Genomic DNA, 72,089 nt, shown 5'->3' with positions numbered 1-72,089 from the left:
TATAAGTCAGTTTCCCTTACTCACTTTATAATGTCCTTGCTATGCTAGAAAAAGGTAGGAGTAAAGCTACCCTCATATGGATTGAAATCTTGAGATAATATTCTTAACGCTTTCTATGTGAAGAGGACGAACACAATTTCGTAATGAAAAGGGCAGAAATATTTCAGATGTTAGAGTAAATATCGGAAGTCCCCTTGATTAAACTGAGAGAAATCGATCGCTTCAGTGAAAAAATGTCGATGTCAGATGAACTCGGCTATGGAGAGTTTTTTTTTGGGGAGGGGGTTGATGGTGGGGAGGGAACGGGGGCAGTATTTAAGGCTGTGATGTCGGCTTAGTATAATGGCCTTGGTATTGCAATGTGACCTTCGCTTTGTAATATGACATACCATTTGTTCTCCCTGATGACGATGATCTGTTTTTCACCTTGCATCATGACGTCACTTTTTTTATCTGTTAAAATGGAGCAGCATTGTGTAATGCTGTTGTTTTATACTCTCTCTCTCTCTCTCTCTCTCTCTCTCTCTCTCTCTCTCTCTCTCTCTCTCTCTCTGGCAACAATGTAATAATTTTCTTGAATAAAACTAGAGTCCGTTTTAAAACTCATATCGCACTGGGCGAGTAACATTCTTCATTTTGTGCCAAACGAACTTTTGCACGAGCCTGAGGCAGCAACCGTTTCCAGGAAAGAGACCCTTCCACCCTTTAACCCTCACCCGACCCCCCCACCCTTCCCTTGCAAACAGACCCTCCATTTTGTAGTCATTATATGACTTAAATTTTGTCCTAAATGGTCAAGTTAAAAACGTCCTTTGGCAACTATTAAAAACTTTTCTGAATGACTTAATGATTTTCTCCACCACGACGGTCAACGAAATCAGATTTTTGCATGGAGATATTTTTGCAGATTGTTGTTTGTTTTCCTGAATACTTTTATTTGTGATTGTTCTTTCAGCTAATGAATATTTTGTTATCTTAAACATACACACAGATAGACTTATTTTTAGAGTTAAGATTGATTAAATATATAATATGCTGTTCTTGGTTTTTGCTTATCATAGATATTCTTCCCTCATTCATTTTCCTCCATTCCGTATCTTAATTTATAAGTGCTCGCTGTTTTTTATTATTTCTTCCAAAATAAATTTGAGAGAGGTTAAAAATGTTTTCATGATTGCATTTCAGAAAGGAATTCGCCACCTCCCGAAACAGTTTGTTATTATCATATACTTCCCCTTGTGTTAATCTTCCCTCTTCTCAATCACTTTAGTTTATTTCTTGTTTCCTATGAAAGAAGACCAAGGTCTTTCCCATATGATGGAGCCTGTCGAGAGACGATCACCTAATTGCAAAACTTTCAATCCCAATTTTTCCCCTGCGAAGAAAAGTTCCTGCCTTTGGCTTCCTGTTGCTCTTGTATCTCTTCGGCGATGAACGCCATTTTGTACATTTTTTATTTTATGATATATTTGGTTTGTTTATTTGTCAAATATATATTTTTCTCTTCTTTGCTTGTGTGGTAGTATGGTAGAAAATAGGTTGGTGAGGATGTAAGGATTCAGTTGTCAAAAAGACTGAGAATTCTCAAATAAATAAAAAAGTATGGAAAAGGAAAGTTTAGTTGTAAAATTCATACGACGGTGTGAGTGATGACGCAAATAAAAAAGTATGAAAAAGGAAAGTTTAGTTGTAAAAACCATACGGCGGTATGAGTGATGACGCATTAATGTGAGAAGTATGCACTATATTCACAGATGTAATGAAAATGTGCCCAAAGTTTTCCGGGCTTTTTCTTACATAGAACCTCAACCACTTGCTAGTGAGGCTGGTACCATTACCATTAGACTACTAAGAAGACAATTTAGCTTAATTTTTTTTTTATTTCATGCTATAAAATAACTGCATCAGAGAATCCGGTTGCCGGAAGTTGGTAAAATTCAAATGATCGACTGCGCATCATGGAGGAAATGACCATGGAAACCGTGCAGAAAAGACCAAAAGAAGGAACGGATATCTCTGTCGAACTGGAACTGGTATCAGATGTAGAACTGATGAAATCTTCTTTGAGAGTTCCAATTGCGGAATGGCCGATTGCCGACAGGTGATCTGCGGATTGGACCGCGTGTATGAGAAACATCTTTTTATCAATCTCCAACAAATCTAGAATCCACTTTCGTCATTATTTTTATTACTCAAAATAAATTAACAATCATCGTCATTTATATCATTATTCAAAATGTCCGGTAGGAGGATGGTGCAGTCAGTGCACTAGCATTGCTTAAGATTCTTTGCAGCGTCCCTTCGACCCTAACTGCAACCCTTTATTCCTTTTACTGTACTTCCATTCATATTCTCTTTCTTCCATCTTACTTTCCACCCTCTACTAACAATATTGTTTCGTAGTGCAACTGTGGGGTTTTCCTCCTGTTACACCTTTAAAACCTTTGTACTCTCAATTTCTCTTTCAGCGCTGAATGGCGTCATAGGTCCCAGTGCTTGCCTTTGCTCAAAATAAATGAAAAATAAGGCGTAAGAAGCCTATAAGACTGTAATTTGCAAAACAAGATTACACGAAATGGAATAGCCAGGTGTACAATAAATACGAAATCAAGAGCAGACGATAGGAGTAACAGCTGAGATAAATAGGCGCAGATCAAATTCTGAATTCGCAAGATGGAAGTTTTGTTTAGAATACTGATATCCAGAATCTGTGCTTTACAGATATTACTCACGAAATTGTTCTCGGGTTGTTGTTGAAGGTTAAACAGGCCTTGTGCCATCACTGGCACTTGCTTTCACGAGCTCTCGTAATGCTTTCGAGAATATTTTGATGGCATCCTACTTCCACTTTGTAGCTCTCGTTGTACAAGTTATGATTAACTACCTCACAGATATTGCGCTGAAGTCACGAATCCACTGGAGAAACGGTTTGATCAAACCTGGATTCTTTGCTGTTTTCTGTATTCCCAGAAACATTTAAGCTTGCTCCTTTTTTTGGGGACCGAACGTGTTTTTGGAAGACTAGCCCTCCCTGATTTCTGTACCGTAAAAAGAATTATAGTGGCAGTTTCGAAGATAGACATTTTGTATATGAATAAATGAGAAATGGCCAATATTGTTATAAAGAGTGTGCTGCTGTTTTCATTCTTTGTTTTATTAGTAGCATCTACCTTTTTCGTGACATCTTACTCATTATTTTTCTGCTGCTAAGTTTTATTACTATTAAAGGTGCTAATATTAAAATTTGCAGTCACAATGGCGATTGTACCTTAATTGGTTACAGTTTCCATCGCTTGTCAAACTCTCGTCTTTTCCTGAACAGAATTTATCATTTCGTCCAAAGAAATTATGGTCAGTGAGTTGGAGGTTATGGATCATAATTCCAATTGGTGGCTCCGTCGGGCCGGAGTCATAAGAGTTTTGTGATCTTGTTCAGAGCACTCTTAGCGGAAATTGCATTTCGCCTCAATACCTAAGTGACAGGAGATTACCTTTGCTGAAGCTCTGTTTCTTCAGGTGGCTAGGTTCGGGGGGAAAATGTTGTATTTGACGTCTGGAATTTTATTTACAAATCCAGTCAGGCTTTCTGGTTATCTCCTCTCTGGTCGGTCAGTCTGTCTGTCTGTCTGTGGATATATATATATATATATATATATATATATATATATATATATATATATATATATATATATATATATATATATATATATATATATATCTGCAAAAGGAACTCCATAATCAATGATGGATGAACCCCTTTGCAGAACTTTCACGACAGTAACATTAACATCAAATATACGCAAGAATTATCAGTAGTTTGTCAACGCCTTTCTCCACACATACACACACACACACACACACACATTACCACTGTGCTCTTATACATGTTAGTATTGCGTTGTTTATGCACTTTGGTTTACTCTCACGCATACGTTAGTGTATTTATTAATGTAAATGTAGTAATGCATATAGTATAAGAGTAGTTAAGGCACGAAATTCAAAGAGGTATTCTTCCCCAGTTCATGACCTGATGTTTACTTCAGACGATGTCAGCATTGTTCTGCAAATACTGGAGCAAGTAATTTTCGTCGTATCACAAAACTTAAGTCAGTGTCATGGGTCTAAAGCGACAGTCTAATTTCATAACTAGATTGGCGTAGTGATTATTTAAATCTGTTATGAACAGAGTGCGTGCTAAAGCATTATTTAAAATTCCTTTTGAATTCGCCGGACGGCAACGTTTAAATTTTGAAGAAAAAATAACTTCGGAGAACGAGGTAAAGAGAAACGGAATAGTTAATCTGAAGAATGGTGTGTGTTAATCTTCCTGAGGGGAGGATGCTAGTAAGGACCCTCCAGTTGAGCCTTGTGATGAATATTACCTTCCTTGGGATGCTGCGAGTCAACAGCTTGCAGAGAGATGAGAGCAGAGCAGTAGGCAAACACTTTTCTTTTCTTCTTGCTGAAAATGATTGTGTTAATTATTTCTTCATACAGAGGCAGATTATGAAGCAGACTTTGTGTATCTTCACAAAGAAGAATCTCTCTCTCTCTCTCTCTCTCTCTCTCTCTCTCTCTCTCTCTCTCTCTCTCTCTCATAGGGAGGTAGCGCCGTCAGTGCACCACATGCGGTGCAATGTAGGCATTAATTAAGGGTCTTTGCAGCGTCCCTTCGGCCCTTAGCTGCAACTGCTTTCATTCTTTTACTGTACCTCCGTTCATATTCTCTTTCTTCCATCTTACTGTCCACCCTCTCCTAACAATTGATTCATAGTGCAACTGCGAGGTTTTCCTCCTGTTACACCTTTCAAACTTATACTGTCAATTTCCGTCTCAGCGCTGAATGGCCTTAGTTGTCCCAGTGCTTGGCATGTATGCCTAAAATCTATAAATCAGTCTCTCTCTCTCTCTCTCTCTCTCTCTCTCTCTCTCTCTCTCTCTCTCTCTCTCTCTCTCTGTTGTGTATGTACAATGAAGGATTTGGTGCTCTTAGGAAAGATTGTGGGTGGAGATAATTCTCTTCCATGCAAAGGGTCGTTTTCTGACTCCCTGGCGTACTCGTATGTTCATTTGTCACGAAATGAAGAATAGCACCCGTCTAGTGCAGTGTCCAGACTTTCTGTCAGTACTTCGAATTGAGTTCTAATTGATATTATCTGTACCAATGAGGTTGTGTTTTTAAGTCTGCCTACCTAAGTGTATGACTGTTAGCCGAATTACATGAAAGGTAATGGACGATTGTTGATGAAAGATAGCGAAAACAGTTTTTGGGTGACCCCCCTTATCTCTGACTGAGTTTTAGCGGAAAAAACTGTGCAAATTGATTCAGTCATATCTTATGATCCCAAAGGCTCATGAGCGGTGAGATTACTATCTGTGTGAAATGAAAAGCCAGTGGTGAACAGAGGAACAACTTTATGCCGCAGAAACTTTGCTAAGCCCTCATCAGTAGCCACCTCGAAGGGATCACCATATGAAACTTTCATCAAAATGCCGTCAGCTTTTCCTTACATATTTTGTTAAAAGACTCAAATATGTGCTTATGGGGAATTTTATCATCGCTGTATCGAATAATACCGGAACTTTGAACCGAATAAAATTTCCTTAAGTGTTGGATAGGACAATTATATATGAAATGTTTAAACATAATTACACAAATGCCAGTTGCGTAGCTGGAGAATTACAATCCCTAATTTCCCTTTCTATCATTATAATTTATTAGTGATCGTTTGATACTGAGGGATCTCTTCTTTTCATAGCATTTATGAGGTCCTTCTTCTAATGATTTTTCCCTTATTTTTGCATGTTTCAGTGACAACAACAAAATAAAAATAATAATAATTATAATGATATTATATGCCTAATAATTTTACTTTTCTTCTTTCAGGTAAGGAGGAAAAAGTGAACAATAATTGGCTTCAGGTATTGAGGTATGATGTTTAATTTTCTTTTATTTATGAATATTTTCATTGTTTGTGTGACCTGAATAAATTTTCTGTGTTTATGTTGATAGTTTAGGAACAAAATGTAATCATGCCTGATTCCTTTTCTGTCTGGCGTTACGAATTTGCCTTTGTGACAAGAAAGATGGCGTTTTTGGTTTAAAAATTGCAACATCTGTAATAAGTTATGTATGGGTTCTTTTCAACCGAGAAATAAGGGGAATTGAGGCAAATAGACAAGGAATTAGAAATTATTATGTTGATTTAATTGAGTACTGAGTAAATTACATTAATGTTGCTGATCTTCTGGGTTGTCTAGACAATCCTCAAATGTTAGTTTGCGTTCGTTGGTAGGTATTAACATTCTTTACAAACATCCCAGCCTTTCATGGTGTTTAGTAAGCTCTGAAGTACAGAAGACATATTACGCAAAAATTTGGCTTTAAAATCCACTTGATTTGCGGAGATTTTCAGAGTAAAGGAAATTTTTAATAATTGTTATCATGTCGGTTAAGTTCGTGCTTACGCAGCTCAGTTGACTTCATTTCTTTGCTTCAGAGAAGAGAATAAATGCTTGTTTGTATTCAATAAAAGATTTTCATGAAATATGACTCCATTAACGAAGGTCACTTTGATTCAGGTCTTCATCCGTATAAAAGTGTTTCCAAAACAAGTCCAGTTCTTAGATTATGTTTGCCAGTAATAATTTTCAGAAATAAGGTCAGCACTTTGGCAAACCCTTTTTTACGTTACATTTTGAAAAAAGACGTTAACAAAATTAAAGCCAATACTGTACAGAAATTATATTTAGCAAACAGATATTTATAGAACATGAGCGTCAGTAACATATACTCCAATTTTTGTTGCATATTAGGCAAGTGATAGTTTGAATTAGTTATATTCATTCCTTTGTCATTACCAGTAGAAATAAAGATTTGACTGATATTAAGTCAGTAAGAGGATTCAAAAAATCTAAATGAATAAATTATTAACAGCACATAAAAAGGCCAATACATAACTAGAATATTTGTGAATACTACGCGTTTATTCTCTAAAGCATAGTGAAAAAATTATCCGTGATTATATCAGAAGTTCTAATTGCATTACATAAATACAAATTTTTTTAAAATTGGTATTTTTATTTACAAACACATACATCTTGCGTCGGAAAAATAATTCTTTTTTTCTCCACTTCTCAGAACACTGTACACAATCTCTGCACAACATTCGTATTCCAGAGTTTTATCCTCTTGTAGATTTCTCGTATTCATGAACACTGTAAATGGTATAAGAAGAAACTTTGATTTAAAAAAAGAAGTCTATCTCTGCTCCTCCTTCCACCTACCACTTAAAACAAGTTAGAATAACTGGGGACGACTCAGCTCGTTCTCTTTCCTAGCTAAGACTGATTGTTTACGAGAGAGAGAGAGAGAGAGAGAGAGAGAGAGAGAGAGAGAGAGAGAGAGAGAGAGAGAGAAGCCTTAGGCACAGTGAAATGAGCTTCCTAGCTAACAAAAGGATCGCTAAAAAACGCAACAACCCATTTTCATCTTTTGAATTTGTAATAAGACTTGTAATATTATCTGATGCATGGCAGTATCCAAGTGCTGAAGAGGCAGTTATTGGTTGACCAGTTACCAGATCAGCATATATTTTCCTCCTTAACACCAAAATATTGCTGTTCCACTACTAGTAGCTCCATATAGAGCAATTTAGAATAAAGGGAGAAAAATAATTCTCTGGCATTTAACAACCAAAGAGATTTTGTGACTTTCTAATGATATTGGGTACAAACAGAACATTTATATTGTTTCTATGTTTTCAAGATATGTATGTTATATTGATACTGTTTTCCAGTGAGGCACTGTTTTTCTCGGTTCTTCCTTTTAATCGTAATCCTGGATTCTACTCGATTGCTGCCATTTTGGGCGTAGGTTTATTTGGAACGTAAAGAGAGTTTCTGTAGTAGCCTTATCTTTGTCTAGTAGTTTTTATGCCGATCATCAATATGAACAGTATCATAACTATCATAGCCATGTATGAGCCTGAAGACTTTTTCTTATTGAATATTTGAAGTTCTGGCTTTGACTGATATTATATACACTAGGTGACCCATTGACATCTTTTGTACATAGAAATTCAAAGATTTCTTGTTTTAATACTTATAAGAACATTGTCTGTTAGGTTTAATTCGTCTCACTCTTTCTTCTTATATTACTCGTATAATGCTGTATGTAATGTAATTTATTAATCGGTTTACACACACACACACTCACTCACACACAAACTAGTTTGTCATAAGAGCCAGATTTATTTTTGTAGAATAGAAGTCTTCTGTGTGATATCATTAAATCTTGATGGTCGATAGGGTTATGACGGCCGCATTTTGGTCCTCAAAACATTGCTAACTAAAGGTAAACTTAGATAAAGTTCGAAATAAAGTGAATATCGGTTCCATTTTAATGTAGTTCGTTTCGTGTTGGATTTTGAGCCTACTCTCTTTAAACGAAATGGAACTTGATCAATGATTAATAACACTCATTATGAGAGAGAGGACATTTAAAATTCCAAAAAGATGAAAAACTCGTTGAACTGGTAGCGCGACAAAATGTCATAAGAAAAGTATCTACTCAAGAATAGCACTTCAACAAAGTCAAAACATTTCTTTCAGAAATACTTTAGATTAGGGGAGAGCCAAAACGCTTCGTCCCTCCTGACCCAAAACTATTCCCCAATATCAGCATCATGAAAAATCCTCCCGCACAGAGGCATATCTTATGGAGGAAGAGAGAGAAGAAGAGTGGATGGGCGGCATATGGAGATGATGTTAACAAGGGGAACAAGTCAATCACGATGACAAATGGCGCACGTCCCTGTGAAGGGGAAAACGCGCCAAGAATAATCAGAATGGAAAAATAAATGTAAATAGGAATTTCATGAACACAAACGATAGAAATAAGAGGACGATGTGAAATAAATTGGAACTGTCAGGAGGAGGTGGATTTGCTGTAAAATTTTAATCACACCAGGACTCGGGGCAGACGTTGCAACAAAGGAAGAAATGATGAAAGAACTTTCTCAGTGAATACATATTTTGCTGATTTAATTACGTATGGGGATGCTGGCACCATGCTGCATATCAATATAGGCCAACAGTTAACTAATTCACTGCTGAGATCACCGAAGGCGCAATACGATTTAACTGAACGTCCCTTGATAACTTCGCTTCCTTGACTTTTTGTAATACGAGACATATACACACATATATATGTGGGTATATATATATATATATATATATATATATATATATATATATATATATATATATATATATATATATATATATATAAGTAAAAGTAGGAAGGACCTCATATATTTAAACAAGTAGCAAATGATACTGCTCCGATTCTGTTCTGTTGTTTTACTTCATTTCCCATTTCCCTCCCACAATCCTAAACTAGCTGGTGTTTTTTAACTCTCCTTCAAATTCCAATTCGGGCTAAGGGCTCGTCTCTTCTTACAACTATGCAAAACACCAATGCGAATAGTGGATAAAACACGCACACATAGACAGCGCAGAATGAAGTAATTATAAAATAGTAAAAAAACACAATGAACTCAAAAACGTAAGACGAAAACAGTCACTTCAGTTGTAAAGGTTTGAGCTTCAATTTGGGGTGTAATTCATAGTTTGGGCTAGTTCGCTGATTTCGATTGGATTAAAAAAAAGCATAATGCTAGGTTATCTCTTGGACCCGAAAAATTCAATGCATACGGACCAATACATAGAGGAATAAAACCTTCGATTAATTTTGCACATTACACTACAGATATCACCTCCCTCTTCCTGTAGAGAGAGAGAGAGAGAGAGAGAGAGAGAGAGAGAGAGAGAAACATAATATTTACATCCAAGTAAAACTAGCTTGAATTTCTGTAGCCTTACATATATTGCAGTTTTGCCTTAGAGTTTATGTAGAGGCGCTTAGGGCATACATTTGCCTTTCTCATCAGCCAGAAGCGGGCAGCAATAGAAAAGAGAAATGTATTTACCGTTAGGAATTGTGCATAGCAACCCGCACACTCGTTGAAGGAGAGCTGGGAATTCAAAACCGCAATAAACATGGAATCGAGGTTTGTAAACTAAATTCATTTCATTTGCAGGAAGGCTCCTGAAATGGTAGCTGTGGTTATTTATTTGAGAATGGCAATATGGTTTACATTTTTTTAGTGCCAGAAACGATTTTCGTCCTTCTATGAATTTTTCATAGTTTGCATCACCAATTCTAATGTACAGTAGGGATATAAATTTTATACGTAGTATGTAGGGAATGGGAAGATTTGAGTGAGAAATTTTGAGCCGCGTCGGATTGGTAAAATGCCCGCGTCAGTGACTACTGTATTTCTGCTGTGGTCTTAGGCAGCTGACTCTCGACTCAAACTCTTGGATAGTTATGTCATCAGTCAAGTTTGTTTTTCCAACTCCTTTTGTTGACTTGTAGCACAGACATAAAGTGAGTTCAATATGTGTGTTGCATAAAATGTACTACAGCGACATCATGTTTTTGCTCGCAACACTAGGCAGGCTGCTGCTTCAAACAGGGTGACGTTTTCTAGTGTTTGGTTTAATGCTATCTAGTTTACTAAGAGTTTTATTTTAGTTGCAACTGGAATGTAGACTAGTTTGCCTAGTGCAGTTGTGGAATCTTCTGACTTCCAAATGTTTAAACGAGGAGAAAATTCATTCTTGATTTTTGCTGACGTCTCTTTTATTCAGGCGAATCGGCCTTATTTTATATTCTCTCGTAATTATCACCTTCTCCTATAGCCTGTCACTCTCTGCAACCCTCTTGGATTTATAGTCTGACTTTCCATAAGAATTTTCAGCTGAAGATTTCAGCTCAGTGGTCTGATTAAACTATTTTTAATAATAATAATATAATAATAATAATAATAATAATAATAATAATAATAATAATAATAATAATAATAATAATAATAATACAGAAAGAAAGAGTGAAAGGATGAATTGAATTAAAGTGTTTGGAGACAACTGGGTCATATTGAATTGATGGAGGGCAACGGGTTGGTGGAAAGACTATAATTCGGAAGGGTTAGCTGGAACTAAAGACGCCGTTGAAAGTGAAGGCTAGAAGGTGTGAATGAGCCACTAAAAGGAAAGGGCCTCAACATCTGGGAAGCGAGAGAGCGCATGCTATGTAAACGTGAATGGTAGTGTGCTGAGTAGGAGCATTTTGTATATGTATATATTTGGCGCATTTATTATGCAAAGGATATTAGGGTGTATATTATATATATAATATATATATATGTGTGTGTGTGTGTGTATGTTTGTACATTATATATATATATATATATATATATATATATATATATATATATATATATATATATATATATATATATATATATATATATATATATATATATATATATATATATATTTATTTATTCATTTCTACATGTGTCGATGGGAGGTGGATTTTGACTTAACTTGTTGCAACAGCATGACTGTGTAGTTTATCAACACTCAGAAAAAGAGGGAATTCGTATCATTTAAGCTTAATTTAGGACTTTGAAAGAAAATCAGCGTCTACCTTTAAGAGGATTGCAAGGAAGGAAATGAGCAGCGGGAATACAGCTGGAGAAGGTATTGCCGAAATAACTTTCCAATACCACACAGTACCTGAATTCCTGGGACAAGGAGTCTTGAATATACAGCCAGTTGGAATCTTCGTCAATAGGGACATCGACGGTTGGCACTAATGTGACACTGGTTCGGTCAACAATAGACAGAGAGGATCTCTGTGGGTGGGCGGCGGGTTGGCTGCTCGACAAGGAGTCTGCTTCCGATAGAGGTCTGCCCAATACTGCTTCTTCTTGACCTCTGACCTCCTTTTATGCATTCCCGTTCCCGGACTTTTGGTTTGGGTCCAGACGATCGCGAATACCGTACGCGTACCTTCTGGGTATTCAGGTGCCCTGTGCCCTTGTCGTTTGGTTTGCCTGGAGGAGGAGAGCAACTCGGCAGAAGGGTGAATTCAGCAGGGAAATGGGACGATTGAGAGGACGTTAAGAGGGAGAGAGGTCAAGGATGGACAATGGCCATAACGAATGGATAAGTGGGGCTAGGTGCGGCCCGTAGAGGCCTACTTGCTTCTGTGTGGGCTGCTGGATTCACCCGTGATATGTTGAAAAGCAGAGGGCTTCATAAGGGTATTCATTATTCATCAATTCTCTTAGTAATATATATATATATATATATATATATATATATATATATATATATATATATATATATATATATATATATATATATATATAATTGTTTGTGTGTGTGTGTTTGTATTTACAGGTACAGACCCTTAACCCTTGAGGAGTTGTTTCAGGGTTTTTAATTTCAGCAGTTGATTTATATATATATATATATATATATATATATATATATATATATATATATATATATATATATATATGTTTATTATGAACAGGTTCATATTTCACGATGATCGTTATGGCTCATATCTCATATAATATAAAAGTATAAAAGCAATTAAGGCAAAAATCTCCTCGAATGCCAGTTACATTTAATTTAGAAGGGTCATTCTTTGTCACCTCCTTAAATGAAACAAAATACCTGAACATACATTTTCTTTTGTTAGATAAGTTTAGTTAAAAAAGTAATATTAAACACGGAGCTTCAGCGTCCCTTATAAACTTCCCCCATCAAAATTCCATCTTTAATTAAGGTGGAAAAGATGAGGACATAAGTTAAAAATATACACGAAATCAATTTTAGTAATCAAAACTTTAATGCAATTGCAAGAAAAATTGAAATAAAATGTGTAAATGGGGAAATTTTCAGTTCAAAGTCAAGGATCGGGAATGGGATTTTGAATTGAATCCTCAGTAATAAGATAAGATTAAAAACGGTATTCTTGATGGGTTATTCAAATTCTACGATACATTCATACATCACCTTCGAATTCCGAGTTAATTAACTTTTTCAGAAGCCTATAGTGTATGCATTGAGAATCAATGCTTCGCCTTTAAATAAAATTCATATTGTAAAAGTCGACAAAAAAATAAATAATTAAAAAATGCACCGAAGTCTTTGGCGCAATCGAGTTTTCTGTACAGCCGCTACAGCCTATAATCAAGGCCACCGAAAATGGAACTATCTTTCGGTGATCTGGGTATAATGCTGTATGAGCCGCGGCCCATGAAACTTTAACCACGGCCCGGTGGTGACCTATCCTATATCGTTGCCAGAAGCGCGATTATGGCCAACTTTAACCTTAAATAAAATTAAAACTACTGAAGCCAGAGGGCTGTATTTTGGTATGCTTGATGATTGGAGGGAGCTTGATCAACATAGCAATTTGCAGCTCTCTAGCTTCAGTAGTTTTTAAGATTTGAGGGCGGAGAGAAAAAATGCGAGCAGAATTAAGTGCAGACGGACAGACAAAGTCGGCACAATAGTTTCCTTTTACAAAAGCTAAAAAAACCGAAAGCTTCTATGTTTTGACTTTATAATTCAAGTGAAAAATGGTAGGTTCCCTTCCTGTTGATGGGAAAGGCGGTCGACCATAAAAAGTTGCTATTTAATGAACAATTAGGTTAATGAATAAGTTAATGAACAATTATAATAAAAGGAAAACTTTATTATTTGGGGAACCATTCAATTATTTCCATTTGAAACGACGGTTTCCGCTCTAGGGGAGTTTGAACATTGTCCTGCCAATTTCCATACAAACAGTTTCATTAAAAGCCCATATAGCGAATGTGCTCAGGCGATATAATTGAAGTTAATTAACTTTGATTAGTGAACAGTTATAAGGCAACATTACTAAGAATAACAGCAACACGAGCAGCGATGTTACATTATTATATAAAAATCTCTTCCCCCAAGTGGAGGCTGCTTCAGTGCAGAAACATGGCATCCTTTAATGGCTGATAAAGGATGAACACCGAGTCCTAGCACCTTTTTATTATTGTTCAGATGCTTTTTTGACGTTTAAGTTAACGAAGATTATCGTCGAATCACCAATTAAAGGAAGCTCTGGTGTAGTCTTTTGTTTCAGTTTCCATTAGTACAAATAATATTTTGTTTAAATTACCAAAGGACTGCCAGTAATCACTGATATTGAGTACTTTCTCCATAATTCATAGCGTGACTTTTGAATTAGTGGAAATAACACACACATCCACACACACACACACACACACACACACACACACACCAGCTGGAAATGCCTTATGTAATAATTCAGGATCTACGGCACAAAATTGTGCACCTTCTTGAACACACCCTGTCTACTTAAATAATCCCCACCTGTAACCACGTTCAGTAACTCTCCGCCTGTGTCCATTCGTGACGCAAGAAAGACATTTTCTGAAAATAACAAAGCAAATGCATATAGACATCTCGTTACCGAGCGTCGAAGCCGTTGTTCCTATTGACAGATGGCGTAGCGCTCGCCGAAGTGGCAAATACATAGAACAAATACATAATTTAAAATATCGAACAGAATTAATAGAGAGAGAGAGAGAGAGAGAGAGAGAGAGAGAGAGAGAGAGAGAGAGAGAGAGAGAGAGAGAGAGAGAGAGAGAGAGCAACTGCTTATAGGAAGAGCAAGATGAGAGCAGTAGACACACACACACACACACACACACATATATATATATATATATATATATATATATATATATATATATATATATATATATATATATATATATATATATATATATGTTGCAGAGTAATTTAAAATGAAATTTGGAGACACAAGCGGCAGGTAAATACGGACTCGCACGGAAATCAACCTGTGAAGAGGACTGTGTACATGCGCAGAAATTTTTTTGTTGGGGTCTGGTAATTAATAATCATCAAACGGTAAATTCAAATAAAAAAGTAAATTATAACTCTTGGCTGGAACTCTTATTGGCATGCACAGCAGGGAGCAAGGAACGTAGTGTTAATGGAACAGCTCTTTAAGAGAGAATTATTCATTTTCATCAGTAGAGTAAACGGGGTAAATATCGGGTTTAACGTAAACAGAATGATAGATGTCCTTCCAGAGCATGCGTTTATTATTCATGTACAATCTCTATCCTAGTTTTACTGGGGATAGCGATAAATTATTCAATGTTCTTAAATATGATTTCATCCCGCGGGATCTCAGTAAGTGACGTATCTCTTCCTCGGTGTATGTATATTTAAAAGGTATTCAAATCATGAAAGAGAGGGAAGAATGCCCGTATTGGATAGTGGAAAAACAGGGCTAAGTAAATAGAGATGAAATAAAATCCACTTGAAGTTAATAATAATTTTTAAAGTCATTCCTGAGCTGACATGAATCAGCTTCCACTGTACTGTCAGTAAGAGTTTTCCCGTAGATTCACTCAGAAATGAATGCGAGAGGCCGTTGGCAACGTTGCACCTAAATTAAGTATTCCAGTGCTGTGTGAAACGAGATGAACGCTCAGACTGACAGGGAGCGGTCAGTAAGGTAGATGGTCATGAATTAATTCTTCTGATCTTCGATTTGAGAATAATATTCCTGTAATGAGAAACCTATCTGAGCTGACGTAACTTTCAAAGCTAACTGCATTTTTCTGGCGGCATTTGAACGATGCTTTTAAAGTGAAGTGATAAAGAAAGCTTGGAGTCAACTATAAAAATCATACATCTTCAAATATTCACCATTCCAACAGTGTTCAAGATCGGCTCTTCATAGGTAAAACTGGATTTTCCACCGCCGTTAACGTAATATTTGTGATCTTTATTTCTTATTTTAAAAAAGACATTTAGTAGCCTTATTTTACTGATTAATTGACATAGGAAATAATTTGAATAATTTACTTTTTATGCTTTATATTTTTCTTGATATAATTATTTTTTCTTTTTTTCTCTCTCTTCATTTCTTGGAGTAGTATCCATGTAATCAGAACAGAAGTTTTGGTCGGTGTCTAGTCATTGAAATAACTCTAGAAACAAACTTCCTGGAGGAGTATTTTCATTAAAAGTGTAGAAGATTACTGTTTTTCATCTCCCTAAGAGACGGAAGCGCATCTGACGTCGAACTTTTTCCTTTTACTTTAATATTTGTCTTTCCCTCCCCCTCCCTCAAAAAAAGGATGCAAGTAGATTTTATAGTTGTATAAAAGATGAGTGTGCTTTTTTGAAATGTTTCCCTGTAAAATGGAAAATTACAAGAATTCAGATAAGGAACCGAACAACCTTTATTTTTAAAATACGTATATTTCTTTAAGTACGATTGGTTATTAACTCGTGAGAATATTTATACGACTCATACGATTTCGAAGGAAAATTGTCTGAGGAAATGAAACTTCACATTGGGATCCTGCGAGAAACCCAAGAAACTCCCAAAACATTAACATTAACATTTCAGGACTGCGTTATTAAAGTCAGCTGAAACCACACTTATACAGTGGATGTGTTTATGAGAGCGCTTTTAAAAAGAGGAACGTAGATGATATATGATGAGATTATATACTTGTAATTTTTTTACTATGAACAATCATCTACATTTCTTTGTTAATTTAATATTCAGAAACTTTAACCTCTTAACCCGAAAGTCTTACTTTCTCAGTGTTCTCAATTTTTTTTATCAATATTATGTTAATTTGTCCTAGTCTGTGAAAACATCATATTTTTTATCTATTTATGTTTTCACAGTTTCATCTCCCTTGTCATTCTGTCATTTTGTCTTAAAAATCATCGGTACACAGTGAGAATAACTAGTATTAACATAAATTACTACATTCTAGGCATGTTAAGTATCGGTTACGTTGTTAGTTAGAACCTGCCAGAGTCCAGTGGTTTTCAACCTTTTTGCGCCCATTTTTGGCATCCCTAAATACTCATGGCCCACTGCCCTTAAGAATTGTGTAATGATGATAATAGAATTATTATAACCCCTTTTTAGAAGACTTAATTAGTTTTACATTTTTATTTATGGAATTATTTTTCAGAACACTTTATTATTCGTTATACATTTTCAGTTATGAAAGAAAACACTGGCCTGCATTTACCGCAAATAAATCAGGTGCATTGTAATCAAAACTCAAATTACACTTTCTCATTTATGAAAGAAAGCACTGGCATGCATTTACTGTAAATGATTTTTAATTTTTTAAATATTATTTTAGAGATGTCCGTGACATGGCCCCCCTCAGAACTGCCCATGGCCCACCAGTGGGCCATGACCCACAGGTTAAAAACCACTGTGCCAGACCTATTACTAAGATAGATCGTGTATGTGTGTGTGTGTGTGTGTGTTTATGGGTGAGGTAGAGGATTGCTCCATATTGTGCCGTTTCCTATTTTTCAAGACCCCGCTATCCTGTACTTTTTTTTAGAACCGGATCCATTTTCCAGTCTCAATATGACGTCACAACGGAAGGAAGAAGCCATTACAACGTAAGCATTGAGATATGAAAATCGAGCTGTGCTGCTTTTGGTTACCTTAACTGTGAGACGATTCATAAGTACCTAAAGAAAAATATGAAAGTGTTTAGCAACAATCAAATTTTTTTTTAGTTCTGGGAGAGAGAGAGAGAGAGAGAGAGAGAGAGAGAGAGAGAGAGAGAGAGAGAGAGAGAGAGAAACTGCTTGATTTTGACAGCTCTGAATAATTCGTAAAAATATGAACAGTTTACAAATATTAACACATGAGCCTTTTGTTTTTCTTGGTGTTTTTTGACCATATACCGGTAATTCTCGTAGCTGAAAGGGTTTATAACATTGACAGCAATAATTAAAGTAAGCTTTGTAGATGATGGTAATAATCTATTATCAATAAGAGTAACATTACTGAAACTGTTGAGGATGGTTCAAGAGGTCCTCTCAAAACTGTTGATGAAATATTTTTAAACAATAAAACTAATATGACAGAAACATTCAATGTACGTAGCGTCTTTTGATACGAAATTAATGAAACAACATTTTAGATTGTTGTTCTGTGCACTTTCATTGTTTTAGATGAATACTTTTTATCCTCCATTTGTGCAAAATCAAGGAACCTTACATAGCAATATTCAGAGATGTAGAAAAGAATGTTATTGAAATCAAGAAAAACAGGTTCGTGAATTATTATTTATAAATGCAGACAAAAAGTACGTGCTTTTGATTGGAGAAAAACAAAACATACATGTGTTAATTGGAAAATGACCAATGCATGTTGCAAACATGAGAGTTGAATCTTTTGGAGCTAACTCTGTAGTAATGGTACATGGATCTGTGGAGATATTTATTCAGAGATGATAATTGGCAATAAAATTGCAAGCAGTTCAATGTATGATAAATAACTGATCAGTATATAAATATAAATAAATATAATGAATACCTAAAGACCGCAGAGATTGACTTATTAATATATTTGTTAAATATCTGAAATTAAGAAATAAAACTGACCATTATTTATTCACGTGAAGGCTATCATTGGTATAAATGAAAGGTTGGCTTCATTACGCACTGAACATACTCGAAATCTAAGGCAGAGCATTTTTTTTAATAAACCTGATCAAAACCCCTAAACGAAAAAATTTACTTTGTAATTGGCTTCTTTCATGCTCTACCTGATTTTTTCCGTCTGAAACACACTGATCATGAAATTGTGACTGATTTCTCATATCTCTCCGATGACAGCGAAGTGAATGCAAAAAATTATCGGTGGAATATTTATGTGAGGGGTCCTAGTGTATATGTGTCGAGTCAACTTATTACTTAGTAGTAACAGTTTTGTCTGAGAGAGAGAGAGAGAGAGAGAGAGAGAGAGAGAGAGAGAGAGAGAGAGAGAATGTTAAGTAGCCATAAATCACTAGTGTTTACCATTCAAGGTAACACGGTGTATTAGTCTTTTTTCTTATCTCATTTTGTCGTTCGTTCTCTGTTGCACGCTAGATTTGGAGAGTGAAACCAATAAAGATGAAAATAAAGACTTACACACAGGCAGGCCTCGCGCAACATTGTATGCTATTCTACAGCATCACCTTAATAAGGTACAGAGTTCCATTTCGTTAGCTGTAAGATAATTTTCTTACAAACGAAAGCGACTCCGCTGACATATTCAGCAGTTTTCAGGGTAAAGGAACTTTCATCTTCCCAGTGAATAAATTGAATAAGTAAATATCATTATTATTATTATTAAGATAGTTTAACCAGACCACTGAGCTGACTATCAGCTCTCATAGGGCTGGTCCGAAGGATTAGGATGAAATAGGCATAAAATATTAAAACACTTATATGATACAGCATTCATGAAGGTACTTCCTTTATCGAAATATTCTCACTGGAACACTGATTTACTTCTGTCACAAACCTTTGTAGGTTTCTTGTTGTGAAGAAAACTCAATGAATTAAGATTAAGTAGGAAAAGACTTTTTTCTTTATTTGGCCAAACTCATTCCTTATTTCATAAAAGGCTCCTTTGTCTCTCTGGTAATTGACGTTCTTACATCTGTTAATTTTCCTGTCAGAGGCGGCTTCCCTTAGTAGCCTGTTCTTTATCCTATAGAGCTGCTTGCTTCGTGAATAACCTCGAGCCCCGTCTTATTCATTCATGTGCACAAATCGCCTGCCTAGCCTTCAAGAAACATGGATAGCAATGCAGAATAATTGCACGCACGTCTTTCTGCAATTCACGATGTCACTCTTTCCTCCCTTGCCCCGGGCCAGGTCAGGTGAGGTTAGGATGCATCCGTATTGAAATGTCTTTGATTAACTTTTAAGGGCGTTGCAGCTTGCAGAAGTAACGTGAGCAGCGCTTGCATTTTTATGAATACTTGTTCTCAGCCTCACGTGTCTCATTTGTTACTGTTAATGAGGAGATGAGAATGTCCCTGAAGGAATTCAGTGGAAGCTGGGTTTGTTTGAACGATTCCAGAAATAAAATCCATGCTGTCTCCTTTTATCATACTTTCCCAATTTACCAAGTATGTTATGATATGTAGTTTGTCCTAGAGAACAGTTTTATTGTTCTTGCAGATTCTGTTAACGTATTATACAATTTTAAACAGGGATATGTTTTTTGATAATCCTGCCATAAATCATTTTGAGAACGAAGAGCAAGTTTGAATAGGCAACGAAAACAGCGTGGTGAATAAGTGTGTCTTAGACCAATAGAATATGCATGGTGTAATCTTCACATCGTAGACGAACTCAGGACCGTAACAGAAAGGCAAGGCCGCTACCAACTGAACCACACACGTCAATAAAAATGAGAAACAGAGTATTTATACAGTATCCAAGGTTTTATTATCTGGTTAGGCTGCACATCTTGCACACCAGTTTGTTTTACCCAACTCCCCGACCCACCAGACACTGAGCTGAAATTGATGGCATTTTATTCAAATTATTCTTAATGAACAAAACAGTTGAGTCGCTGGTAGGTCTGAAATTTGAGTAAAACATGCTGGTATGCAAGGTGTGCAGCCTGACCAGAAAAAGCCTCAAAGACTGTGTAAGTACAGATGTTTTAATGTTTATTTTTTATGAATTATGTGGGTCGGTCATTTGAGAGTCCCGTGTTGGAGCCCAGTGTAAGGGAGAGATCTGTTTCTATTGCGCACGTGATTGGTGTACTGATTTCCAGTAATATTCAGTATAACGTTAATATCAATTGTAGCCTTTGTATTATTTGTGAAGTTATTACTATCAGCACCAACATACAGCCGGGCAAAATACAAAACAGCCGGAGGAGCTCATTAAGAACCACGACTAGGAATTAAGCCAAGAATAATTTCATTTAAATAATAAAATACAGTCCTTTCCCATTCTTCTCAGCCTAACTCCTAGTCGTCAAAGGACGTTCGTATTCTCTCACTGATTCAGATTGTACTTTAACAAATTGATTACCTATTCCAAAATACCAGGCTCAACAGCTATTTTACTGTAGCGATGTAAATGGGACAAAGAAGGTAAGAGTAATTTCCACTTTTTTTATATACTTATAAGCTTTGGGACTCACACTTCTGAAGGTTAGCTATATGCCTTCCCGTCCATTGTCTTGCCCTCGTTGAACGCAATTCTCTAGACATTGAAGAGAAGTTGCTAAAATCGAGGGTCATTTGGTTTGATGTGCCCCTGATACGCATCTCAAGAATGTAGAATTTTATATCAATCTATGTATTCTCGGATCATTTCCTTTTTTCTTTTATTTAGGAATTTCTGTTTTAATTTTCATTTAGGTACTCACCCAGTACGCGCTCAGTTAGGTAAATAATCTGTTATGGAATGTCATAAGCATGAAAATAACTATAGAACATCGTAAAGCTAGATAAAGATGAAAATTTCACATATATATTGACCATAGAATACGAGAAAACTTGATGATAGTAATTGGAATGACGTAACCAATTATAAAAGGAATCAGTTTGATAGAATACGGAAACATAGAATTAATACAGAAAGCGTGTGTGTGTGCGTGTGTGTGTGTGTGAAAGAGAGAGAGAGAGAGAGAGAGGTCATATTAAAGAGGTTAAAGGAGATACGTCGGATATCGAAGGTTACCAACAGTACTGAACTTTTCTAGGTTGGAGAATTGTTAACATTTCACAGTAATAATCAAAATCTAGCGTTTTCAGTCTTACACTCAAATTACGACATAATAGACCTTCAAGGGGCATTATTGCAAGAGCTACACCATTAATGAAAGTTTAACTCTTATTGTAACACAGTTATTTGAAAAAATTACGCCCGTTTTACAAGGCGCCCATGTTGTTTTGAGATTTGGTGCTCTAGAACATCATTTCGGGATCTATTTTGTCTTTAATATCTTTTTTACTTATTCAAACGAAGAGCAAAAGGCATAATATCTTTTTTAGGTTTCTGTAAAAGAAAACTATTGAGATGGCTTCCTGTCTGTCGGTCCGCCCTCAGAGGGCTGCAAATTGGTATATTGGTCATCCACCCTCCAGTCATCAAACATACCAAATTGCATCCCTCTAGCCTCAGTAGTTTTTATTGATTTAAGGTTAAAGTTAACCAATATCGTGCGTCTGGCAACGCTATAGATGCCAACAACACAGGCCACTACACGGCTGTGGCTGAAAGTTTCATGGGCCGCCCCTGAGAGTTTCATTGGTAGTGGCTGAGAGTTTCATACAGCATTATACGCTGTACAGAAAACTCGATTGCGCCGAAGAAACTTCGACGCAATTTCTTACTTGTTTACTTATGCAAACGAAGAGCAAACGGCTTTTATCAAACTCGGTGACTCAGGGTCGCCATTCATTATACCGTTGGCTGACGTATGAAACCTGAGGGCGGCCGGGTACAAAAGAAAGGTGGAAAAGCGAAAGAGTGCACCTGGAGCTGGAAGCGCTTAATATATGCTAAGCAGTTTTATACACACATACACAGACTTAGCTGCCTTGTAGTTTGGTAAGGCTCTGCGTGGTGTTAAAATGAACGTTAGGGAAAAAATGCCGGCTTTTTTTTGTTTTATCGTATTCTTCTCTGGCAGCCTGTAAATGGGTAAGTAAATTTTTTGGTGTGCGTGGATGCTGTAAGTTTTATTTAACCATGAAAGGGCTACCTCTGAACACTGTCGTTTTGTTTAGTATTATTAGTATATTGCCCAATGTATGGTCTTATAAGAGAATAAAATAATGATAATCACATTCTTGTATTCAAACTCGCAAGCAGATTACTGACGGCGACTGTTGACCAAAAACAAGGATTATACTTGTAAGGAATGTATTTCACCTTTTTTTATTTAAATTTTATTTCAACCTTAGTGTTAATATGACTATTGTTAGAACTGTCTCGATTTCATCTCCACTTGTGCCCGATCAAATATCACTGGCACATTCCCTTTTTCAGTTTAATTCTAGCTCAGTTGAATCCTTTTCGTCTTTTCTTGCTAATATTCCTATATTTCTTGTATTCATTTCTGAGGAACATATGATTTCATACTTTCAAGTTATGCTTTTCTGAACAGGCTCATTTCATACGGTTTGGATCATCATAAATGCCAGATTTTGATGGGCCGTACTAGCAGTGATTTTAAAGTTCTTAAGAACCTGTTAGGGACATTGCGTGTTGTTTCTGAATATAAAGATCTGTGCTGCCACACTGTGGCTCTCATATTTTTTGTTAACCCAAACTGTAAATAATAACGGCATTATAAGAGAGACTTAAGATGATAGCTAAAGGCAGGTCATTGGCAAGAAAGGGCAGTGGAAGTTATTGACTGGACCCTAAAGAAGGTTGCGCACTGTTCGGAAGCTAGGCAATGCATTAACTCCAAAAACGCGATTTCTGCAAATTTGATATCTATAGAATCAGCAGAATGCGACGAAAATGCCTATCACGGAGGTTTACGCCTGTCTTGTCAGGTACCGATATTTCAAAAGGCAGATTGCACTAACTCCACAGTCTTTCTTCAGTATTTGAAATCTTTAATATCGATTGTCTCAAAACAAGGATTTTGGAGTTAGTGCGTTTTGTCTTTTTGCGGCAGATTGTTCCGGGCACTTTACGAGCCAGTGGCGAAAGAGTGGCTCCAGTCCGGAATACCCAAGATCTAACGAAGTCTTCTCATTAGTTTCTAGGAATGCCCTTGGGCAATAAGATGGTGGTGGCGGTGGAAGTTACAAGCATATAAATAAAATAGATATCAATGTAAGTAATATAAATATAAATATGAATATAAATGGGGAAACTTATTGAATTCTGTGCTGAAGGGCTGCCATAGAGCAAGAGCCCATGCCAGCACAATCTAACACAATCTTAATCTAACAGTAGGGTTTGATTATTGTTTCAAATGTCTTTTGATCAAATCATAATCGTTTTTTATGTTCTTTAATATATATACTGTTTAAATAGGCTCTCTTTAATTCGTGCATAAAGCTTAACAGTTTAGGTATTTGGCCAACAAGGCACAAAATAAAACAACAAATTTCCAACATACTGTTTTAGGGTGTAAACTTGAACACAGTCATTTTCAAAAACATAACTCTCTTAACATTAACAAATCTAAGTTTCATATTTACCTTATCTTTCTTATTGTGCTAATATGTATTCCTTTGCTTTAAAATAGTAAGGACAATCTTCTCATATTAAGAGGCAAGCTGCATGGTTCAAAAGAGTGAGTCTTGCAACTTCACTCCATGTAACGACGTATCCTGTCTGTGAAGAGCAGTATCATGTTTAGAAAGAGCCGCCAAATTGCGAAACTTCTAATCTCGTTTATCCGTCTTGGAGAACATTTTTCTTACTTTCCAACTCTGCCTCAGTCTCAGCGATGAACATTTCGTTATAAATCCTGTTTATTTTTCGTATTTTTCTTCCGCTTGTAGGAGAGGTAGGTAATGAGGGGAGGTTGGAAGAGGGAAGACTGTTAATAGGAACTTTCGGAGTTTCCGGATGAAAACATGCGAAGCACATTAGTTTTTATCAGTATCGTAAGGGATTAAATTCTTTCTCTTTATATTATATATATATATATATATATATATATATATATATATATATATATATATATATATATATATATATATACATATATGAATATATAATAATAAGTAATATATATAATAAGTATATATATATATAGTATGTATATATATATATATATATATATATATATATATATATATATATATATATATGTATATGTATATGTATATATATATATATATATATATATATATATATATATATATATATATATATATATATATATATGTATATGGCATAGCTGTTGTATACAACACGTATGCTGATGGACAATTAAGATTTGCTCTTCTTGTACATATTTATTTCCCGACGTTTCGTAATTTTCACATAATTACATCTTCAAGGGCTCTAAAATAGATAAAAACAACACATAATTAGCATAAAACTCAAACTGAACATTTTTTACACTTGAAATTATACATTTAAAGAAAGCAAGATATATTAAAATTCGCAAACTATTGGACCAACCTTCCACCAGAGTAAAAGAAACATAAGTGGAAGGAAACTAAAAAGTAAAAAGAAGAAAACACTCCTTAAGACAAGAAAAGGGGAGTGGCTGTTGACATGTGTTTAATGTACAAGAAGAGCAAATCTTAATTTATATATATATATATATATATATATATATATATATATATATATATATATATATATATATATATATATATGTGTGTGTGTGTGTGTGTGTGTGTGTGTGTGTGTGTGTGTGTGTGTGAGTATATGTGTATATTATTTTAAAGGAGAAGGCTGGGTTGTTTAGAAAAAACCTATTTAGGAAGAAAACCACTCACGGAATTTCGTTGATTCCCAAACGGATATTTGAGTCTTGAAACTTATGAAACTTAATTGAAAAAGTTTGCAGATAAACATTACATTGGGGATTCTTAGAAGTTTAGATGAACGTTAAGACCATGATAGAGCTTTTATATTTTAACTAAAATACTGAGACGATGCTCGTTTCAGCTGATTAGTTGGATAAGCTCTTCTCGTCAAGCGAGTTTTTACGTCAATTTTTACTACGTCTTGTAATGACTAAACTCTTGGGAGGCCTTAACCTTCTGAATTTATTAGGGGCTATTGTTGTTCTCAGTGGTTATTCGTAGTTATTTCTATGTTTTTGTAATATCATAGAGAGAGAGAGAGAGAGAGAGAGAGAGAGAGAGAGAGAGAGAGAGAGAGAGAGAGAGAGAGAGAGAGAGGGTGTATTTTTGTACTCACCCTCTGCAAAAGAAAACTGAATATGTGCCGATAAGAATTTGTCACGAATTGTGATGATGAGAAATAATGAAGTAATCGTTGTTTGACTACTGCGATTAACATTCAAAATATATATTTTTGCACCGATGGGAATAATTAGGCGCTCGGAATTCCACGTTAGAGAACACAGACAATAAATCATTAAGATAACTACAAAGATTGCTTTCAATTTCTTGTGTCAAAGTTAATAAATCATTAAGATAACTACAAAGATTGCTTTCAATTTCTTGTGTCAAAGTTGAGAAAATGATTCACTTCTGAATTTACAAAGAAGAAAATCACAAAAAACAGCGAAGCATACTAACCATTGCAAAAAAAAAAAAATAAAGAAGCAAGTGTGAGCATCACTGAATATAGCAAGGGCCTTATTGTTAAGGTAAATCGATTCCTTATCGAAAATAGATATAGGGATGGGTAGTAATACGGCAAACATTATTCACGACCCTATAATGTTAGATACTGTACGTTTTATAACCCCCCTATTCCAATATGAAAGCTGAAGGTACTAAAGACTTTTTTTCAATATAATGTGATAACATTGGACTTTACATAAAATTAAAAGAGGCATTAATAATGCATATGTAACCATTCTCTCTCTCTCTCTCTCTCTCTCTCTCTCTCTCTCTCTCTCTCTCTCTCTCTCTCTCTCTCTCTCTGCATAGTTTGCAATAAGGTCATTTGATGCGTCATTATGCTCAAGGCTTTTTTTTTTATTGAAAATAACATATGTATCACCGTAGATAACTGCTCATTGCTTTCAGTTGTTATCAAGGCCCCATTGCTTTATGAGTATTTTTTACTAATGTTATAATAAGGCCAAACAGTCTTTTGTACGACCGATAAAAATAGTATTAACATCTTCAGTGTCGGTTGTAATTTTTTTTATGTCTTCTTTATACATTTTTACACCCATTTTGATGAAAATTTCGGTCGTCTCTCATAGATCAGGAAAGTATTCCCATGTACTGACCAAGGCTTCTAGGGTTGATAATCACTAAAAATTCATTTGCAATATGCAATATTAAGGATCAGTGAAGACTTTTCGGGCCGTTTATAATATGTCAAATTTTAATCACACGCAATCGTCGGGGAAAGTGTGATGTTCGAGCAGTTTGCCCTTATTTTTAAAGCCTTGCAATGCAAATATATTGGTAAATGTAATTTAGTTTAATAAGAGATTTATCATTATCTTAAATCTCTGGAAAAGCCCTATCCAATACGAAGAGATGTATAGTTTATATATATTTATACACATACATATATACATATATATGTAGTATATATATGTATATGTGTATGTATACACACACATATATACACACACACACACACACACACACACACACACACACACACACACACACACATATATATATATATATATATATATATATATATATATATATATATATATATATACAGTATATCCTAGGATGCTATTATTTTTCTGAACTCCACAGGAGTGAAGGCACTGTTGACATTGGCCTGGTGTGGAGAGGCTCAACTGCCACTTATGTTGCATGTATTCCTACCTTGAATAAAAACCCTTTGCTATCTCCGATAGGTGCTTCTCTCCCTCCGGTATCCCAAGTCACTGACGCGTCTTGGAGCAACAGAGAGCAGATTATACAGTACTGCTGAACATCACAGCAGCGGAAACCCATAGTGGAAAGATAGACCTGTCGTATGTTGATACTCTTGGTCTTGAGAAACAGGCCCATCCGCCGGTTAATGGGCATGGCGATGATAAGCCTTTTGGTTTACAATTATGTAGACGAGGAAAGGCAGCACATTTCAGGCTCCACAGAAGAGGTTGATGTTGTTAGTGCCACGGACTTTTTAAAAGTTAATAAAATTTTGCATGATGTGAAGCCATTTATATCTATTGCTACAATATTGGTAATTGATTTTTCACAGTTTTACCTTCTAACCATTCTCATCGTGGCACTTAATATCCAAACTGTTTCAGTGTCAGGGCATCAGTTCTAAGTGCAGTTACGGTTATTGTTGCGGAAGCTTGATACTCATGTGGTTCATGCGTGAGTCATTAGCTAAATTTGAGCATGATGCTGATCATTGACTTGCCTCTTTTGGGTTGAATTTTCTGCTGTTTAGGGGAGAAGACATAATGAATGTTGAATAATGCATACATACATACATACATACATGCATATATACATACATACATACATACATACATACATACATACATACATACATACATACATACATACATACATACATTTCCCTCACCTTTTACTCCCGGCTCAGAGTCGGTACTTAATGATAACAGTGTGGTAGAATAGAGTAATTCTTTGAGCGTAAATTGTTCGGGAGGAATTGCTGATAGATGCAGTTATTAAGAATAACTTCCGAAGGATACAGCCACCCGTTCCCTTTAATTTTCCTCTTCACGCCTTTAAAAATGTTATGTATATTTGAGAAGCCCCTTTTCCTCTCTATAGAGGAAACTGGGGAAATTAGGTTTTCATTTGAATAAATGAATAAATTACTAAAGAAGAAAATGTCCCGGGACGAAGAAAGTGGCGCCTTTAAAAATAGGGTTATGAAAAATAAGTCTTCCAAAAAAGAAATTATTCAAATTGTAATAGAATTCTTAATCTAAATAACGACACTTTTTCTAAAAGGGCCTAATTATAATATCTACCGAGCTGGTGTCTGCCGAGAGAGAGGGAAAGCACGAGAGAGGTGGAGTGTATAAACTAGACTTAATTGATGAAAACAGGAGGAGGAACGTTACGGAAAGCTATCTGGGAATTAAGATGGTGAAATTGATGCGACATCTTCTCTCACATAAGCTTGTATGCGCACAAATACATACACTTGGAATACATACTCAGGTGTATGTTAGTGCCTGTTTTACCTATGCACCGGTACAAATGATAGAATAAAATCACTGGGAAAAAAGTCCATCATTTTTTGTATATAAAGATACGGAGCTTCGTTCTAGGAGCGAGGAAGCGTGATTGAAACAGTAAAATAAAATAGATGTAAATAAAGAATCCATATATTTGCAAGATTTTGCAATCACGTTCTCGTTAAGCAGAATCTACGGAAAAACATACATTCAGCAAATTGCTCGTACTGGTCGGAGTTCACAAATGAAATATGTATAAAATCGAAATTTTATGGACGTTCAAACGTTTGTTGATGTTGACTGATCTAAATCGGCAGAGGTTTTATGAGCGGAACTCTGTTTTTAGGTGAAATTTAAAATAAGCATTAAAATCGTTTTACCGTGTATGGAGCATTTGCCCGAAAATACACGGCCTTTTCGCTGTTCATAGGTTGTTTATTTGACACAGTGCTTATAATCATTAAAAAAATATACAGTATATATTTTTTGGGACCTCTTTAACTCTCTCTGTTTCGTCTCTCTGTGGAAATACGATGTGGGTCTAAATTATGCACCACAACTATGCTGAGAGATGATCACCAAATTGCAAAACTTTTAGACGCAAGTTTTTATCAAAGGGAACTTTATTCCTTTTGCCAACCTACGCCAATAAACATCTTATTACCAAGATATTTTCTTACTGTTATTCCTTACGCTGTTTTCCTGTGTGGAGGCGTGTATGTATATATATATATATATATATATATATATATATATATATATATATATATATATATATATATATATATATATGTGTGTGTGTGTGTGTGTGTGTGTGTGTGTGTGTGTGTGTATATATATATATATATATATATATATATATATATATATATATATATATATATATATATATATATATATAGTTATTTATATATATGTCTATAAAATATATTATATATTTTATAGACATATTTGTATATATATATATGCGTATGTATGTATGTATGTATGTATATAATATCTTTGCAAAACGAAATGCAAATGTTTACTCCTTTACTTTAAGTTTTGCGGTTTCACATCGTTGCAGCTTCGAATCATAGTTAAACTCTGTTGTCTATGAAATAACGTGTGGCACTAGGTTAATGCAGTAATCAACTCTGCATGTGGTTAACTAAGCAACTTCAACAATAACCAATGAATTAATCATAGTATGGAACTCAGGACAGAATTTTAACTTTGACTGTCTTCTTATACACACAGACCTAAATACTCTTATTCGTTTTCACAAGACGTATTTATTTAACTATACCCTTCTCTCTTCACATTAATTTATTTGTAAAAGGTATTATAATTATTCGAAGAAGAAATAAGACCGCAGTTATTGAGCGTACTTTTTCCTCATCTTGGTTTCTTAGTACTGATTTTTATCATTCGTCCTCCTCGTAGAGCATTCTCTTCTTGCCTGGTTCTTACTTTCAACTTAAAAAATTGCTTTCGTGATGTCTGTTAACAGGAGCTGGATTCATAAAACTAATTCCATTTGCTAGCAGCAGAAATCCAAACACTTATCACTTGCCTTCAGTTTTGGACACACCAAAATAGTCAAACTAATGAATTTCGTATTTCAGTTTCTATGAATTTTATGAATACGCTGTGATCATTTACTTCCAGTGCACTTTTACTGGCATGAGTTTTAATACAAAGAGGACTCTCGTACATTATTGCATCAGTGTTTTGAGAGAATTGTGGTCATTCCAAAGCTTTTCATTCTTTGATTATTATCAGTAGTCTTTCAAGAATATCTTATTTGGTTTCCATACTTGCAGTTTAAATCTTAAAATGTTCTGTTTTATTTGGTGTCCAACTTATTATGACTTTTGTTCTCTTATTTTGTGAGGTTTAATTTAATTTCAAATGCCATTATCATGTAAATAATACAGTACCGTGAAATATCCAGGATTTCAAGTAAAAATTTTAATATGGAACACCAAATAGTACAAATGTAATGATAGCAGGTTATTACAATGAATATAAATTACAAGAATGGAAGGAAGATTACTCGAATTAGATCAGGCAATTAAAACAAAAGAAAAATATTTCCATGAACTTACAAACGCTCAGCAGGTTGTATAGCGACTTATCAAACGTTAATTACAAAGAATTATCGTTAATTAATAAAAAAAATTAACCATTCGGAAATTAGAAAAATGAAGTTAAATTTGCTTTGGCTTTATAACCAAGAGTACTAGAATAATCTCATATATGATTAAAAAAATACTGCTTGTTTAAAAATAATGAGGACCTACTGTACAGAAACTTTCAGTAACTGATTTTACCAATGAGGATAATCAGGTGGTACATTTTTAGTGAAAATATGGGAAAATCATCTAAGATGAATGATGAATCTAAGTAGATATTCAGTATTATATCCGATGTATTTGATACGATAACTTTTTACTGAATCTATGGTGCTATTTTCTTGGTACGAACATATCTAAAAATGAACATAATTAATCAGACAGCAATATTAATCGTTGAAAAGAATGCACTATCAAGGAACACAAGAGGAATAAGTGTTTCTTGAGAGAAACAATAAATAATCATGCGACCTTCAAGACTATCAAAATTAGTGTGCACTTGGTCAGGAGCGAAGCTTTGACATTTGACAACAAATTAATGATAGGGACTGGCAACGAGACTTTCAGTTTCTGGACAGACTTGCAAAACTGCTTAGCTAGTCTAAGCTAAGCTAAGCAGTCTTGCAAGTCTGTCCGGTTAATATGATGATTACAGCCAATTAATTCTAAGAAATGATGATTAACTTTCAAGAGCTTAGCCATTTGGGATAAGCCCGAATTATTGCTATAGCTTAAGGGATATCACATGAATACGGGACTAGAGGCAATCACGTATTCCGATGATGAAATCCTGGTACTTTTGTGGTTTCGCGGTGGCTTAGATAGACCAAGGATCAGAGGCAGAGGCAAAGTTGATAGATAGAGTAAGACAAGACGTCAGGAACGGTCGAATATTTTATATGGCTAGCCACAGGAATCATCTTAATCTTCTAGTATTTTATGGGAACTGGCAGTTCCAGGATAACAGCGTAAGGATTACGCTGGGCTTATAATCTCTGGCAATGCGATCAATAGAAGACTTCAGTTATCCCACTATAGCAGAACAGAGTTCTGCTTTCTGTTCTGCTGCTGACTATATATACTGGAATGTTGTGAGAGGGCTCCTGTAACATAATGAAGGCTGTAGATGGTTGTTATGCACTGACTTCCTACAAGCTGGTACACCTTTTTCAAAACTACTGTCCGGGGTGGACCGTCAGATCACTCTGATGGTGAATTGGTCATCCGAAAATGGAATTTTCCTCTGATTGGGTAGTGCCTGATCAAAGCAGGCTCTCTGCGATATCTCACAAAATGGTGGAGGAACACCGCCTGTGTGTACCTCCATGTAACCTGAATTTAATCTTGCCACCATCTTGAATTCCTCAGTAAGCTGAATTCATTCCGGTGCTTAAGCCTCTTCACACTTACATGTCAACCACGCGGCAAGGGGAAGGGAATATGAGGCCAAGTGCATACTAATGACAGTCAAGGGAGAGTTCTCCTCAGTACTTTTTAATTACGGGAGTAAATGAAAAAGATTTTCTTGGATGTCGCTGAGAACATATTAATACAGAGAACTGGGATACGATTGTTTTTACAGTGCATCTTCCTGCTTTGGCTGGTATAGCTTGACCTTTTCTACTCCACTGAAGCTGCTGTATTCTGTAAAATTTCTTTTAATAAATGATAGAATAAATAAGTTTAAATGCCGAAGTAAAATATTGATTGTAATTTCCATTCAAGAACTAGGTATTTTAATGTACTGTAAAACAGGATGTAAAATTTCTGTGAGAAAAGATTGGGGAAAATGAAATGTTAGTTGGGTCTTTAGGAAGGATGAAAGACTGAAAGCACTTCTGTGATTGTAGTATGTTTGTTACGTTTCTTTTATGGAAAGGATGTTTTGTAGTGCATTAAGATAAATATACTGGTCATTAACCATTATTCTCAGTTTTCAAATGGCTCGTGTGAGGTCGCGCATATATGATATGATACATATTTGTTAGGGAAATTTTTTTTTTATTAACTTTTTCCCCTTGGGTAATATTATGTTATTGGTTAGAGAAATCATAAAATGATAATTTTTAGAATAAATTATAGAATGATCAAAATAATCAAGAAATAAATATGTGAGAGATGTTGAAATCAAGAGAAAAGTGCTGTTATTAAGGTGTTCCAGAATGAGAGTTTATGTTTGTCGATTCCTAACTATATGGAAAAAAATCGCAAAGTTGATTGTTTCTACAAATGCCCCATTTTTGGTGTTACTCATTATTACTTCGCAGCGATGAAGAATGTTTTTTTCTCACTCTATTAATAATAGATTATACATATTATTGTTACGTAATCTCTGGCCACCGAGGCATTGACTGAAGAGTGGAATGGGTAACTATCATGCCATTCGAAATTAGGCAACGGCGGAAACAAGGCAACGTGGAATATGGCCACGGAATGTGTTTTTGTGGGTGAACCCTGTCAACCTCTACTTTCTCCAGCAATGGGTAGCTGTTTGAAGTGTTTCCTCAAAGGATATCATTTTTCTTTCCTAATAAAAAAGGGCCATTGCTTACATTAGGTCCTTAGAGGAAAGAATGAATTGATTATCCTTTTCTTATGGCAGACGGATCATCTCTCTCTCTCTCTCTCTCTCTCTCTCTCTCTCTCTCTCTCTCTCTCTCTCTCTCTCTCTCTCTCTCTCTGTCATTTCGACTTTGGGAATAAAAAGCCAATGTGAAGGTGTAGTTTTTAACAGTATAGTTTTCATGTGTAATGTTTTATGAACTTTAACATGCCTTTTCTCTGGATGTCTTGATCACATGAGAACCTTAATATATATATATATATATATATATATATATATATATATATATATATATATATATATATATATATATATATATATATATATATATACATACATACACGTTTATACGTTTCTCCTTCTCGGAAAAAAAATACAGTGATGACTACCACATCGCACTTTAATTGCTGAATCACTGATGAAACCCTTGTGTATAGGAACTACAGCAACAATACTGGCTACATGCACCCACAAAGAAGGCATCAAGTCAGCATTGTGTCGAATCCCTTCACACACACACACACACACACACTATGCCATTTACCTCTTATTCTGAACTCACGCTTCCGCTTCCTGGATGTTGAGGCCTTCCTGTTCAACATTTCTCTCAAGGTATCTATCCATCTTTTTGTAGGATTTCTTTTCTCTTTACACCTAACACTTCAGAACTGTATACTATTTTCACCAACCTAACATCCTATATGTTTTTGTCGTGTCCAGACCATCTCTGAAGACTGATCTATTCTCTCACCTATGCTAACCCTTTACTGTTCCTTCTACATAACTCAAAATTTCTCATGAGTTCACTTTTTTTTTTTAATGAGAATATGCTATGTAAACAATTCATCTGTAAGGCTTCCACGTTTTCTTTTTCATTCACATTCAGTACCCCTACATAGATAGTTGACTCAGCAATCCCTTCATGCATACAATCAAGCCTTTGCTTCCGTAGACGCTCCCAAGTTTCCTGCTTCACCTGTTGTATGAATCATCTCAATATCATCCAAGATATTTATGCCTAAATATCAATAAGACTATTCCATCATCCAATTTGACATTCCTTGTTCCATCTGTCTGGTTCCAATTTAGCCTTGTAACGTTACTCTTGATCAGGTTTACCCTCAACTTTATCGTCTTGCAGATATTTTTCAAATTCTTTAGTACCCGGTTTTGTTCCACTGTCCCCCGTAAGTTCCACATTATCTCCAAACATCTTCCATTTCACACCATTGGGGACCCATTTTATCCCATGCCTTAGGTTATTTCAGCCCATTTTATCCAACTCTGACATTATTTCATCCAGTAAAATATTAATACGACATGGAGACATACTACATCCATGTATATGTATATATATATATATATATATATATATATATATATATATATATATATATATATATATATATATATATATATATATATATATATATATATACTATCATGAAGTGTACCTCTTGGTTATCACACAACTAGTCACAAAATCCAAAAATTTACCTCACTTCAGCCAGATACCTGAACCCTCATAACAATAAAATTACGACTGAACTCTCTAAAGGTAACAGTGATCCATTTAAAACTTACTTATCACTTTAAAAATGAAAATAAGTCTATCAAGTTACGTGCGAGGTATTAAAATATACTAGATAAAAAGGGCATCACTCTATCAAACAACTATAATTGTTCCCCTGGTCTTAATGTATCACTTTGCCTTATGCACACACAAATACCCTATTCACTGGTGGTCAGCAAATGAAACAGTGTTTAGGAACTTTAAATACAAAAATTTATTTTTAACTTCAAAATTTATAATGAGAATTCACAATCTGAAAAATTTACCATTACTTGAAAACAACACAAGAATTTAATTAATTCTTAAACAAGATTAATTCACAAAACTTTGATTATTCAAGAAATTATGTTAACTAAGCAAAGTTTAAACTATTTAAGAATTACTTAAGATTTGAAAAGGAAATCTTAACAAATGAAAATCAAAACAGGTATGCAATGTTAAAGTATCAAAAATATGTAAAATGTTGAGTAAATAAATGTTAAATCACCAACACAAAAGTTTTGGTAAAACTATGAAATTGCAAACACAAAAATGCACAAAACAAGAACACACAAAAAAAAAAATGCACCAAAAGATTTATCAGCAATAATTTCACTAAGGCAAAATCTCCCTAATATTTCTTATTTTACCATGGTAATAATAAGTGAAAATCCACTTTACCCTTCACAAGCTTGTGAGAACCTTTGTAAAATTCACAAAAACACACTTTCTATGAGATGCCTGTTACACTTCTAATACACTTTTCCTATGATCAGATCTCAAAAAAGGAACATTCTTACTAATGACCACAAATAAATATAAAATTTTACTCTCTTCTGAAGGAAGAGAGGGATAAGAGAGAGAGAGAGAGAGAGACCAACCAAGTAACTCCTACAAGGTCCCTTACAACAATGAAAGCCTCCCAGATTCTACTATGAGAAGTGACCTATGTTGCTACTAAGACATTTTTGGGAAACGCCCCGGGAATTTTCCCCGGAGAGGAAAAAAATAACAAGGGAATTTTCCCCAGACAAGAGGGTTTTTTTCCCTCTGGGTCAAAGAGGGCTCTTTAGCCTGTCACCATAGCTGACAGGGGATTTCCTGTCTTAACACATGTTCAAACAATAAGCTTTTGGAGCTAACCACTGTTATCTAAACCTGTCATCCCATATCTCTTTTTAATGACAGTTTAAGTACATAAGGAAACAAACCTTCATAAAACCCTCTCCTCGGTCCAAAAATATTATCTAGACCTATCACCTCATCTCTCCTTTGATGACGGCTTAAGTGGTTTGGGCATGACCCTTTGAAACGGAGGGGGTTACCCTGGTTGAACACCTGACACCTGGGTAAACATTAGCCTACCAGCTGTGTAAACATGATCCTAACAGCAAAATGTATCTTATCTTTAAAATCACAGTCAAACTAACCCTTTTAAGATCTGAGATCTGATATTTCAACACACAACACATGACAAATACAAGAGAAAATACAGAAAACATACACATTATAAAGCCATATCATTATAATATATATATATATATATATATATATATATATATATATATATATATATATATATATATATATATATATATATATATATATATATATATGTGTGTGTGTGTGTGTACACACACACACACACACACACACATACATATATATATATATATATATATATATATATGTATGTATATGTATGTATATATGTATGTATGTATAGCATTTTTGGTCATAAGTGTATTTGTTTGTGCTATTGATCGCATGAATGAAATGACTAGATGCAAATCTGCAAAAATATGCATATTGTTGTGAGAGTTACATTTGTCGTTTTGTGAATCATTCCTCCTGCTTCCTCAGCCCTGAGTTTGGTAGTCATTATGGAGCCGTTTCATTTTGTTCTAAATGTTGAAGTTAAAAATGTCCTTAGGCAACTGGTAATGATAACCACTCTTTTCGCAGAATGTAGTCGTCAGAGCAGTTTTGCATTCGTGGAAGAATTATTTAAGGATTTCGTCGTATAGAAAACGTTTTACAGAAATGTAATCAGCAGTTTGAACAGAGTGACTTTTCCTCATATTTTAGACGCTTAATTACAGATTAGTGCGTACTGGTTAAAGTCGTGTAAAATTGTATCTTCCATAGTTTCCTATTCATTTAAATTTGCACTCTCTCTCTCTCTCTCTCTCTCTCTCTCTCTCTCTCTCTCTCTCTCTCTCTCTCTCTCTCTCTCTCTCTCTCAGCTTAGTTTGATTTAGTAAACCTCACTATGTTTTAACAGTCTTTTCATGAATAATGTTGCGATAGAAAAGGTCATTTTATACTTTTTCCGCCTTGAAAGCCGTCTGGATATCAATTTTTTTTCGCATGACGGTGATATTTCTGAGCGCTCTGTCACTCTTTCCTCTTTATTAAAACTGAAACGATTAATCAAAACAAACCATTCTTTTCAGGGTGTTATCATCTATGAAAAACCAATTGAATAATATAGCATCAGTTACTTATAAGAGGATCTTACACCTTTAGTATCATTGAAAGTATTTTTTAATGAATATTCTAGCAATATTAGGAATATACAGCTATATCTTCTGGGCACAATCTGTCTCAATTCCACGAGGCACATATTGACAAATGACCTGAAAATCACACACATTTTTCTTCCCACTTAATCTTCTAAGAACATCTTTCACCCTTATGTGTTCTGTCGCTACCATACTTTCTGCAAGAAAAAAGTTTCTTATGATATTTTTTCCTTTTGTTTGATTCTTCGTCTTATTCTCTTGTGTGAAGGTGTCAAGGGATAAGAAAAGAAAGGGGGATATATATATATACAGTACATATATACCGTAGTGATTATAACTTCGTCTGACTGTCAGAGAGATAAATTGGGATATACTGTTTGTGTTCAGATAAAAAAAGGACTTATTCTCTCTTTCATTCTCATGTAGCGCGATATAGTGTTCATCTCTATTCCTCTCTAATTCTCGCTATATTTTTCAAGGAAAAAAGGAGCTTGCAGGATTGTTTTGTGAGCGTATCGGCAAAGAAGATTAGTACGCTTTTATCACGTTGGAAGTCAGTTTGATCGTATTATCTCCTCCTTGTGATATTCCTCTGGACTGCATCACGCTTCCGCTTCATTATACACGAAAATGGCGACCTTTTTATCGCTTCGAAGAAGCAGCATGTTAACTGACGTTATGTAACCCTCTGAGAAAACTTATCTTCGTTTTGCGTTCCGTCATTTTCGGAATTTCAGCCTCCGTTGTTTTTCTCTAGTGTGGAGACGTCAGGAGCTAGAATAGGAATAGGGAAGAAGGCTATAGTATTAGGAACTTTGGTTAACTTTCGGAAAGATTAACTATTGGGGAAATACTTCTTTTCTAAGACATATCAGAAAAAAGTCTCTCTCTCTCTCTCTCTCTCTCTCTCTCTCTCTCTGCTCTCTCTCTCTCTCTGATAGTTGATAAAATATTGCTGTAGGTTTGGTAGGCTCTCAAAGGATGTCAATAGGAGATCAGTGGCTTGTTCTCTCTCTCTCTCTCTCTCTCTCTCTCCTCTCAAATGTATATTAATTGATTAATCAGTTGAAAATATTGTAAGTTTGTGCTGTCAAAGGATGTCAAATGCGCTTGTTACCCACAAGCAGGAACCTCTTTACATGAAAATATAGATATGCTTATTTTAAACAGATGTGAACTATTGTTTGTATAGCTAGCGGGGTATGCAGTCTGACGACTATACAGTATTTACAATTACGTGCTATGTTTATATTCACATAAATTTACAAAATCTGTGCACATCCACGCTAACTCGTGTATAAATAGCCCGGACCCGCAAGGATGGTTTATATATATATATATATATATATATATATATATATATATATATATATATATATATATATATATATATATATATATATATATATGTGTGTGTGTGTGTGTGTGTGTGTGTGTGTCTGTATACATATACATATACAAATACAGAACAAATGGAAATCCTGCAACTAACGCTAACTTACCTTATAAAGTCTGTCCTGTGAATATTTGGATCTCTCTCTCTCTCTCTCTCTCTCTCTCTCTCTCTCTCTCTCTCTCTCTCTCTCTCTCTCTCTCTCTTATTGTGTTGATTTCATAATTCAAAATCAGGGCTGTAATTCCAGTATACTTAAATGTACGACAAGAATCTTTCCTGGCGGAAAAAATAATCAAATACAAAACATTTTGATTTAAAATATAGAAATATAATGAAAAAATATTATAAGAATCGCTTCTGGTTGAAATAGGATATATGAAATTATAATTAAACAGAAGTGCCAAGCATATCTGCAACCTGAAAAGGTAAATTTCGCTGTAAACATAATTAGAATTCTTTACCTGGCTTCTCCCTTTTCCATCTGTCAAGTCCAGCTGAATGATGATAATCCAGGTGGTTCAGTTCTAAACGTTACCTTGTGATGAAGTAAAGCTGTAATTCACGAGAATTTCCCGTAACGTTCAGTACGTTTTCTTGTGGATTTCTCTTTTAATTAAACTGGAAACTAGTCACATTTTGTAAAGTACTCTCTCTCTCTCTCTCTCTCTCTCTCTCTCTCTCTCTCTCTCTCTCTCTCTCTCTCTCTCTCTCTCTCTCTGTCAGTCTGCAGGCAGATTTAATAATAACTGCTAAACTGCTCACCTTACAGAGGAATATTAATTTTGTGTTTTGTACCACATGTTTTGCACGAAATTAAATCGCTGGCTGCATATAATATGACGAATTACGAAGGAATAATGATGAATGGAGGGCCAAATTAAACTTTGCAGGCATTCACAATGGATTATTAATTAAGAAAAAAATATTCGAAAGTATAAAAGAATGTAAGCTTTCTGAAATTGCTGATTGTCGAAGTATTACCCATAGATTTAAAATGATTCACTTTTGTCAAATATTTGGCATTTTACTTTGTTTCATTAAAAGTGTTTATATGTCTGTGGTGTGTGAGCCATGCAAAAGAAACAAGTAACGAATGTTTTATATGAGTAATAAGGAGTGGGCCTATTGCACATGTACACATGAAAAAGAGAATGTTTCACACGTGTACATTAAGAAAATTTTTCAAATTATTGAGTGAATGTAGTGGGTGTATCAAAGTACTGCATAAAGTCAAACGAATTCCCTCCTTACAGTTAATATTGGCAATACTATAAATACAGAATGGATAATATTACGTAAAAACCGTAACACTACCAATGTTGAGCGATTCAAAATGGTGATTCGTCGAACAAATTGAAAGTGACTACAACTGTTGATGTTATTTCCCCTCTTTCACTGACGAAGGCTTAGTGGGACGCCACGAAATGGAGAAAAGGGCACCGAATGGCCGAGTAAAGACCTACTAGAGACATTAAAAGCTTAAATTCCAGGAGGAAGGCGTCGCGCCAGACATTGATGAAAGCCGGGAAAACTTTCCAGACTGGAAGTTCGCTATACGACCCCACAAAGGCCTCGAGAAAGGAAGGATATCGAGACGTGGGTTTTCTGGGTTGGATCTTCATTAGATCGGGCAATGCAAAGATCCTCGTTGGGAACGAGGAAGTGCCTTTGAATAATTTTACAATATTTAGAAGACTCATTTTACACAGTGATTCAGAGACTTGGATTGCAGTAAATATGATAACAATAATCATGGTTTTCATGAATAAATGACGCTATTTCAGTCTTTGTGGCATCAGATTGAAAGGGACTCAATTGTTACAATATCTGTTAAACATGGTAAAATCTGTATGCAATGCCCTCCATTATCTGACCTCATTTTTTCTGCGGTAAACCGATGCCGTGTCTTAGTGAATTGTGTACTCAAATTTTTCTTCATAACAAAATAGTTTTTAATTAATTAGAACAAATCTGAATAATTTCGCTGCAACAAAATAAATCCTTCATTCAGATCGAGAAATTTCTCTTGGAAATCATCATGAATTCTGCAGCGAACATAATGCAGGTATATTATTGGATGTCATCACTTCCATTCACTTCAAGAAAAAGAAAGATATATAAAGATTGATTTCTGTTGTCTATACCGGTTTAGTCTTGACTTAATTAGAGACTATTGTTGGAAGTCTCTTGTTATTCCGAGACTGAGGTTTGAATGGCTTGTTTTGTTTCTGTATTATTTACTTTCGTTTCTCGTTGGCCAATATGAATAAAGTTTTAATCTCAAAGAAGTAAATTCGAATGAATAGTTCAGTCATTCATGAAAGACTGTGAGGTCCAGAGCTGTCGCCGGAACCCTCAGGCCATCCTCGCTTCAAAACAAAAGAGTCTACATGACGCACCGAGACTCTCAGGAAACAGATCCAGCGCTCCTGATTCAAGCAAGGCCTTGCAAGCTTTCTAACCATATGTATTTGCAACTTCTTCCTAATTTGTATAAAAAATTGTTAACCATTCTTCAGGTGTGAGAAAACACATCTGACTGTTTTCCTCTAATGTCAAATTCTACTTTTCCGCTCGCAAGGATTAGAATATCTGGAACTTGTCTCTAACTCGCGCCTCTTTACAAGACAACTCAATGAAATGGGACTGTAAAGAGAAAGGAGTAATACCTACCCACATGTACATATGTATGTGGGCTTGGATTTGTATGTGTGCTTGGATTTACAGTGATTTGCCATTCGATTCCTTTTAACTCAATTGATTATCCTGTGCCTCGTCCAATCAGCTTTTTCATTTAGGCAACGGATTACAAATCCTAGTGTTCTAATTTTTCACTCGGAAGTAATGTTTTTTTATAGCGGGCTCTTTCCGCATTTTCACATATTTTATTCATCTATGTTATATCGATTTTTACCGAGGATCGTGATGCATATCTCATAATTTATAATATTCTTCTTCATTAAATGTATGCTCTTTATATCTTCAACTGATCAAGTTACATTATTGGAACAAATATTTAGTTTGAAATTCGTTTCCCACAGTATTTATGAAAATGTCGAAATTACAAAAATAACCATGCTTAATTAAGACCTGGCTAAGCCTACCTCAGAAGCTATTGACTTTCCAGTTCTTATTTATATTTTTAGTTTTAATTAAAGATCTGGCCGCACCTTTTCAAAATCTAATCCTAATGTGTTTTACTAATTAATAATTAAAATCTTAATTAAACCTTCACCTTATTTCAAGTTCAAGAGTCTCTCTCTCTCTCTCTCTCTCTCTCTCTCTCTCTCTCTCTCTCTCTCTCTCTCTCTCTCTCTCTTTATTCCGTATTCTACATAATCCAAAAAGGCACGCATCACCTCCCGAGCTCGGCCAAAATACGCAGCAAATGTGGGTGAGCCTCACTGTCAAAATGAGATAAAGCCACATATATCTTTGTATTCTAGGATAAGCGATGTAACTACTGGTAAAGTATTTATAATGCCAAGCACTGTCATAACTTTACTACTTGGAGATGTGTTACTATCTGCTGTAGAAAAACGTTGAAACCGAAGGCTCTAAATTGTAATTCTTGTTTTCTGTGTAATGTGGCCATAATTGCTGGATATTCGATTCCCATTTTTTTTTAATATTTGTATAAAGACAAGTTTACGACTTGTGCTTGGTAGAGGGGGAAGGGTAATCTGAGTAATGACTACTGGATAATCCTTCCACAATTCTCCCACTTTCAGTCTAGTTTTGCTTACGGATAAATTCAGAATTTATGTTGCCACCAATTTATGATGTGCTTAGGATTTTCAGAGTTCCATTTATTCCTGGGCTACACTACCTAAATCTATGGAACACAGAATTTGTGGAGTGTATTTGGTCATAAATTCATGCATGTGGAATTTGGTGCTTATTTGGCAAGAGAAGTATATTTTAGTCACATACCAACGATGGAAAAAAGTTTAAAAATAGAGTAATCACGATGCTAGTCCATCTGAATAATGCTATATATATATATATATATATATATATATATATATATATATATATATATATATATATATATATATATATATATATATATATAAATATATATATATATATATATATATATATTATATATACATATACATATATATATATATATATATATATATATATATATATATATATATATATATATATATATATATATATATATATATATATATATATATATATATATACACACACACACATACTAGCTCACCAACCCGGCGCTGTCTGAGAAAACTAAATAACAAGGAAGTAATACATGGTGTGGTTTTGATTAACATGTTTATTTAAGGCAATGAATTCTAGACCGAATTATTAACCATAGGAAAGAAAAGCATTTTCAGTGATAGTACACATACTTTACACGACAAAAGTATTCAAAGGAGATGCAGGAAAATTTTTCTAGGCGTGGCTGCAATTCTAGTCACGTTACTTGGCCCGACAATGAGCGAGAAAGTTTACGAACCTACAGTATGTTGTAGACACTCAACGTTTCGCACCAGTAAAAAATGTTACCCCATATCTGGATCTTTGCCAAGACCCGCAGTAAATAAAGTACCCCAGAGGTCGTGGGTACGGGTTTGAAACCTACACGAAAACCTTCCTTGGGTCAAATGAGGACCGTATGCAAAATTTCGTCTAGATTGGTCGAGCGGTTCGGATTTCTATATAGCACAAGTTTACATAGTTAAATTTAAATATACTGTATATATATATATACTGTATGTATGTATATATATGTATATATATATATATATATATATATATATACGTATACACATCTACTGTACATGTATATATATTATATATACTGTATATAAATGTATATATATGTATATATATACATGCATATATTATGAGTGGAAAATTATTTTTGCGTTAATCATTTGCTCGTACGTCTCTGGAAATGTATAAACATAAGTAGGTATGCTATTAGATTGTCACATTTGCTCTCAAATATACGTACACCCAACACACACTCATATTCCTTATGTGAAAGGGAAGACAAGTTTTCCGTAGACATTAGGAAAATGTACCCGTAATTCCCATTACTTTTCCCCATTTCTCCTTATTAAAGACATCTTAGAAAAACATTCTGATCAATATTGCCCTTTCCTCTGACCATATCTTAGCTCACTCGCAAATTGGAGAGTAAGACCTAAAAGTGTTTTAATGCAATGTTCATGTATGGCAGTGATGAAACTCCAGTGAAAAGTTTCTCATGTTGGAAAAAAATAAGATTTCCAGTCTGTTTGTTATTCCTTAACCTGCTGCGTCTTATAAGTAAGGAACCTGATCATATTCCAAAAGAGAGAAGTACCAATTTAATAAGGAGTGCGGGGAAGATGATATAGATACTAACTTTGTTTTCATTGCATTTGGATTTAAAGAGACGGTCCCTTCCACTTCCCTTTCCCTCCATATTTTTCGAACCCCTCATTTAACGTGGAAAAAACAAGTATAAGGTAGAAAGTCCTTCAGATAATATGAAGGTAAATGGAACGTAGATTATGAAATGTTCGGGGAATAAAATCGCACAGATCTCCATGTAGAGTAGAAATAAGGTAAAGAAAATATAGAATAAGAGGTGGATTGATATCAAGCAAAAATACAGGGATATATTGGAGGGAGAGAGATCTCGCAAAGGCCAGTCATGAAACCGATGTAGAAGATAAGCCAAGAACTGACAAGGGAATTGAGCTCAGATGAAAGTGAGACGGTTTAGAGAGGAGTCGCAGAATTCAGTCTTTGGAATTTTGTGGATAGGGGAACATGAAATAATGAGCAGAAATCGAACGCAACGGAAAGACATGAAATTATAGACAATTTGTCACCCATGTTTTTTTAAATAAAATATTTTAGTCCAGATCAACTGCGACTTCACTTCAAAAGCAACTTTTATAACTGAAGTTAGTCTTTCCATATTTATTGTAAAGAACTACATTGCACTGAAAATATTTTGGAAACTTATTTCTTTACTTTCATTGTATATTGGGACTGGTTTTTACATTTGCCTCTTACGTTTGCTTATCGATATAAGAGTATCCAAATATTCTATATTCTTGAAAACTGTAAAATCTAGATTTAAGGCTGGTTGGAGTAATGCTTATGTTTGGAGTATAATTGTTAGTTTCCACGCCTCTCTCTCTCTCCAAGTCAGACTTCCAGCCTCCGATATGTAACGCATCTCCTTTAATCTCACCAGTGTATCCTTTCTTTACTTCCTCCCCCACCATCGTTCGCAAGCTTACTAATTAACACTTGTAAATCTTTGATAACATCCAGTAGCCTCTTTCAGTGAATCGACATGGTATGGGTTATTTCAACTTCTTAAAATTTCTTATAATGCATCTGATATTGTTCCTAGTAGTGTATATATATATATATATATATATATATATATATATATATATATATGTATATATATATATATATATGTATGTGTGTGTGTGTGTGTATATATATATATATATATATATATATATATATATATATATATATATATATATATATATATATATATATATATATATATATATATATATACACACACACACAATCAAGTACAAATGTCGCTTAATATCAAATTCACGCTATGAATTTGATATTACGCGACATTTGTAGCTTCAGGTTTGTATATAAATCACTGTGTGATAAAAAATTTCATATATACATATATGTATATATTATATATATATGTGTGTATATATGTATATATATTGTGTGTGTATGTGTGCATTGGCCCACGCAGTCCAGTGGTTATCAACGTCATCTTACTAACAAGAGACCTGAGTTCGAACCCACAAGGGTGGGGCGGGAGAATTGGATCAGTTTCATGAGATTCCACTGCGCCAGTGAATTAGTATCTAGTGGTTAGTCGGCTGTGGCAGATCTAGTGACATTATCCCAAAAAGGCATGCTGAGAACAAGACGGACAACACCTTCTGAAGCCACTGAAGCTAACTCACTAATAATAGGTAACTTTCTCCATGAGGTGTGGTTACTTTAAAGAAACGCGATAGTACACACGGTCGTGTATCATTTCTCATTGGTCAATCAAGTTGAAGCGCGGTACGGGAAAACGCCCATAGGATAAACCTCTTCGTACAACTTCACTGACGTGTGTTTATGTGTCTGCGTACATATTTCCATTAAGTGTTGACTTCCAGAGATACAAGTAAATTGTGTTGCCAACTTTAATCATAATTATCAGAATAAAGTCGAGAGGATAATTAGATCAGAGATGAATATTCTCCGTGCCTTTCATCTGTTAGCGTGTTTACCTAAATGAGCCAAGAGCCTCTTCTTTTGTGGCGCATTTTTAGGCATATTTACGAAGGACCTTTCTCGTTCATACTCCAACAATGCTGTTACATAAGAGATTAAGTTACATAGTGTTTCTCTCTCTCTCTCTCTCTCTCTCTCTCTCTCTCTCTCTCTCTCTCTCTCTCTTGTAATGACATGTAATAAAGTTAAAATATAAAATTGATCGCACATCACTAAATAAAACCTTCGATGACTAGACGATCAAGAGACAGTAGTTGTGCTGATATTGGAAGAATAGAGAGAGAGAGAGAGAGAGAGAGAGAGAGAGAGAGAGAGAGAGCTGTTTCATATTGGTTGTTCTCACTGTAAATATTTGTACTTCAAAGACCACCTAAGTTTATGTTATCGTTACGTAACCAGCCGTAATGTTACCGGAAATTATAACGGTGCGTGGACGCGGAAGCTTTCATAGGGTTTGGTTGATTGAAGGCCTAATTAAAAACAAATTTGACTTTTGTTTTTAGAAAGAAGATTAACGTACTTAAAGGTAAACGAACAGTATGCCTCTTCGTCGTCCGTTCATAATTCTTAGTCTGCGTATATGATTTTCTCATTTGTAATTTTTAGGGAGTTTTATGGAATATGTATTATGGGAAACGAAACCCTTTCAAAGCCCTTCTGTGGTTTGCCCGTGTCCAGGTCGATAAACTTCATTCAAGCTCCGTTATAAGCTCTTGATTGTTATTGGATGAAAACAATGATTTTAATAAGGACACTCAATAGAGAGGAAACCTTCTCAAACAAGAAACCAAATTAGCTTTATGATTTATTTTGATTTGAAAAGGAGACCACAACTCGTAAGAGCGAGCTGATTACCATGGCAACAGTCCGTCAACTTGGAGCCGATTTCTTCCTCAATCATCTCGAGGTCACTTGAGGAATAAATCAGGCCAGATTCATAAAATCTCGATCTCCTGTCCAAGAGAAATCTCGTTAACACATGCATAAAATCAAACAACATAACGTTCTCTTGATTCCGTTGGCGGAGATAATTCCATTATTACTGGTAATTCTGATCCTAACAAGTGAGTCTTGATCCCAATTGGTGGGCCTTGTGGCTGTCTGTCTAAAGGTGAAATTACGAATCCATGGATAACTGTTATTGCATTTAGTCCCAAGTAGATTAACCTTCCAATGTAATAACATATTTTATGTAATTTCATTTCTGTCAATGGATATCAGAGTTTATGCACACAACAAAAAACCTCAGACTTGTGTTTTAAGTATCATTCGATCTGTTGAGTCATCCCACCTCTCTCTCTCTCTCTCTCTCTGGTATGGGCAAATAGTAGTTTGTAAATGGATTCGTATTTTTTATTTTGGTCAAACGCATGAAACTGATGGTGGTTGATTGGACCTTTGTCAAAAAGCGACCCATATGCGTGTTATACTTTCGAAGGAAATAACAGGCCTGGTGTGGATCGCATGACTTGACCATCTAACCGAACCTCATGAAACTGGAGTTGAATCATTAAGTGTGTACAGTGCTGTAAGTTAATTCTGATGTATTTAATGATGAATATGTGCGTTGAAAACGCACATTCCTGAATTTTGAGACTGAAAGAAAAATTAAGTTGTCGAAGGTGAAAATTGAATTATACTGGAGTTGTGAACATTAAGGGTTCATAGTTTAGCGGCCAGTCTCGCTTCATCCTCGGCTGTAATTCGAATTTGTATGGGTAACTTGAGTAGTTGTTCCCACTCAAGTTACCCACACAAATTCGAATTACAGGCGAGGATGGAGCAAGATTGGCCCGCTCCATTAAAACATGCATATTTTTATAGCACATTTCTATACCGCGAGACATTTTCCATATCATTCCACAGTTGGTAGGTATATATTAAGAAATTTTCAGCAGCCGAGCCATTTCCATATGGGGTCCTTTGGTTCCTGTCCTACACATGTCCCTAATATTATTCATCCCACTACCCCTCTACCTGGGGCAGATCACACTCCCCCTTTCGGCCTCTATTTCCGATGAAATTCTAGGTTTAATATATAGTAATAATAGCGTTCATTATTTTTGGCATTACGATGAGAATAACTCCTGACTTCCCATTTTACAGGCGGTTTCTATACAACATTCAAGGGAAATTTCAGACTCTGTTTTGGATGAAATTATACGTTTAATGTTAATTGCTTTCTTTTTATATACAGTACCATGCCACCCCGCTACTGTGTATTTCAGGAAGTTTGAGTCATGGTTTTTTGCCAATATCTTTCAAATTAATTGACGGATCGGTGTGTTACTTTGCAATAGTGTGTTTCACACCCTCCCCTAATTTTTGGTAATAAATTCAGTTCCCAAATTCAGCTTTTTCAGGCACTTTGTTACTCTTGAATGTGATGGGGTGGCCAGCAAACTGATTAACGCTTTCGGACTTACGATCTTGGTAACTACTGAACTTGCCCTGAGTATCTACACAGTAAATTACTCTTTCCTCTTCGACTCCACCATTGAACTTCTCCCTACTCTGCCTTGACGTCATTACACCCCGTAGAGCATGTTACTTTCTTCATGAATATGATTGTTTTTATTTTGCTTTCATAATTTTGTGAAGAACATTTATTTTATGTTTATTCAAAATTCACTGTTCCACATATATACTAAAAAAACTAATGGGTTAAAATCACAGAACAGTTTATAACCATTTGAGACTATGTACATGATATCAATAAATTAGTTTTATCTTTCCCTTATTCCCTTATGTATATGATCGTGAAATATAACCATAATCAATATCTTACCTATTCAGATTTATTCATAATTTTTGGGCGGTTTTCTCCCGGCTGTAAATTTCAAGAAGACGTAGGCTACAGCAAATGCATTTCTGCATCCACGGGGACATTTCAACGTGTAAGCCATAACTCTGAACAGCAGCGGCGAGGCAACCTTCTCCATACTTGCAGGATACACAAATGATAACCGCGTCGTTTAACCCGACATTTCATTCATCAGCTACAAAGATTTCGGAAACCCCTAAATTCTGTATAACCACGTAGGTCGTTAGCTCATTTCATCCTACATTGCTCAACTGAAAAATTGCAATGCTAATATGTGCCTGAAAACATCCCATTACATAACATATTACGAAGACACACACACACGCACACACACAGACAGAGGAGTGGGGAATGAATGAAATGACAAACGGGTAAGTGAGGTTGAAAGAATGAGGAAGGGTGGGTGATGGAAAGAATAAGTACACCAAGAGCGCTTATCCGAATGAATTCGTAAATCTTGAGTGGCTAGGTTTTGCTATGTCCTAAAATTCAAGAGTAAAGTGCCTTTAAAATCTGTCTTTGGACATGAAATTTTTTTATAAAAAAATTAGGGGAGGGTGTGAGAAACTGTTTCAAAGTACCATACAAATCAATCGATTGGCTTGAAAGATATTGACAAGAAACGATGACTCAAACTTCCTGAAATACATAGTAGACATGCTTCATATGTTTTGAAATGCCACTCTAAAGCCAGTAACTACCGAAGATGATGTTCACAGAGCAATTTTAAGGAGAGTAAAGGATGCAAAATGATCTCAGGGCAACAAGCAAGAAGGCTTGAACTCCTTATGTGTCGGTTAAAGAAGCAACCAATCTCCTGCACAACCATTTCCCCATCCTTACACTCCTTTGTGCGTAATATTACCATCCCCGCACATTCTCTCGATGTGAAAAATTACCCAGAGTTATTTTGTTGCCATCCTTATTTTTAGGCAAGGTAGCCCACGTAAAGAAAGGACGTCTCCCTTTTTATAGATTTTTAATCTTTCTTGAGTCTGTCAACTGTCTCTTCGGTAATAAGAAAATGGCGTAGTTATTCAGTCTGATGGAACCCCGTGACATTATTACGATAGTGAAATGCATTGTGAGTTTGCGTGAGGGTCATTAGATCTTATTCTTTTTTTCTTCTTTTTTTTCTTTAGTCTTCTTCTCTTGAGGAAAATGAATGGCAGACAGAGATAAGGAAATGACGCAATTCTCCATGTCATTAAAATTAGGATATAAATAGCGAGGTTCTTTTCTGGTACTTGGAAGTTTGGCTGTTTGCCTGACTATCCGGTGTCTAGTTCCAGGTTGTGGTCATGGTTTTTTAAAATTTCATTTTAATGCAATAATGCTATTTTTTTATTACATGTCCTCTATCAGTTGAGAGTAACAATATTTTAATTGTTTTATCTAATATGTACTCCTCATTTGCAAACAATTTTACCTTTCCATTTAAAGGTTTGCTAAGTGACTTGATAGCTATATATCACTCTGTTCTTCAAGAAATTGTAAGAAGCCTAATGATAATAAAATTTCAGGTAGTTATTTTTTAATTGTATTACAAGTGAAGAAAATGTAATTTTCTCATTTAACAATGTTATTCATAGCTTTTTTCCTTTTTCCTTACAGGTAAGTAAGTTTGTTTGTTGGGGTTGACATCACTAAGTCTGCCATACTGAAAGTTGTCGTATATTCAGGTAAGATGTCATTAGTGGTTTCCTTTTGGCACTTTCTCTATAATGAAGTGAACAAGTTTCGTCTTATTTATAAAAATATCTTGTGCAACAAATACGATTATATATATATATATATATATATATATATATATATATATATATATATATATATATATATATATATATATATATATATATATATATATATAAATACATGCAGACATGCAGCTGATCAGATCACCCCCATGTATTATGCATTGGTATCATTAACGCATTAGGAGCTTAAAAGTCTGTTTCCATATTTCAATATCCATGTGACAACTTTCATAGTGGGTGAAGAGCTCTCTCTCTCTCTCTCTCTCTCTCTCTCTCTCTCTCTCTCTCTCTCTCTCTCTCTCTCTCTCTCTCTCTCTCTCTCTGAAGATAAACATTGGTTTCCGAATCTCATTACATTTGCGAATCGATGAAAACTTAATGTACATGAACAAAATATGTCGAAAGGTGTACATTTACACGTATGCACACATATATATGCATGTACCATATATAACTATATATATATATATATATATATATATATATATATATATATATATATATATATATATATATATATATATTATATATAAAGTGTGTGTATGTGCAACTTTCGACATAATTTATTCATGTGTGATACGTTTCCATCGATTCGGAGATATATTGGCGGTGGTGGGGGGTGGCTCTTAACACATTGTGAAAGTTGTCAGATGAATAGGGAAATATGAAAATGGGTTTTTAAGCTCCTTATGCGTTAATGATGCCAATACTTAAAATATGAGGGTAATTTGATTAATTATTCAAACGTTTATTTTCGGTGTAATGTTTTCTCTCTTTTGTAGAGTCCGTTATTGAACGACATGGATATTTCCACAACTGCTGCCAAGGCAATAAGACTGCTTTTCGTATCATTCACTTCCAGTTTTCTGATTATTTTTGTTGCTGTCTTGTTGATGGCGGTTGTAGAATTGTAGGCTACTGTTTAGTCCACAGTGTTTCAAGAATTTATAGGTATCATAATTTTGCATCCAGAATAATCATTACAACCAAAAAATGTTGAAGTTTTGACCAGTATTTCACCCCCGGTCAAATTGAAATTCTTTATATGAACACATTCAGGATATTTATGGCTTCAGTTATTTATCGTGATAGCGTTCGAGATGCCGGTAATGATTTTCATGCCCTGGCGTAAACGTCTGTAATGGCTTCCTCCCTCCCTCTCGAATTGTTTCATTTGAGATTTTAGAGAAATAATTCCGCATTGCAACCCCTAAATTCAGGAATGAGTTCGGGGTTTGGGTGGGGGCGGGGGGTGAAGCAACATATAAATTAGGAATATGCAGGAAATGACTCCCCATTCGTGTGACTGAAGTAATGAGCCTGGCAGCTCCTTTAGAAGCAAAGATGCTCCCATTTATGGCGGCTTGACTGAGAGGGCCGTGTATGCTTCGACTTTTTCCACCATTTATCTGTTGCTTTGTTTCCGAGCTCATTCCTTGTACCATTCATGATTTCTGGGAAGAACCAAGTAAGGGAAACATGGGTGTTGCTTGGACAAATATCGTCTCTAAAGTCTCGAAACTGTATAGCCATTAATACTCAAGGGCAAAGATGCTATTGTTGAGGTTAATATTATATAATTTTTATGATTGCTGTTAGAGATTACACCATAGTCACTTAAAACTGTCACACTAATTTCAAGAGAAATTTTATATATTAGTACCATGTCAGCAATTATCGAGGCATTCCTCTGTGTGTGTGTTTGTATTTGTGATGTCCATCTATGTTCAGCTCGTATTTTCATAAGATGGGAATATTTATTCTAAAAAGAGGGTTTGAAATAGCACAAAAGACAACGATTTCCAAAAAAAAAAAAATTAAATAAGAGAAGACAGCATAGAGGGCAGAAAAGGATAAAAATGTCCATCAAAGAACAAATTACTGGAGAGAGAAGCCATGCAAGCGAGAGGGGATTGGATGCAGAAAGGCAGATGAACGGAGAAAATGGTTTCTCTTCTTCGAAAGTGTCAGGGTAATTGTTGGCTGCTGGAAAGCAAAGGGACAGCCTGGAAGGGGCCGGTGATCTGTGCAATAGAACTCTCTCTCTCTCTCTCTCTCTCTCTCTCTCTCTCTCTCTCTCTCTCTCTCTCTCTCTCTCTCTGTATTCTTTAACATATCGTAACTGAAACTGAGAGTTATGAAGTACACTTAGGGTCGAGTTTATGGAATTCAAGGGATTCCAGAGTAAGTCACGACCGTGTTTGATAGAATGGCAAATCATGATTTTGACTGGGTAACTACATGATATGGGAAGTGGGGTAAATGCTCTCTCTCTCTCTCTCTCTCTCTCTCTCTCTCTCTCTCTCTCTCTCTCTCTCTCTCTCTCTCTCTCTCTCTGGTAGGTATCTTGAGTTTCCAGGCCCACAATCATTTCCGGCGGTGTGAGTCAAGGGAAGTTTGGGCCTAGAGGGATGCCATATGTACTGCTATTATTGTTGAGCAGATTCAGCATATTTATTTATTTAATTATTTATTCATTTATTTATGTATTTATTTTGCATTACCTAGCCAAATAGTGAAAACACCACTTACTGATAAGGTTTCTATCCACAACAATAGACAAGAGAAACTTGGTTTAGCGGCGAAATGTAATTAACAATCATTTATGTTAAAGTGTAAAGTACAAAAGGGACTTACTCAGACTTAGTACTGCAATATTGAGCCATAACCTTAGGTGTAAGTTATTCGCAAGATATGGTGAATTCGATATTAAATGATTTTTGGGGTTAACATTTATGAACTTAAAAAAAGGCGTGCGTGTAAGCGGCAAAATTTCGCACAAACACACACATTTATATATATATATATATATATATATATATATATATATATATATATATATATATATATATATATATATATATATATATATATATATGTATGTATGTATGTATGTTTTTCATGGACGTAACTGCGTGCGCGCTGTATTCTGTTATAGCTCTGTTGTTCTTTAATGGAAATTCTAGGTGTACGCTGTTTATTTCTTCAACTATACCCAGTAAAACTTATAACTTTGAAGTCAGTGAAATCATACATAATGACGTACATACTATTATATTTATATATAAGGATTCTCTTTGTGAAGTTTATCAAAGTCCACAAAGAAGGTTTCCATTGATGTTAATAGCCTGGGGTCCCAGTAAATATGAAAGGAATATGATTTTTACTTTGACTCTTTGTATAGAAGTTTCCTTATGAAAGTTTATTTTTATATACAAAGATGAATGTTTCATTTTGTGCTTCATCCCCAAAGATTCGTCTTTTTTACGGACACTGTTTCGTAATATATTTGGTTTTCAAATAAATGCATATGTTTGTGTATGTGATTCACAATTAAGTTTAACCCCCTCTCTCTCTCTCTCTCTCTCTCTCTCTCTCTCTCTCTCTCTCTCTCTCTCTCTCTCTCATTCATTCATTATTATCCAACTCACTGTCAGACTGCCCACAAACCTTGAAATCTTTATAAACATTCGGTAAAAGGATAACATTATGGATAAAAAAAAACTTGGTTTTTTGATATTTTGAGGTGGAGAAAACAAGAGTAAAAAGTCATTATTAATGTTTAGACGACTGGTTTTAATACCAGTAGAAGAGAACAATCAGTATTTATTTTTAAGTTGCTGAAAAACAGTTCAGGAAATACGGAAGAATATGGAGGGAATGGTGTAAAGCTAGACGTTCGTCAAAGACAGTATTAAATTCATGATCTTAAATATATTATTTATGGAAAGATTTATTCCTTCTTTTATGACTGCAGCGTCAACGCATAATTTGTAAATGTAAAGTTAAGACCATTTCTACCTTGCGCCACGTTTTACTGTTTGGCGGAATATTTCTTTTGATATTTGTTATGCCCATGAATATTCTCCTTGCATCTGCATTCACGTCGGGCTCTTCACATTGAGTCTTTGTTTATCCTTACTTTGTCTCCAGTTCAGTTCCTCAGACGGGTGTCTCTCTAGCACTCTCTCTCCTCGTCGATTCTCCTCAGTGAAGGAATTTATTTCTGGTGATAAAATTCATTTCTCGTTATAATGTGGTTCGGATTCCACTCTGTAGGTCCTCAGCTAGGTAACCAGTTGGTTCTTGGCCACGTAAAATAAGTCTAATCCTTCGGGCCAGCCCTAGGAGAGCTGTTAATCAGCTCAGTGGTCTGGTTAAACTAAGGTATACTTCTTCTTCTTCTCTCTCTCTCTCTCTCTCTCTCTCTCTCTCTTATTCCGAGCTTCGTCATGAAATTTGGCATCTATATTATGTACATTTTACCCTTCGCGTTTTGTCAACCGAAATAGCGACTTTCCCTTTTGGTAAGATATCAGTAGTCATTCGCGCCTCCATTTTTGGAAGCCGTCTTGCTTATTGCATGAAGGATTTAATCAGGTTGCAGGAGTTTTATTGGTAGGTATTTTTAATTGTCGGGCACTAGTATCGTCATAGTTTGGGAGCAGAAATTTTGTAGAGTTTGATTTTTGAATCATTCTCTTGTTAATTTGTAGGTTTTTCGTATTTGCCCATATTTTTACATTTACCATTAGACTGTATATATATAAACAGTGTTTGGGGAGTGAGAGTCTTTTGATGAATGTTATTTGATGTTCCTTTCTTGTCTATGTTTGTATGTGTTGGGAACTGCAGGTTGCATTATGTTGCAGTGTTCGAGTTCCTTCTTTGTGTACGGTTGTATGAGCTTACTTTTGCGAGTGTCTTTTCAAGAGTCATCCTGATTTAATGGAATGGAAAGAGACGATAGTAAAAGATCGAGAGTTACACGAGACCAGCGACTGTTCTTTTACTGGATACATCCATTACTGATTAGGCTTAAAATTGTAATGATTTATCTCCTGCAATGTTAAAGTAACAACCCCGGTTCTCCCCATGAGGACTCTTCTCCTCGAAAATATTCTTTCGGTCCTCTTAAAGTTGTGGAAATATTTATTGTAAACCATGTTGCTAACAATGTTGTTTCCCACTATTTATGCATATTGAGCTTTTAATGCTCCATTGTTTCTTTAGGAAAATGTATTAAAAAAAGGAATTCTATTTTATTTTCGTGAGAAACAAAGATACATTTATTTGTCAGTGAGAAGTGAAGAAATAATTAAGACTTAAGAAGAGAAAGGACGAGGAAAGAAGCTTTCTGTATTAAATGTAAATTAAAATGTTCTTTCGCCCACGAAAGTGAGATAAGAATGCTTTCCTTTTTCTCTTGGAAACACGATCATCAGTAAAACAGGAAATGAGAGAAAATAATTTCTTTCTTATTTTTTCAATTTTATCCGTGTCAGGATATCATCACATTTTTGTCAAGAATGAGAAAGCAAATCCTCTCAACGGAGTCTATTTGAAAATGACGCGGCACCAACTCCCTTTAAATACTAATTTTATACAAGGCCTAGAGTATTTGTTCCACCAGTAATAATAATGATAATAATGAATAATATTTTACCGACCTCTCGTAGTGTTGTGATTAATTTTGATAATCACTTAATAAGTCGAAACGTTCAATGGAGTTAATGGTATGTAGAAGTGATATTCATTTATGAATTCAGTTTTCAAGTTGTATGCTGTAAACAAAGCACCTTACCTTACTCAAGTTTAGACTGACTTGAGACCATTTCTGGAGATAATTGAATATTTCTGTAATATATTATATGAACTGTCTAGCATATAAAGTCGTGATACACAAAATACAGTCACGATAAAAGGCAGGCATAAATAAGCAGATGGAGCGTTTTTGAATTTACCTGCAAGAATTATAACTGCAACTCAAAATTACAACGCGTGGCTGAGCCCAAGGCTGAGAGCACTAATTGTAAGGTCACCACCCGGCTAATGAGACGAAATACCCCTTAGATACTCTAGCAGCATAGAATTATCTCTTGAACTGAGCAAAGAGTAATTAAAAATATGGAATGTTGAATGCCCCCCAGCTTCTCAAAAACGGAGGCACCACGTAATTTTTGTTGTGTAAACAATCAAACTACAAAGTTCAGTCAGAGGTTTTTTCCCCTGAAAGTTATTGTCCTGAGCCGTGGGTGGATCAGAGTTTTCGTCTGCCACTCAAATCCCCCTTTATATTTAAAGAGAAACAGCTTTAAAGTGAGACAACTCCCAACAATTAAACAACACCACTACTCCCCGAGTGGCAAAGATTTTTGAGGGTAACACACAAGCTATTTTGGTCCATTTCCTTACAAATGTATCGGAGCTTCGTTGATCTGAGAGCTGAATCAGGTAACCGGTAGTAAGTTGCAGCCAGGCTGAAGAATTGCACATGGCTAGCAACTTTGTCCCTAGACTCTTGCCGAAAACCAGAAGGGTGTCACCTTCCGGAGCAAGTTCCACAGAATAACAGGTTAGCTCCTCAGCAACCCAAACCTGGTCGCAGAGCGACCCTTGCTCGGATTATGATGCCTAACTTTTTCCCCAGCCTGATTTACCACTAATTATATTCCATTGTCTGCAACTTGCAATAAAAAAGCTTGCGTTAAGCACAAAGGATATTCAAGAGAAACTTTAAATTTCACTTTCCAACCTTTTCCACATCGAATGGATTGGTTAATAAAATGAACAATGAACCAAGGATGTGTCATGCTGCGAGGGTCCATTAAAAAGGCGAATCTTCGTTCTTCTTTTATTCTAGTAAAGCAGATTGAGACGTCTGTCTCGTAAGGAGGTCAGGACAATAAGTGATCAAAATCAACCACACCCGGATCGATGTGAAAGTACACGCACTGACGAACACACATTCTAACCTCGAACATGAGGCGAAACATGTAACATTACACGACATGAACACATGATCCTGTAACAGGATATCAGAATATCAGTTTACTAACAAAAATGTAAGACAAGTTCATTATCCTTGAATTTAATAAACATAATACCGGAAACGGTAAATAGGTCTCTACCTTGATCACGTCACCTCCGGTTTCAAGAAATGTACCTGTGTTTTACGAGGCCATCAAATATTTGTATCAACGCTAGCTCCGCGTACCCTCTCACTCCATCTTCGTGTTCTTTATTACTTATTATAGAAATGATTCGGATAGTGACATATTTCCATTACAATTGTCAAATTATATCCTTTTTAAAAATAGCAATATTCTCTTATTACATATGTTGACGTATGTTTTCAAGTAACTGAATTATTAAGCAAAAGTCCCTGTAATGGTTGTTTGTGTGTATGTTTGCATGTTGTCATTTGATGAGTGTATTTTTTCAACGGGATGTAATTACGAACAAGGTTCGTATGCATTCTGCAAAGTAAAATCCAGTGTATGCTTTAATTGCCGAGTGCAGATATTTTGGTAACTTTTTTTATAAAAATTCCAAAGGAGCACAATTCAATTAATTGCGATCACATACTCATATTTCGACTGGCACCGTTCTCGACTACCTCATGGCAGGTAAATGTCCAGATATGCAAATAAGTTGAATTTAAAAAATCAACATAAAGTTGTCAAATTTGGTGAAGGGCATGGATGAAAAGGTCTTTACCACCTTTGGAAAGGATTGGTAGTTTCTTCAGAATCCTGGTGCAAAGAGAAAGGTAAAGACAAATTAGATATATCATAAATGTTTGAATTAAGATGGACCCAAACATAACTGCTCGTCTGCTGCAAATGGGAACTTGCTATCAGCACCAATAAACAGTTGCAGCCAAGATCTTATTAGATCAAATCTCTTATAGAAATACAGCTGTCTCTTGAGAACAGAACAGCGCACAAATTTGCGTACCATACGGATGTCATACTGACGGAATCCTTCAATATGACTCTGAGATGATAATTAACAGATAGAGAATGCGAAGGAAAATTGCAGTTTAGAGGACTGCGTGGCTTAACAGCTCAAAAGTTTCAAAGTATACGTACCAAAAAGAGACATTTTATTTAGCGGAGAAGAAAGTAAGTTCATGAAATTGGCAGTAGAATTTCTTTTGAGTGAATGAAACAATGGAAAAATATTAAGATGTTATCACATGGAAAAAGGGTTAAAAACTGGCATAGGAGCTGTTAGAAATTTAGCTGTAAAAATTTCAGATTATATAACTTTGTTTTATTTTTTCGTCCATCAAGTTTATCAAATGATTAAATTTTTTGTCCATCGTCAAGTTTATCAGATTAAGAATATTAAACAATGAAAGCAATGAATGAATTTATAAACACTTCATAGAATTCATGAAAATTAAGCGATGCACATGTGAGATTGAAATTTGCATTTGGTCGCATATGATTTTACGCTGTACCAGGTACTTATTGTAAATTAAGGTATTTGCGCGTATGTTTGTAAGTTGTTAGGGATTATTCTCATGCTCCTCATATACGTGTGATTTATAAATAACCGCTATCTGTTTACAGATATTTTATATTTTCTCTCGTTGATATTCTAATGTTCATAACATTTTTCATATTAATCATGTTATATCTCTCATACAGGAATAATTTGTCATCAAGCCCGCATTCCAGAGGCATCAAATTTATTAATTATAATTCCTGTTTATGAAACTCTAATGACATTACTAACAATTTAATAAACGATAATGAATTTTTGACGAGACTTGCTGCTGAACGACGCGACGGTGAGCCGTGACGTCACACAGCTTACTCCTCTTTAGGCTCACCCCAAATCACCTTGCACTGGAACTGGCTTGTGTCTCTTCCGGACCTTGATATATATATATATACATAAATTTCTGACTCACATCAGGATCGAACCCAGTTCTTTCAATTGAAAGGCAAGGGCGCTGCCCACTAGGCCATACAAATCATAAAAGAAGTTGGGACCTGAGGGCAACTACACCTAAGGAATTACCTGGGCAAGCTAACTGCTTGCATGCCAGCGTGTTTTCCTCAACTTCCCAAAATGCTGTCAATTGGGTCATTGCTGAGTCGGGAAGCTGGGGAAAACACACTGGTATGCAAGCAGTTAGCTTGCCCAGGTAGTTCCTTGGGTGCAGTTGCCCTCAGGTTCCAACTTCTTTTATGAATTGTATGGCCTAGTGAGCAGCGCCCTTGTCTTTCAATTGAAAGACCTGGGTTCGATCCTGATGTGAGTTAGAAATTTATTTCTGTTCCACACGTGATTGTGTGTTGATTATATATATATATATATATATATATATATATATATATATATATATATATATATATATATATATATCTTCTATATATAAAAAAAAATGGATGTATGTACTCTGAAATACATTGTGCTATTTCAATCAAAGTATACACATAACATCTGAAAGAACATAGACATCACTAATAACTAAATAAACTCTACTTAGTTTAAACTCATAGGTTTATCATACCTCATTTCGGTATACATGTGACTTACTATCAGGGAAAGAATGCTGTTGTCGGGGGAGGGGAGTAAGACATCACTGGCACCAAAGGGGGTCCGGGGGTGGGAAGGGGGTGACATGTAAAAATAGCCGTCTAATAGTGTCTAATCCATAGTTATCGAGGTTGCTGAGATGAATAGTCATACTCCTGATGCCCTTTAAGTCCAAGTTCAGCCCGTTGGAAAGCGGGGTGAGAACTAAAATGTAAAAAATTACAGGTGTCTAATCCATAGAAAACTGAGATGAAAAATGTAAAAATTACAGATAGGAATGGGGGGTAGTGAAATGTAAAAATCAGAAATGTTGGGCAATGTAATTTCAAATCTTAACACGAAAGGAAGAGAGTAAGAGAGAGAAAGAGTGAGAGGGAGAGGAAATGAGAGAGAGAGTAGAGGGGGTGTTAGAGAGGAGAAGGAGGGAAAGAATAAGAGAGAGAGAGAGAGGGAGAGAGTAGAGGGGGTGTTTGGAAGAAGAAAGAGAGAGAACAGGGAGCGAGAGAGAGAGAGAGAGAGAGAGAGAGAGAGGCACAGTTTATCGGTTGTCATTCAGTGTTTACCCTGGCAGCGCCAGGTTGGTCAGCTTATATATATATATATATATATATATATATATATATATATATATATATATATATATATATATATATGTGTGTGTGTGTGTGTGTGTGTGTGTGTGTGTGTATTATGCACTAGAGTGCACATTTATGTGATTCCTCTATAAATTATTTTGGTGCAAATTGTACACTATTATATGCGTACATGTCATTATTAGCGTTGTCTGCTTCTTCTTTTTACCCTTCACTGATCCCTTGCCTTGTGATGTTGCTGCAGTCCTAATTAGCCCTTGTACTGTGTCCCCAACTTAATCGTTATCTGGCATTTAATGAGGTCGTGAATGTATATGGTAATTGGAAGGACAACGTTTAAACTCCAGTTGAGCGGAAGTCTTCCTTTCATAGGGAAATGATTAAATGATTCTCCAAATGATAGACATTTCTCTTTATCTGACATGTCCAGTAGGTTTTTCAGTAACCAAAATGTTGACCAAGTAACTCATTAACCTAATTGTTCGTCACCTTCAAAGGCAATGGCTTGCTTGATCTTGCTTTTCTAAATACTATACTTTGATAAAACATCTGAAATTTTTTCTTGGGCTTTTCATTTTTTTTCTTTGAAATTTGACAATTTGAGTAGTATGGAAAAAAGTGACCTTAGTTTAACCAGACCACTTATTCCCAAGCTCTCCTGGGGCTGGCCCGAAGGATTAGACTTATTTTGGCATTAAGTTGGATTATTTGTCGGGTTTATTTAATCAACATTAAGCGAGAAATGAAAATGCAGATATAAAAATTCTTCTTAGCCAGTCGGAGACTCGAACTCCGGGGCTTAGCAAAGTGCACGAGAACTCTACCGACTCGTCCAACGAGGAACTGAGTAGTATGGACAACTGTGTTGAAAGGGTTTTCATCTGTAAATATATAGGTCATAAATTATTAATTCATGCATTTTACAGTTCAGCATATTCCATTATTTGCTTCTACTGCCATGCTTCGGAAAGTTTGCTACTTTTTTCTTTTCTTTTCTTCGGTCGGTGGGTAGAAAAGGGAAAAGGAGTTGGCATCCCCTTGGCCTTTGCCCTCTCAAAATGATTCTCCTCTCCTTGAAGAGATCGCCAAGCATGCAGAGGACTTCAGTGAGATTCTGCTCACGTATGCATGGTAATTTCTCTTTATTTACAACTCGGAAGGGATGTAAGTTATTCCCAAGGTAAAGTGAATTTGGCATTAATGGATTATTTGTCGTTTATTAATCAAAAGCGTAAAATGCCGTGTTGAAAATATGATACACACACATATATATACATATTTACTGTATATGTATATATAAACACAATACAGAAAATATACACATACACATATACATACATACATTTATATACACACACTGTATATATATAAAATATCATGTGTCAAGGATTTTCAACAAGACATTTTTACACTTTCGAGTAATAAACGACAAATAATCCATCAAGGCCAAATGCACTTTACCTTGGGAATTGGCTTACATCCTTTTCGAGTTTTAAATAAAGAGAAAATTACCATGCATTACTATGTATGTTTATATATATATGTGTGTATGTATACGTATATTATAAATATAAAAAATACATACATATATACATACATATATATATATATATATATATATATATATATATATATATATATATATATATATATATATATATATAATGTATGAGTTTATGAGCGTGCGTCAATTTGTATATATTCTTTCTTTTTGAGAGACTTCTAGTCTCTCTCTCTCTCTCTCTCTCTCTCTCTCTCTCTCTCTCTCTCTCTCTCTCTCTCTCTCTCTCTCTCTCTCGTTGCTGCTACCAAGAATCATTGCGATGAATCTTTGACATATATTGTAGCTTTGCAAACAAAAGTTACCGATTTTCTAGAGTGGCGAACGTCTTATGGATCCAGCTCCCTACATCGTCCCTTTCCGTTTTCATGTATTCTCCTCCCCAGCTGATGGATTCTTAATTAGTTGATGTCGACAACGGCCTTCAATCACTTCAAGAAAATGGTTTCAATAGTTTACTGTTTGCGCTGCAGTCTCTGTCACAGGAATAAGGGATAGACTGACGTCAGTGGTGGACATAATTCTCAAGATATGGAATTTTATCCGCAGTGACCGCCATTTCAACAACATTCAATTCACGTTTTCATATCGTAGCAAGTTTTGAACGGCTGTTTATTGACTGGAAATCAAAACACAAAAATTTTATCATACGTATGTAAATCGGAAATCCTTTCATGTGGATATACAGTAACTTTGGTTATTTGTATGAGTTAAAATCGCTAACTATAGAATACAGAATTATTTTCAGTTACAATATTTTCTTTACTGACTTCCACTTGTTTATAGAAAAATAAAAGAGCCGTAAGAGTCTCTCTCTCTCTCTCTCTCTCTCTCTCTCTCTCTCTCTCTCTCTCTCTCTCTCTCTCTCTCTCTCTCTCTCTCTCTCCTCCAATATTTTGCCTTTCACTAATTTCCATTGCCTTCTTATTGTTATCGTTTTAAGCCAAAGTCTTTTAGATGATTTTTTCTAAAGTCAGGACATTTTTCCTTGAGAAAAGAAACAGTTCGAAAGATTTTGGTGATGGTTTAGATATCGCGAACGAAATATGACACACACACACACACACACACACGTCATTCATGAACTAACACCCCATATTACATAATTTTTATGATATCTGGATCTTTATGTAAAACATAGCCTGTGTTTCTCTTCAGACTACCCTTGTCCAAAAACAGTCCATTAGATTTTAGCTGTGATGTTAATGAGGATCTGGCTTTATCGAGAGGAAAATGAATTCATGTTTTATTACCAAACAGGTATAGCAGGTCCTCGTCATGATAAAAAATCAGATATGGGTGTTATTTGCAGCTCTTCTGTAGGTTGTATCATCTGTTACCACTGTGGGAATTGGGACTGTTCATCCTGTTTTGATTTACTATATTCCTGTTATAATTTCAGCCATTAATCCCGAAATTTTGCCTCGATTACAGAACTTTCCTAATGTTTAACTTCCACCCCTAATGAGTTGCAGAATTTTTTGTGCAGTTCTGAAAAAAAGAAATCAAAGGAAAAACGAATATCTTTTAAAGAAGATCCTTCTGAACTTTCCTCAGGAGACCCATAAGGTATTTAACGCGTGACTGAGGAAGAAGGCCTTCTTAAAAGATCGGATCTACTAAAGAAGCCGATTTTGACTGGATTTGAAACGAAACGCTCTTCCCCTTTCTCCCTCTCTCCCCAGCCCAAACTGCTCATCTTATCCTTCTCCTACAATACACTTCTCCTACAATACACTGCTTCATTTCTCAGATGTAACGTGTTGCATGCGACAGAATCTGTATCAATCCCTTTCTCCCTTGTGTTCATCCATCACTGACTCCTTTTATCTTCCTTCTCTTCCCATTCGCTTATTCTTATTTTTTCTTGAGCTTGTAGCAGAACTATATTAAGGTAGTAAGTATTAATTCGCGGATGCTGCGTTGCTTATTCAAGAAGTGTTTTTTGGATTAGTGTGCGTACCAAATTTATTCCTGTAGTTTTTTTTTTTTTTTTTTTGTTCCCAACTCTCTCTCTCTCTCTCTCTCTCTCTCTCTCTCTCTCTCTCTCTCTCTCTCTCTCTCTCTCTCTCTTTCCTGTAGCTTCTGGGATTTCGTTTCATGGGTAGAAATAGGATAGTATTTTATAAGAATAACTTAAAACATTTAAGACAATAATGTACTTTCTGGAGCACTGAGGTTGGTAGTATGTATTCTGTTGGCATTTTTGACTATATTGTTATGGAATTTCACTCAGCGCTAATCTTATATGAAAAGCTGTTCTGTTTCTTCATACACATAATGAACCTGTTGAAAATAATGGGATATTGATCTATTCGTATGTATGAGTAGTATTTTTCAGTTGCCTAAATTCAGTACCAAAGTTGTTTCTTTTTGTTATTATTTTATGATTATTATTTAGTGTGTAAATGCATTGTAAAACCTGTTGGAACTCCTATTGACACACCCTCTCTCTCTCTCTCGTTTTGATATCGCCTGGCTGTAAGTCAATTATTTATTTTTCTCGTTCAAACTTTTTCATAGCTGAATATTCTTTTGCATTCCCGGCGATGAGATTCTGTCGTGCATTAAACGTGAATTAATTTTTTTTTTATCAAAACAGTATTCGGAACTTCTCTGAAATATTTTTCGGCTATTCTCTGAAATAAAAAGTTTGTTCAGCTTGCTTGTAAAATTTATATGCGTTTGTTAATTTGAATATTGTGCTTGTTACGCCATTCTGTGACAGTGACTATAGCAGAATTTTTACCTCCTAGAAAATGATAAAGGTTAGTTTTGACATGTACCAGTATGCATCGTCAAGTGAAGTCATACTTATATATATATATTATGTGTGTGTGTGTGTGTGTGTGTACACACACACACACACACACACACATATATATATATATATATATATATATATATATATATATATATATATATATATATATATATATATATATATATATATATATATGTATATAGTTGAAGAATCTATGTTTTGAAGTGTGTGTAGGTGTGTGTGTATATATATATATATATATATATATATATATATATATATATATATATATATATATATATATATATATATATATAATGAGAGTGCCAAAGAGCGACAGAGAAAATTATCCGACGTGGTTCGAGAAACCAATGTAATAAAATGCTGCGGAAGTCCAATTTATCTCCATAGGTGATTTTTAGAGAGAGAGAGAGAGAGAGAGAGAGAGAACGTTTATGTAAAACGTATTTCCATCCTCAGCGTCTGGAGGGCATCGTTCCCTCTCTTGAATTTTACCTCAAAACGAAACGAATTTCATTTACAAACCTCGTTTTCAAGTTTATTGCCATTTTAAATCCACCCACCTCCCTCCCTCCCACCCCAACGGGCCCTACGTGGGTTTGTGTTGGCTGTTGCTATGCAGTTGCTAAGGGAGAATGTTTTCCCTCTGCGTCCTTTTGGCTGATGAGGAAGGCAAACTTTGTCCCAAAACTCCCATATGTTAAATGCAAGAGCTTCAGACTGGTGGCCAAAGGGTGGCAGGGAATTCCCCGGAGTTTCGAATCCACTTAAAATCCCAAAATGTTTCCAGAATAACGAGATACTTGATACTGGATTTTAGAACGGCTCAAATGGAGCTTGTTTCTTTAGGTACATAAATTCAGTTATATATCCTTGTTTACAATTAGCAAGCGGTTCGTCTTTTATGCAGATTTGTTTTCTGTAACGTTAGTTTCGTACTGTCCTGCGTCAGAGACTGCTGTGTTCTCTCTCTCTCTCTCTCTCTCTCTCTCTCTCTCTCTCTCTCTCTCTCTCTCTCTCTCTCTTCCGTTCTTTATTATTATTATTCAGAAGACAAACCTTATTCGTTTGGAGCAAGCCCACAGGGTCCATTGATTTGAAATTCAAGTTTCCAAAGAATATGGTGTTCATTTGAAAGAACAAAAGTGGGTATTAGGGAATACAGAAAGAAGAGATCAATTATTGGAAAAGAAAGAATAATTTAACAAATTAATAAATGAATAGATAAAAATATATAATACGTTTATCATCAAACCATGGCTGTCATTTATCCTGAACGTTTATTAGGACATGTCTTGCTAAAGTAGCCATCAGCATGTCATTTAATTTCTTCTTGAGATCTGAATCTGATATAGCATCCGAAATATTAAATGCCTGACAAGCTGACTCTAGATTTCAGCTAGACCGTTTTTAGAATGATGGCATTAGGAATATATTGATTGACAGATATGTCCATTTCAAGGGCACAGTGGTCGGAAGTGCCTGTATACTCGCAGACCTTGGAGTTGACGATAGCTGGAACATCTGTGAATATGAGGTCCAGTCTATTATTAAAAATATGCATGGGTTCCTCAATTGCCTGGACAAAATCGGACGGTACACTGAACTCAAGAACAGACAGGCCATATTGATCTGTGGAGTTTGAAATAACCTCTCGCTGCGCTGTTCCTGGCAGTTTCTACAAATAACTAATAAAGCTTTTGAATCCTGTGACTGAGCCATACTAATCCTCTCGAAGAGACAGTCATATATAGAATCGTCGATATTTGGATTCCGATAAACAGCAAACGCGCAAACACTGTAGAACTTTCTGAAAATCTTAAAACAAAGACCTTCTCAACTACACGCCAAGTTTTCCTGGTGATAAATATGTCGTTCGGATTTGGTGTATACAGCCTTACCTTACGCCTGTGGGATGTTACGACGATAAATTCAGGGCCAACAAACTCTGGGATTCAAAACACAACCTTTAACTTGTTATTACTTTCTAGTGTCTCAGATAACATCAGATCGTAGCTACTAGCACGACTCTAGGGATCAAGAAAATTTTACCTTAATCCTCGAATATTTAAATAAAGTAATGAGTAGCAGGCCCGGGGTTCAGCTCTCTCTCTCTCTCTCTCTCTCTCTCTCTCTCTCTCTCTCTCTCTCTCTCTCTCCAGTTGTTCCACTGATATCATGCACGTTATTTTAACTCAGAGAATGTTTGCAGATTTAAGATTATTTTCTAATTAAGAGAGAAAACTTTTGCTCATTTAGAAAATGAGTAGTGTTGGAAGAAGTGAGTGCTGGAAAGTTGGGGGCACTACTCAAGAGTTCAGCAAAAAGTTAAAACCCAACGAAAGAGAATGGAATGGCTCTTCATGACCGTAGAAAGGCTTAAGTGCCTTAAGTTCAAATTATACCAAATCATAACCAGCATCCTTGCGATTTTCATTCATAGCAAAGTGCTTCTCACTTTCAGACTTCGATTCCGACCGTTAGTAACGTAGTGCAATTTTCGTGCTTCGTATATTCGTCATTTGAAGCTATTCGAGAGAAATTTGGTGAACTGGTCAGGGCTTTGGTGACCAGGTATTTAGGAATTTCGCGCTGTTAAATGTCTCGTCAGATACCTTCAGTTCAGATGATTGCAGAAACGCAAAGTATATTAAATGCCTGAGATATTCGGTTCTCTTAGGAATCTCTTGTCAGTGATGATGCATTTTAAGCAATTGATAAGTTCTTCGTTTTATCAGTACTTTTGTTTGTACTCCGTTAGTATCTTGACACCATCACTTCATGAAATGTTAGTGTTTAAAGTTTTGTAAAGAATAAATTTTACAGTGAGAACTTTAAGTATGAACTTTACTTAAAAATTTTCACTTGCCCAGAGTAATATCATTACACATATATATATATATACATATATATATATAATATATATATATATATATATATATATATATATATATATATATATATATATATATATATATATATATATATATATATATATATATAAATAAATTCAGTTTATTGTAAGTCGTTTTGTCATTCCGCGTTCTTTTCAATTTTTAGTGTGAGGGTTCCCCCTTACAGAGCCCAGAGCCATTTGTCATTGTGATTGCCTTGTTCCCCTTGTTAACAGGATCTCCATATGCGTTCCATTCTCTCTTTCCACTCTTTTGTCTTCATAAGAGATGTCTCTTTGATGGGTAAATTCTCACCGATATGATTATTGACGAGCATTTTACGTACAGGTAGTAGTGGATGTTGTGGCGCATGAGAATTTTACTCCTTTTTTGTTGGGGGTGGGGTTTGCGTGGTGGATTTATTGTACGTATAGCATTTTAAATTTTCTCAAAAATTTTTGATGAGAACATTAGGTTTTTGTGCATCTATTTGAAGTTTATTTTCATGGGCACGGTTTCATTCATTACTCTACTATATATATATATATATATATATATATATATATATATATATATATATATATATATATATATATATATATATATATATATAAACCTGTATAAGGCAGGAGATCAACAGGAAGGCCACCCCAAGGATTAGATATAGAAAACAGCAGATGTTGGGTGGGGCATATATGAATACAAGAGAATAGCTGATATCTCCTTAGTGCATCGGTACCTGAAGTAGAGGACTGCACGTCTTCTAAGACTTATACTTTGTAAATTAAAGAATCTGGAATCTAAACCATCCCTCTTACTGAAGCCTAATGCGAGTAATATGAATATATATTCTCAGTGAAGTTGTGTAGCTATTTTGTGATATTCCTATTGCATGTCAACAGTATTACTTGTAGATACTATATTTGTATTTATGTTTCTTTTTCTCTTCAGGCAAGCTTCTCAGGAATAAGGAAAAATTACTCACGTTTCCTTCCGTTTACTTATTACAGTCGACAGACGGTTTGCTTGCCAGTCCATGGTGTCTTCAGGACTGAATTACATATTGGAACAAAAAGTTTGTATTCCTACATGCTGACTTATCAGCTATGCCTAAAATTTGAAACATATCATTGGGATGTAGAATTTCTGTTGGTCGGCAGGTCTCTTCGTATCGCTGGTGGTCTGTGTGGCAGCAAGGGCATTCCTGGTGCTCCGTAGGGCACGCCCTATGCCGCGGCGTGAACCGAAGGCGTGGGCAAGGGCATGATTCCTGTCTCAGGCCGATAGTCTTGATTTCTTCCGTTGTCGGTAGCCGTATTTAAGGGTGTTCTGTTACTCGTGTCTCACAGATGTCTTGTGGTTTTCTCGAATAAGGGAAGATGAATTCCGTGTTCATTTGAATGTTTACTGGAGGCCGTTGTCGATTTATACTCACAGTTTCTGCTGTTTGCAGTCTGTGGAACCGGGCTTCTCACTGCACGATCTTTGTGCTTTCTGATAATTTTTCTGGTGTCAGTTTATAGTCTCTGCAAATAATCCCATTTACGTCAATACGAATTGCTTAAGAGAGAAAGTATGCCAAAACAAAACACCTAATGTTGGAATGTTGCTACTTGGTTGCAGTGGGCTTGCACTCTTCTTCGTAGTGTGTTGCGACCTATGTGGTATTTGCTAAAGGCTTGACATGTCCCATAAGGTACATTTAAATTCATATACTATGTTGGTCGACTCCCATATCTCTCCTCGGGGCGCTGTGCTATTCCGCATTCCGAGGGTGCTGGAAGGACGTGAATAATTTTCCCTTATTTCTGAGAACCTTGCCTGAAGAGAAAAAGAAGTATAGAATAATTCAACGTTTAAATAAAAAAATAGCCTCTGCAAATAATCCCATTGTCGTCAATTGGAATTGCTCAAGAGAGAAAAAAAATCCCCAACAGATAAGCCAAAGAGAAACAAAAAGCATTATAGTGCTGATCTTATTTGTCTGTAGAGGATAGAGAGACTAAGCTGCCGTATAATGCACTTTTGTAGACCTTTATCTTATATTAATCACATCTGTTTTCACTATCCCTTGTTTTTGTAATTTTAAAGAAAACTCTTCATTATTTCACACTTTTTTGTGTTTTGCCTTTGGAACCGTTGCAAGGTCCGGAAGTTTTGCACTGTCTCATAAATCAGAATTACGCCCACTTGGCGAGCAGGAAATTATATCTCTCTTGAGATTTATGTTTTGAGAATTATAATATCTCAGTTCATAAATTGACCCACTCATACGAACTCCAACGTCATCCACAGCTCTGGGGGTCCTTTTCAACGTCCTGGTCGTCAGTGATACTCCTCCTGCTGACGATAGATTTATGGTTTCATATGCTTATAAATTTCTGTGCTCTTCTACCTTAGGTGGGCTTGTCATTTGCAGTGAGATTCCTCGAAGTATACTGTTTTATTTTTTTTACTGTCGTTCTGGCTTTCATTTTAATTAGTGCAGAAATCTTACCCGGTTAGTAGTGTCTCCGTAAACTGACTGGTTGAATTGTTGCTATTGTCATTTTACGAATAATGAGAGATTTACGCTTGTTGAGAGAGAGAGAGAGAGAGAGAGAGAGAGAGAGAGAGAGAGAGAGAGAGAGAGAGAGAATAATAATAATAATAATAATAATAATAATAATAATAATAATAATAATAATAATAATAATAATAATAATAATAATAATAATAATGCCATCATTTCCACATTTAGTTTCCACATTTAGTTTACAATGGTTATTAAATTTCTTATATAAAATAGATATTAATACAATAATTCATCAAATGATACAATACAGAAATCAGTTTTAACCCGCTGTTCTCTGGAGATAGCAATTGAACAACGAGACCATGTGGTCCTTGGATAAAACTTATTCTAAAGCTATACATAAATTAATTCCGAACAATTTAATTAAATTATTATACCGGTACTAATTATACATACATAATGTAGTAGATCTGCGTCAGTGAAATCATGTCTCCTTCAAGAGAGAGAGAGAGAGAGAGAGAGAGAGAGAGAGAGAGAGAGAGAGAGAGAGAGAGAGAGAGATTCTTATGATGATCCATTTTTGTATGTTAGCAAGTGCATACCATCATATTAATTCTGAGATATATAGTAAATTATCTAATGTTTATAAATAGTTACTATAAAGAAGTGTCATGAATCTGTATTAATTTGGCTTTAATAGCAGATCTATTGCTTGCCTTACGGGTTAATTCTTCTGAGATGGCAATAAATAAGCTTTTGAGTGACATTTTAATAGTCTTTTATGTGAGTATTATCGATGAACGACTTTTGTAAGTTCGGTCAGTACTCGCCATGTTAGTTTACTTACGATGGAAGGCTAAGTGTGTCTCGCAATTCAACACACCAGGGGCGGCTTTATGTACTATCTATGGACGTGTACCCTTTGGTGACTTATTTCTCTCAGGCTTTGTGGGAAACAGGGAATTTTGAGAAATAAAAAAAGAAATGGAAGATATATATATATATATATATATATATATATATATATATATATATATATATATATATATATATATATATATATATACATAATATATACACATTTTAGTTTGTGTATGATTGTTTTGCTCTCTCTCTCTCTTCTCTCTCTCTCTCTCTCTCTCTCTCTCTCCCCTAGATCGTTTATTGTGTGATTTTCATATGAATCAGTTTTCTAGGTAAATTTTTCTTGCGTATAGACAGGGGGTGTGCGTTGTAGTAGTGTTCTTGTTTCCATCACTGTTAGGTTATGCCTAGGATGAAACAATATAGGTTTAGTAAGTTTTCTAAATCGAAGGAGTTTTAGATTTCCCTTTGCTCGGAAAATTGGCCGTGTTGCTATGTTATTAAGGCCGGAGAAAACTAGGCATAAAAAAGAAGCAAAAAGTATAAAAGTTTATGAATCCTTTCTTCTTTTATGGGTGATAAGAAAAAGCAAACTTTCTTCCTTTACTCGTCCGTTTGAACCCATGAGGCCATTTTGCGCTTGAATGAGGAACGACATTTCCCCCCTGGCACAGCTTTATTTGGGAAGTAATTTAGACAAACAGAGTTCCTGTTTTTTCATCTCTACATATTTCCCGTTTTTTCCGTATTTTTCGTTTTGATCTTTACTGGAATTGCCCTGTGTATGCGCGCATGCGTGTGTTAGACTATTTCAGGCCCATCCGTTTTAGATGACCCAAGCCATTCACACGTTCGTATTGTTATGAAGTTCGTTCTGTTTGTCCCTCGTCATTTTGGCGATGGAATTTATGCTC

The sequence above is a fragment of the Macrobrachium rosenbergii genome, chromosome 36 (assembly GCF_040412425.1).
Source record: "Macrobrachium rosenbergii isolate ZJJX-2024 chromosome 36, ASM4041242v1, whole genome shotgun sequence".
In the NCBI taxonomy this organism is placed as follows: Eukaryota; Metazoa; Arthropoda; class Malacostraca; order Decapoda; family Palaemonidae; genus Macrobrachium; species Macrobrachium rosenbergii.
The sequence above is the reverse complement of the archived record's forward strand: the minus strand, read 5'-3'. Positions refer to the sequence as shown.